The 72,089-nt window shown below is 36.3% G+C and overlaps 3 protein-coding genes across 6 annotated transcripts; 1 reads left to right on the top strand and 2 right to left on the bottom strand.

Annotated features, from left to right (window-relative positions):
* Window positions 1-7,591: 7,591 nt before the first annotated feature.
* LOC140159105 (short-wave-sensitive opsin 1-like) lies at window positions 7,592-14,115 on the bottom strand. The gene is made up of 2 exons (XM_072182456.1): window positions 13,196-14,115; window positions 7,592-9,193 (listed from the first exon to the last, which is right to left on the bottom strand). The coding sequence occupies exons 1-2, from the start codon at window positions 13,917-13,919 to the stop codon at window positions 8,784-8,786; spliced, it is 1,134 nt and encodes a 377-aa protein (XP_072038557.1). The 5' UTR covers window positions 13,920-14,115; the 3' UTR covers window positions 7,592-8,783.
* A 14,002-nt stretch (window positions 14,116-28,117) lies between these two features.
* Window positions 28,118-47,566, top strand: LOC140159103 (BLOC-1-related complex subunit 8 homolog). 4 transcript variants are annotated; one of them, XM_072182452.1, is made up of 9 exons: window positions 28,118-28,207; window positions 31,279-31,538; window positions 33,530-33,589; window positions 34,484-34,596; window positions 35,333-35,397; window positions 35,995-36,102; window positions 38,821-38,886; window positions 43,470-43,711; window positions 46,959-47,566. In XM_072182452.1, the coding sequence occupies exons 2-9, from the start codon at window positions 31,427-31,429 to the stop codon at window positions 47,000-47,002; spliced, it is 810 nt and encodes a 269-aa protein (XP_072038553.1). In that variant the 5' UTR covers window positions 28,118-28,207; window positions 31,279-31,426; the 3' UTR covers window positions 47,003-47,566. The 4 variants fall into 4 exon arrangements, with proteins under 4 accessions (XP_072038553.1, XP_072038555.1, XP_072038556.1 ...); XM_072182454.1 differs by having other exon boundaries at window positions 33,551-33,589; window positions 46,959-47,565; XM_072182453.1 differs by having other exon boundaries at window positions 28,161-28,240.
* Window positions 47,567-61,866: 14,300 nt separating this feature from the next.
* Window positions 61,867-68,281, bottom strand: LOC140159574 (trace amine-associated receptor 9-like). The gene is made up of 4 exons (XM_072183066.1): window positions 67,216-68,281; window positions 64,686-64,693; window positions 63,315-63,336; window positions 61,867-62,533 (listed from the first exon to the last, which is right to left on the bottom strand). The coding sequence occupies exons 1-4, from the start codon at window positions 68,279-68,281 to the stop codon at window positions 62,505-62,507; spliced, it is 1,125 nt and encodes a 374-aa protein (XP_072039167.1). The 3' UTR covers window positions 61,867-62,504.
* Between the last annotated feature and the right edge of the window lie 3,808 nt (window positions 68,282-72,089).

Here is a 72,089-nt window from a genome sequence, read left to right as displayed (position 1 = left end):
CAAAAGGCAATATCTGACTGAGAAAACAATACTGACGCCGATCATCAGACACGGATCAAAAACTGACAAATAATGAAATTACACTTAAGCTACTTAAACTTACAAAAAGAACTGCTCTACTTAATCAATACGTTTGTTTTTAAGACCAGATGTTAATGATTCCAGTTTGTTACAATCGAGTAATGATGAGGGTAATGAATTCCAGTCCAGTATGGTGCGCGGGAAGAAGCTGAACTTATAATATACGTTTGTTTTGGGAGCCATGACACGGAATTCAATAGGAACGCACTAATAAACGACTCTTTTCAGAGCAACCAACCATTTATTAGGGACAATCTACTTTAATACAGACAAGGGACTTTATTACGGTATATTAAATAGACGAGGGGCAGTCTAGATGCACAACTCATAACAGTTTCGTCCTGAAGATGTCAGAGCTCATCCTGACATTTGTCCGAAGGCGAACCCGTTGACCGCACGTATAAGCAAAGAAAATATCGCCACTTAATTGAACGGTATTATCATCTAATGAATTATTGTTGCATTGTGCTTTTAAGAACAACATATCCGTTCGTTTTATTACCTCGAAAGTAACTTTTCAGTTTTAATGGATATGTCCATCAATTATGCATGTCTGTCTAAAGTGAACATGTTTTTATTTAATTTTTAAATTTGAAAATGCCCTTTAATAAAGACGTTCATATTTCCAAGGGATATGTGACGGGTTATTAATATAATAAAGCATGGTGGTGCCAAGAAGTAGGTGTTACAATATTGGCGTAAATTCTAGGTCAAAATTGCTATTATCTTGTAATGAAAGTAATACTTGAGAGTATTAGCTAACCGGTAAAATGATAAAGAAATGACACCGAATAATTATGATCTTCATATCAATATAATGTGGCTTGTTGCCAAAATCCGTGATATCGAGTCAGCCACACTTAACAATGATAAGAACATGCAACTTTCAAGTTCAAATATTTGCATATAACCAAGTTGCTCTAAAATTGAACTTTTCATCAAGGTTGTGAACACCATTGACCAATCACAATACCAGCACCATATAGGGAAGGGATCACTATTTACGCCGGGGAGCGGAGGATTTTCATATATTTTCGCACAAAAATTTCGCATCCCTCCTCATATCGAAGGAAAAATTTCACTCCCCCCTAAACCTAACCCTCCCTTTGAAATCACCATTCCTTGTATATTGCCCCTCTAATATTAAGATCAAAATTCCATGTCCCCCCTCAAGTCAATCAAAACATTTCCCGTCCCCCCTAAAATCCTCAGTTCCCCTGGCGTAAATAATGATCCCTCCCTAAAATGAACGACAGAGATAAAAAGGCTATTTCGTGTCTGAAATTCTGACAACTAGACAGAAAATGCCGTACTGCGCAGGTCGGCAACCAATCACGACGCGCCTTTGCCTTGACATCAGACGCGATTTAGTCTTTTTATCTCCGTCTTTCATTATGTCGTTTACGTCAGATTTGACTAATGATATTATCTTGCTTTTACTTTCTGTACCATTTCAGTTCATCAGCATCTTGTAACCTTTCAATTCGCGTCAGGTGTAATTGACAGTTGACAGGTTAAAATAATCAGATAAAGAAATATTTTGTAATTCAAAATATTGCCAGAAGTTTAAGTTAGGTATGAGAGCAAAAACCGGCCTCACTCCAGTGAGGCCACCCACTCTTGCACCCACTCTTGCATCTAGTCGTTATTTACCAAACTAATTATACAGTAGGCCTTTTTACTCAGAAGTTTTAAAGTATCTCGTGGATTATCTGAAAGAACTTTTATATTCGTCTTCTCTTTGGGGAGCAAACCAACGACCCTAAACCAAAGACCCTAAATACAGGGAATCCAACAGCGGCACTTCCTTTGAAGCGATATGTGTACAATTGGAAGAAATAGCCTTTTGTCATGAGTATTGCCAGCCATTAACCAAAGGAAGTTGTACGGCACAGGTGACATGCGCGTATGAATGGAGGTTAAGCATTATAAATCGCGGAGTTTACAAACTTCATTTAGAAAAAGTAAGATTTGTCAAACTACTTGCCACGGTGAAAAACAAAAATATATTTTAAATTTTACCGTGGCTTTTCCAGTTGCTTTAATAAATTTTCAATTTCATATAAACAATTGTTGGTACTCCATACTGTAAAAGAGGTTAATGGATACGAGTGACCGCGCTATTCAAAACTACCAATCCACCATGGTGCAGGCGACACAGAGATCACTTCAGACACAATCAATATTTGTATAGAAAAATGAGAGGGTTGGACAACCCTGTATTTAGGGTCTTTGGGTAAACAAAAGTGCATATTTAGCAATTTCACGAGTTTTTTTTAAATAAAAAAACTACTTATGGTGTATTGTAAAATTGCTGTAACAATGACACGATAATCACACGTATGAACGTTCTTATTCTTTTATAAAGAAATTTTCTGTTTTATTAAAATAGAAGTATACAAAGTACAAAATTGCTGTAACAATGACACGATAATCACACGTATGAACGTTCTTATTCTTTTATAAAGAAATTTTCTGTTTTATTAAAATAGAAGTATACAAAGTACAAAATTGCTGTAACAATGACACGATAATCACACGTATGAACGTTCTTATTCTTTTATAAAGAAATTTTCTGTTTTATTAAAATAGAAGTATACAAAGTACAAAATCGTTTAAATGCTAACTGTAATAACATTTCTACTCTCTAGTAAAATGTGAATTTTACTTTTAAAGAGTGCTTGAGTGATTGAGGGATTGGACCAAGTGGGAATAATCCCCTTCTACGTAATACCAAGGCGGGCGACGCTCAAAGTGGTTTGTGATGTGGCTAATTTGAATAAACACTCTATAACCTAACGTGCTTTCTCAAAACTACTTTAATATGATTAAGGTCACTTCTTGCCATGCGGGGCCGTTATATTTCCAGCCTTAGCCCTGCCGGACTTGCGGCCTTGATGTTTTTTGTTGATATTGGGGCCCTAGTATCAACAAAAAACATCGAGGCCGCAAGCCCGGCAGGGCTGAGGTCGGAAACTCTCATAGTGAGGACTTGCATGGAGTTCCAATGGAGTTCCAATATATAATGGCCCCGCAGGGTAAGAAAGCAAGGAGAAAACATTAATGTAGTTTTGACAAAGCAAGGAGTAATTAATCTAAATGTAACGTTGACCAACAGAGGGCGTCAATATAGTCATCCTAAATTACTAAAAAAGTTATGCGTATATCACACGTAAAATCCCCAACAGCTCAATTTAAGATATTTAACCATTATTATAGGCTTATATCTTTTAACAAAGGGTCTCTTTCAAAAGTAGGTCTTCCGCATCATATGGTTTTTGTGGGAGGGAACGGTTCACATTTTGGCTTCTGATCAAACATTTCGAATCTGATATTGCTAAATATCCCAATAGAAAGTCTGGTCTGGATATCAACAAACACTATTGTTTCCAATAATAGGCTTCCTATCCTGACCAAGACCAAGGCTGAAAGTAAAACGTTTTCACGCATTTGACAATACTCACCGTCTATTTATTACAAATCGTCAAATTTCTCATTTGTCAAAATGCCATTATAATTGAAGACCGAATTAAAAAGACTAGTTTGCGTATGACGTCCTGTCAACCACGCCAAAAATGCTGTACTGTGCAGGTCAGCAACCAATCACGCCGCGCCTTTGCCCTGACGTTAGACACAAACTAGTCTTTTTAATTCGGTCTTCAATTATGAATATGCTAAATGTGTGCAATATGTACCTTTGTGTCTTTTTCTAACTTGAATTGAAATACTTAAATAATCTTTGTGTGAATTTTGTTACGTCGTTCGATGGTGTCATATAGACCATTCCTATATTTGGCACTTTCATGTCGTTGATACGATGAACATCATGCATTAATATCACACCATTCTGGTCCACGCTTTCGTTATTTTGTAATACGTGATATCGATGTTCACCCCATCAACGGCAGCAAAGTGCCAATTAAAGGAATGATCTATTACAGTACATTATTTTTTTTATTAGTGAACTATTGCATGACACACCCCTATGTTTGAAGCACAAATTTAATGACAAATTAAAAGCTAGGTTTTTTTTACTACAAGCTTAGGGCCTAACAAGCCGAATGAAAACTGAGGTAATAGCGCCCCTCAGTTGGTACTCTCTCCACAGACGTTCATATAAACACCACTTTTTAAAATATAAAAAAACGCCTTTAAATTAGAAACGAGCGTTTGTTTTTCATGAGAATTGCACATTAGGCATATGTTTCTCAAATATAAAGGAATGTTGTGCAATAATTCACTAAGACCGCGTTTTTTAAATTATAAAATTTGTACTTTGAATTATAATATATCCGCTTGAAAGCAATATGTCCCCATAACAGTGAACACCCTTTAATGTAATAAGTATCAAATCAGTGGCAGGTTCAAAGACCGATGTCAGTTGTCACACGTCTTGTTTGCCAAGTTGGATGAGAATTGAAACTTGAGGTTGAAAACCAAAGTCAACGACCACGTTTTACAAATATGTAGCTGTTTGTTGTTGTTGTTATTATTATTATAATTTTTAGCATTATTTTTGTTATTATTATTATTAGTGTTATTATTATTATTATTATTATTATTGATGATGATGATACAAACATCCAAGTCTCATGACCATTGGCCGATAGTTTATCTGCTTCCCGGGAGTATGCATGTACTACGATGCATGTATCATCTTTTGTTGAGATCCTGTTGATATCAAATCCGGGTAGGGTAAAGAGGGTAACCAAAGTGGACGAATCCAATTTCACGCATTCCTACACCTCAAGGGTTGGGTCCCCGTCGGCTCCATCTCACCTAAAATGTGAAATGATGCGGCCTTGGAGGGTATTTTAAACTGCATTCTATCACCCGTGTTACACGTAGACAAAAGAATGATGACAGTTTACAACACAAAAGAATCTAACATCGAGTTTTAAGCGGCTTTAATCCTCCCAATTGGGCAGACAGTCACAACACCAGTTTGGCGCTGCGGGGACCCAGTCATGGCCGACCAAATCCTGACCTTAACTTGTTACCTTTTCAAGGTCATTAACTTTCAATAGACAAGGGAGTCCATTTGACCGTCTCTTCTCTACATCTTCATCTACCAGGATACTCAGTAAAGTTGCCAAAAGGCAATATCTGACTGAGAAAACAATACTGACGCCGGTCATCAGACACGGATCAAAAACTGACAAATAATAAAATTACACATAAAGCTACTTAAACTTACAAAAAGAACTGCACTACTTAATCAATACTTTTGTTTTTAAGACCAGATGTAAATGATTCCAGTTTGTTACAATCGAGTAATGATGAGGGTAATGAATTCCAGTCCAGTATGGTGCGCGGGAAGAAGCTGAACTTATATACGTTTGTTTTGGGAGCCATGACACGGAATTCAATAGGAACGCACTAATAAACGACTCTTTTCAGAGCCACCAACCATTTATTAGGGACAATCTACTTTAATACAGACAAGGGACTTTATTACGGTATATTAAATAGACGAGGGGCAGTCTAGATGCACAACTCCTAACAGTTTCGTCCTGAAGATGTCAGAGCTCATCCTGACATTTGTCCGAAGGCGAACCCGTTGACCGCACGTATAAGCAAAGAAAATATCGCCATTTAATTGAATCTAATAAATTATTGTGGCATTGTGCTTTTAAGAACAACATATCCGTTCGTTTTATTACCTCGAAAGTAACTTTTTAGTTTTAATGGATATGTCCATCAATTATGCATGTCTGTCTAAAGTGAACATGTTTTTATTTAATTTTTAAATTTGAAAATGCCCTTTAATAAAGACGTTCATTTCTCCAAGGGAAATGTAACGGGTTGTTAATATAATGACGCATGGTAGTGCCAAGAAGTAGGTGTTACAATATTGGTATTAATTCTAGGTCAAAAGTGCTATTATCTTGCAATGAAAGTAATACTTGATAGTATTAGCTAACCGGTAAAATGATAAAGACATGACACCGAATAATTATGATCTTCATATCAATATAATGTGGCTTGTTGCCAAAATCCGTGATGTCGAGTCGGCCACACTTAACAATGATAAGAACATGCAACTTTCAAGTTCAAATATTTGCATATAACCAAGTTTGAACTTTTCATCAAGGTTGTGAACACCATTGACCAATCACAATACCAGCACCATATAGGGAAGGGATCACTATTTACGCCGGGGAGCGGAGGATTTTCATATATTTTCGCACAAAAACTTCGCATCCCCCCTCATATCGAAGGAAAAATTTCACTCCCCCCTAACCCTAACCCTCCCTTTGAAATCACCATTCCTTGTATATTGCCCCTCTAATATTAAGATCAAAATTCCATGTCCCCCCTCAAGTCAATCAAAACATTTCGCGTCCCCCCTAAAATCCTCAGTTCCCCTGGCGTAAATAATGATCCCTCCCTAAAATGAACGACAGAGATAAAAAGGCTAGTTCGTGTCTGAAATTCTGACAACTAGACAGAAAATGCCGTACTGCGCAGGTCGGCAACCAATCACGACGCGCCTTTGCCTTGACATCAGACGCGATTTAGTCTTTTTATCTCCGTCTTTCATTATGTCGTTTACGTCAGATTTGACTAATGATGTTATCTTGCTTTTACTTTCTGTACCATTTCAGTTCATCAGCACTATGATCAGCAGTACTCTTGTAACCTTTCAATTCGCGTCAGGTGTAATTGACAGTTGACAGGTTAAAATAATCAGATAAAGAAATATTTTGTAATTCAAAATATTGCCAGAAGTTTAAGTTAGGTATGAGAGCAAAAACCGGCCTCACTCCAGTGAGGCCACCCACTCTTGCACCCACTCTTGCATCTAGTCGTTATTTACCAAACTAATTATACAGTAGGCCTTGTTACTCAGAAGTTTTAAAGTATCTCGTGGATTATCTGAAAGAACTTTTATATTCGTCTTCTCTTTGGGGAGCAAACCAAAGACCCTAAACCAAAGACCCTAAATACGGGGAATCCAACAGCGGCACTTCCTTTGAAGCGATCTGTGTACAATTGGAAGAAATAGCCTTTTGTAATGAGTATTGCCAGCCATTAACCAAAGGAAGTTGTACGGCACAGGTGACATGCGCGTATAAATCGAGGTTAAGCATTATAAATCGCGGAGTTTACAAACTTCATTTGAAAAAAGTAAGATTTGTCAAACTACTTGCCACGGTGAAAAACAAAAATATATTTTAAATTTTACCGTGGCGTTTCCAGTTGCTTTAATAAATTTTCAATTTCATATAAACAATTGTTGGTACTCCATACTGTAAAAGAGGCAAATGGATACGAGTGGCCGCGCTATTCAAAACTGCCAATCCACCATGGTGCAGGCGACACAGAGATCACTTCAGACACAATCCATATTTGTATAGAAAAATGAGAGGGTTGTACAACCCTGTATTTAGGGTCTTTGGGTAAACAAAAGTGCATATTTAGCAATTTCACGAGTTTTTTTTATAAAAAAACTACTTATGGTGTATTGTAAAATTGCTGTAACAATGACACGATAATCACACGTATGAACGTTCTTATTCCTTTATAAAGAAATTTTCTGTTTTATTAAAATAGAAGTATACAAAGTACAAAATCGTTTAAAATGCTAATTGTAATAACATTTCTACTCTCTAGTAAAATGTGAATTTTACTTTTAAAGAGCGCTTGCTTACATTGATCACTGGGGTGAAATGGAAGACTGTATTCCCCTCTCTTTAGAGTGGAATTCACTTTTAAAAGAGTGGGAAATGGGTGAAAATCATTGACACTCTAAAAAGTGAAATTGCATTTTTTCCATTCTTCCATTTCATTCCATTGAAGAGACCAGTGTGTGCATTCTTTTAGAGTAAGTAAAATTCACTCTTGTAAATTGAGAGAGTATTAAAAGTACTTTTGATTAAAATATTGGTTTTTAACTTTCTTTGGTAACTTTCAATTTTAATCATTGACAATTTTAATTGAAATGAGAATACAGAATAGGGTAAAAGACATATAATGCATAATTATGTATCTACAATGTTATTAGATTAAGAATATATATTTACATTTTATACATTAATATACCTCAACATAAGAGCCGGCAAAGTCCCCGGGGCAAAGTCGGCGCGAGCCGATCGCTCAGGCACCAGTATCAACAAAAACATTCTGCAGGCACGAGACCGGAGACTCCCATACGACGACTAAACACTCCAAGTGAGTTCCAATATACGAGCCCCGCAGGGCAAGAAAGCCCAGTGACCTTGACTCCATAGAAATGTGAGGTCATCAAAATTGTCCTCACATTGTACATGTAGCATAGAATAATGTTCTCACTTACATTGGTTTACAAATACATATATATATATATACATACACACCCCACGACAGACACACAGACACCCCGACAGTCAGAGCTCACTATTTTAGTATAATAGATATTCTATACATGCGCTAGGCGTGTCTTATGTTGCATTTTGATGTGAAAATCTTGCCCACCCCTCCATTTGTTTGGGCGACAAACGAGGACCTTGTACAGGACCGGCAAACGGAGTCGTGTTTTTCTGATTTTCGTCTGCGCCTAAATCGGGGACGTTGACCCCGTTTTACACAATATACACGGTTTTTTTAATTTTAATCTATCAACTGGGGACTGATTTTTCTATCAACATTTTAAATATGTTCATAGTTCTTGACCCCATTACTGACCATTTATCTATGAGTTTTCTATGCAAAACGAAGAGTTATGTTTTTGTTTCCGACGCTGGTTCAGACGTCAAATTGCCTGAAACGCTCGGTACGAGTGATTGTTGCTGCGACTGTTGTTTGGACGAGAATCGGGACAATTTGGACAATCTTGAGCTGAAGGAACTCCCAGTCGACGATTCGGTTGCTGCTTGTTTCTCACTAATACAACAGAACATATTGCCATATGCGTCACGGAAACGCTGGTTGGTACCGGCGAACAGAATGCCGCTGAAGGTGCAGTGGGTATGGGCGAGAACGACTGCAAACACAACACTGGGAGCTCCTCCAAGATAATTATCGCCCATCAGCAGGATGATGAGGAGGAAGCCGTAAGCGGCGAAGAAGTAAAAGGCTATGATGGCCACAGATCGGATGAGGGCCATGTCTGCTCTGGGCTTCTTGCTGCCTGCAGATATAGAGATAAATGGAAAAGAACATGACAGTCACTTTATGCGTATTTTCGATTCTATGTTCAAATTATAAGTTATAAATGCAATATTTATATATTTATATATATCGACCCATAGCATATAAATATTGACTCATTTTATTGACATGATTTTATTTGGATATTCAACTACTTCAGAAGTAAATTTATTTCATAACATAAAGATAAAAAGCAATTTCTTGTATTTCAAATAGATGTGTAGCAGATAAAAACTGCTTGTGACTGTCGACCTGAAAATATCTGAAACATAAGGCACCAGCGCCAAATTGGTTCGATCTTTGGATCGACCACCGATGCTACTTCAAATGGACTATCAACTAATTAATCAGAATTACTGGTAATTTTGTATTGGTCAATATCATTACATGCCCAGATTCATATGTAATCAATTTGATAAATAATAAAGATCGACCAAGCATCGATTGTCGATTCAAAGATCGAACTAATTTGGTTCAATTGCCTTACTAGTCTATTTATGTTACTTTTAAGTAAATTATTCGTATTTCCAACATTAAGGGTGGTCACAACCCTGGAATTATGGAAATATTTTGGCCTCATAACTGCTAAATTGTTGGTCTCAAGAATATAAAAGTATATATTTTTAGAATTGAAAAGACTTGATGAATACATCTGTGAGGTCATATTTGGTCCGAGAAAATTTTTAAAAAAAAGAAAGAAAAAAGAAACAAACAAAAACGTGTTTTTTTGTAGATTTTCTCGGACAACGTAAACAAATTTTTTTATTGCTTTTTAAAAACTAGATAAACATAATCTAGGAACGGTGTTTTATATTTTTTTGAATTTTGACCAACTTTGAGAAATTTGTACCAACAAATGGTAAAAAAATGCCCCAATTTACAAAAAAATCATAAAAAAACCCCTGGGTTCGAGTCCCTCTATCAGTAAACTTTTGTCTGTCTGTTCTAATTTCTTTCGCACACACAACTTTCTCTCATTATTAATTGTAAAAGAAAATTAACAAAATAAAGCACTAAAAATGTCTTTAAGCTATTCTGCCTTTAAAAACATCTGATAACCAAGTATAACATAGGGTATATGTAAATACAGGAAGAATATGGATCACTTAAGGGCTGGGGTATGAACGTTTGGACAGTATTTATTGTGGGACATTAGAGCACATCAGACATATCGAATTGCATTCTGAATACGAAGAATGTCATTCTAATATCAAATAATTTTGATTTTTGAAATTCGCAATTTAATACACATTTTATGGCAAATCATTAAAATTGATATTTTGATATTTAACAGTACTTGAAGTAAACTTTATAAATCTGATGATTTATACTTAAAGTGTATGTAGGTGGGATGAAAAGCCGACGATCAATTGAAAATTTTGAAAAAAAATTAGGTCTTTTTGGGAAAAAATCCATATCTTCAATATGAAAGGTCAAAATTTTCAATTGACCGTCGGCTTTTCCTCCTTGCTACATACACTTTAAGAATATGTCATTAGATTTATATAATTTACTTCGAGGACTGTTATATATCAAAATTTTGAAAAATATCAATTTTTTATAATTTGTCATAAAATTTGTATTATATTGTGATTTTCAAAAAATGAAAATTATTTGATATCAGAAAGACATGCTTCGTATTCAGAATGCAATTCGATAGGTCTGAAGTGCTCTCATGTCTCACAAAAAATACTGTCGAAACGCAATAAACGCTCATTTTAGATCCCTTAATGTAGAACGTTAAGAATAGCACGTTTTCCCACACCATACGTTTTGTTAGGGAGGTGTACTTTATATGATCTATATGATTCAATATACGTGGTAATCATAATAGGACCACGATTTTCTTTTCGTTTTAAACAAATATGATCATGAGTTGATAATGAAAAGGACATGCAGCCATGTGGAAAATGGGAATAACAGAACATATTATACTTGCAAATGTTGAGTCATTGATTTATGTTTCACATTAAAGACAATTGCCCTTGTTAACCCTTGCTTATATATTATTATACAACAAAAAATGTACTTTTTATTTTATTTTGCTGTCGTTGGTCTTTTTGTATTGACAGGGAAAACCAAACTAATTAGGCATGATTTCCTTCAAAATATCATTTGAAGCATTAAATGTCTTTGATATGATCAATAAAAGCCACAAGGACACGTTTAAGGGGTGGGGTATGAACGTTTGGACAGTATTTATTGTGGGACATTAGAGCACATCAGACATATCGAATTGCATTCTGAATACGAAGAATGTCCTTCTGATATCAAATAATTTTGATTTTTGAAATTCCCAATGTAATACACATTTTGTGGCAAATGATTAAAAATTGATATTTTTGATATTTAATAGTACTCGAAGTAAACTTTATAAATCTGATGATTTATACTTAAAGTGTATGTAGGTGGGATGAAAAGCCGACGATCAATTGAAAATTTTGACCATTCGTATTGAAGATATGGATTTTTCCCCAAAACACCAAAAAATGGGGTCTTTTGGGAAAAAATCCACATCTTCAATATGTAAGGTCAAAATTTTCAATTGATCGTCGGCTTTTCCTCCCAGCTACATACACTTTAAGAATATATCATTAGATTTATAAAATTTATTTCGAAGACTGTTATATATCAAAAATTTGAAAAATATCAAATTTTAATAATTTGTCATAAAATTTGTATTATATCGTGAATTTCAAAAAATGAAAATTATTTGATATCAGAAAGACATGCTTCGTATTCAGAATGCAATTCGATACGTCTGAGGTGCTCTCATGTCCCACAAAAAATACTGTCGAAACGCCATAAACGCTCATTCTAGATCCCTTAACATTCAACTGTTTTATCAGCTAGTTGGGTTTTGTGTAGAGGGTTATAGATTTGAAGCTAAGCAGAAAATATACAAAGTAAAGGTAAATAAAGCTTGTAGTGAGGTGAACAATTGATTCGATTGAAACTTTTGTTGATGTTCTTTTGTTAGCTGGTTTAGATTTCTCTATTCATCTAATTGATTCCAAATATCAGGTGTTTTAAGTGAATACCAACATTGTGTTTCTTAACATAATACTAGGCAAAATGTGCAATGGAATAAAATAAACCCCTCAAAATATTAAAGAATCAGACTCAAAATTACTTATCAGCATTTAAAAAAAATGGCATTAACAATCAGATGAGTGTCCTTTCATTGAGTAATGTTCAGGCAACAGAACACTTGTACTGCCGATGTACTAGAGTAAAATGATATTGAAAAACACGTCAGATATTGTAAAATTTTAGGATGGCCAATAGAGGCGTACCCACCATAGGCGAAGATCCCGGGGGATGGGGGGGGTTCTGACCAAATTAACCTTATATTTGGCTATTTTAGCCACAAAATTGCAATTTTTTTCGCGCTTCAAATTTATTCCAATTTTGCACCATATTTCAACAGTTTACCTTCAAAATGGCAAAATATTTCGCGCGCATTTGTAACATAAACTCATTATGTCGCAAAAAGGCGCTGGATTCACTATACTTCAAGAAATTTCTTCCAACCCCATCCCCCAATGTCAAAAATAAATCTACGCCACTGGTACCCACCGGGAGCATAGGGAGGGGTAAGTTTCCACTGTCTCGAAATACCGTACTGGGACAAAAAAGGCTCTAAATACCGGGACAATAATAATAATAATACATGTACCTGGACAAATTTGCCGAAAATTTGTAATGACGCACACTTCTTCTAATTTTGGCCCATATTAGCTACAAAATTGCAATTTTCGTTGCTAGTGGCATTGCATTGCATATTGCAATGTCAATTAGCTATGGTTTAAACAAGTTACTAACGAAAGAGGTAAGTTGGAAAAACAAATTAGTGACCCAAAACGTAAGTGCCAAAAAAATGCTTGACCTCTTGGCCTTTGGACCTGGCCAAAATGTTTTCCACTGCTTTGAGGCTTATTATTATTGCACCACCACTCAGAAAAGACCAGTTGAAACTTACCAGATTTATCCTTAACGCTCCCCTTAGCAGACTTGTTGCGTGTGCTATGGCGCTTCATGATTTTGCTTGATGCCCTCACTGTCCAGATAATACGCCCAAATGAGTAAAGAATGACCACAAGCGGGATACCCCAGCCTAAGAACACCATGAAGTAAGTGTAGCTGACTGAAGCCGTGGCTGTCGGAATGCAGAACTTCAGGACGTCGTCATAGTGGTGCGCTCCCCAACCAACCAACGTTGGCAGAAGGATCAGGATCCCAGCTGCCCAAAGGCTGCAGATCATGATGGGCATTGTGACATGGTTGAAGATCTTGTTGTAGGACGCCGTATGGCATACGCGGACATAGCCATTGAAACTTGCAGCTGCGATGCTCCAGACAGATACAATACATACGGATGCACACAGAAAGGATGAGAAGACGCACAAAGTTTTGGTGTTGCCAGGCACATCGGGATTCAGATACTCTCCGTTCGTAGCGATGCCGATGATGATGAAAATATCACCAAGGACACCGACGCAAATGTCCGCTACTGCGGTGTTAACCACAAAAGTTGTAGCATGAGATCGAAGTTTCTTGTATAAAATATAAGCCATAATGATCATAATATTACCGAAAAGTCCGATGAAAAACAGGACTATGGTAAACCATAGGTAGATGGTGTGGTTGACCAATGGGGGATTAACCGTAATGGTTTCTTCGGTAGGGAGAGTATCGTTTGCCATGGTGAAAAATTTAAGTCCTTTCGCTACTGAGGCCAAATGATATTTAAAAACCAAACGCTTCACAGTTGAAAAGCAGCAAATGTCTCTGAACCTAATGCAATGCCCAAGTAATTACGCGCTTCGTCAGAACGAATTACTTCGGTTTAGTAAGTTCTAGTAAACCTTTCACCCTTAAAAGTCCAAATTCTCTATGTCGCACTTCTTTATATATACATTGTAAAGTATGTGTGGATAGTGTACCGCGTGCAAAAGTTGGCACAACCGATGACGATTTAAAACTTTCTACCACGTTTCCGGGTTCAAAAAGTTGCCAAGTATGCCCACAATTCCCCTGTCTGTACCTTAAAACAGTAAAAGTAACGTGATCTGATAAAAGCAGTAAGAGAATGCCGTGAAGTTCCGCTTGCGGAAAACAAAAATAATGTACACATATAGCTATCACATCCTGAAATTGAGGGTATGCTGGTCTTGAGCAATCCCCTAAAACGTGAGCATAAAATATATACGTCTGATTATAAGTACAGGCCCGAGTTCAGGTTGAAATATTCTGCAAATTGTCCATATCAATTCCATGTTAAATGTAGCACGCTGCATGGGGTCGTGAGACCTCTTAAAAATATTAAAGGCATATTGAACCATTGCATTTGCAATCTCCCATACCTCTATCTCTCTGGAAGATTTAAGAAAAGTCTTTCACAGAGGGAGTATGTTTTTTAAATGAAATTGACTATAGGGTTAGTTATTTTGAATCGCATACTCCCTCTGCATTATGACTTTATATAATATATTCCATACTTGGAGTGAGTATTTCAGATGGAAGTTACCAAATTGCCTATTCTATTTGAAGCCCATACTCCCCCTGTGGAAGACTTTAGCTAAATCGTCCACAGGGGGAGTGTGGATTTAAAATGGAATAGCACATTGCATCCCGGCACTTTATAAAGTTTGAACTCTGAAACATTATTCCAATGCATAGGTTGCCGTAAGTTTTCAAGGTTGATTATGAGTGACATAATGTAAGCGTATAGATACATTAAGAAGAATCTTTGATGGGATAACAATAGAAGTGAAACAGTTGAGTACTGTTGGTAGAGAAACTGATACAAAGAAGTATGTCAAAGTTAATTAAAACAAAAGAAAATTAAAGGTGACCTTTAATTACGTTCAAATCATAAACAATATAATATAAAGCATATTAATATTGATACTTTTGTATAATCTACCTATAAGATAATCGGACTTGCACAAGGTCACTTAGACTCCGTTGTCATCGTATAATGCTCGAGACTTCTGTCCAAGTGATTTTTACTCCGGGTTTCGCTATCAATTATTGTAGATCCCAAAATCAGAATTGTTCATTAAGTGAGACTTCATTATAACTAGGATACTTTACATGAATACAAAAGTAAAAAGTAGGAAACTACCGTGAAATATACTTTTTACTTTTTACTTTTGTATTTATCATCAGACTGCCGACGCAGCTTTTTACTATTTATACTTTACATGAAACTTAGTGTACGTTTGTATTAACGATTTGCTTTCATGTTACAATCAAAACTTTGCAATCAACTTTGCCTAAATTCATCATGTAACGATTATTTACCGAACAAATTCCTAACTTAGCTGTGCTTTTGAACTTCAGGGGTGAAACAACCCGGATACATTACAAATACATATGCATGTTAAGAGAGGTCTTTACATCTCAGGAGGTGAAATAACACGGATACATTACGAATACCTTAAATCATGTGAGGTACGAGGTCTTTGCATCTCATGGGATAAGTTACACAAGGAAATAGAAAAGGGGAAGGAGGAAAAACGTTTCCCCCTCTTATCAAGAACTAAATGGACAATTGTTTTCCAGATATATCACAAATTCTAAAGTTCTGAACATTTTCATCAGGGTCGAGGCACTGATATTATCAGCAGTCCTGGAATTAAGATTTTTTTCTTGAGGTGCAAAATTGCGCCTCACTTTCCAAGTTGGGGTGCAATTCATTCTCATGAGGTGCAATTATCATTAATAGCTGCTTGAAGTGGCAGCATATTGGTGAAAAAGCTGTATCACAATTTTGTTCCCCATTTTTAAAGTGGGATGCAATAGGCAAATTTAGAGGTGCAAATATGTGATAGGGCTTAATTCCAGCTCTGATTATCAGACTGTAACGTGCATGTACCAGAATTACAGGTAATCTGTGGTAGATAGTGGATAACACCACCAAAGGTTACATTTTTTTGCAAGACTTAAGAATACGATTCCATGCATTCCTACATCTCAATGGCAGCCATTGAAGTGGGCCAATGTGAAATGATGCAGGCTTTGCGGGAAATGTGTTCCATCACCCGTGTGACAAAAGGATGCTGAAGTTTACAATGCAATACAATATATAAAATTGATTTCGAAGCAGCCCCTTCCCATCCAATTGGGCAGTTACAACACCAGTTTGGTGCGGATGGCCCCCAGTAATGGCGGAATGAATTCTGACCACGACATGATGCAGTCATGTCTACAGTAGAATTCATTTCGACCTTTGCAGGACTTAAACCCCATTAAAAGCTATTAAACCAAGATAACACTCTCGTATATGTGCGGTATCGCAATGAGTTGGTATTTATAGCTTCAGATGGGTAACCGATTATAAAGGAAACGCAAGGAAACAATGCATGGTATGTGGACCTTTGTTCACGAAATGAGACAATGGCCTGCTTTTTGTTAACCAGCATTCTTGAAAATGAGCAACATAATGATTGTTGACTTAACACGGTTTGGAAATAATTTCTTCATATTTTTGGTGTTATCTCTCGTTTACATATCCTTCCTAAAACACCAAAGTACGAATATTTCCAATTAACATCTAAATTAGCTAAAAATTTAGGACATGTTACAAAACTATATTTTCTAGAATTTTTGAAGAGTACTTTTAATATTGGCCGGTTATTTTTCACACAGCGACGTTAACTAGGCAATGTACTATTACCTTTAACATACACTAAAACACCGAAGTACGCATATTTCCAAACATCTAAATTAGCTAAAAAATTAGGACATGTTACAAAACTATATTTTCTAGAATTTTAGAAGAGTACTTTTAATATCGGCCGGTTATTTTTCACACAGCGACGTTAACTAGGAAAATCTCCATACTTTTAACGTACGCTATTTGTAGAGGTCACGCGTCAATGGGAAGAGCACTGTGTATTGTATATAGGAAAACGGACAGTAACTGCAGTATGACTTAGCTCGTCGGATTAGTATATACCATCACACCATGAGATAAAGATTAAATCCGATTAGGCTATAGTATGAAAACAGATTGCGGAAACGTATACGCTAAAACTTCTTAAAGCCACACTTCCAAAATCAGATATGGAAATAAGAGTATAAACTGACACGTGATACCAGTTCTACTATGCATGGCACATTGGATGGCCTTGGAAAAGTTTGCCCATATTTGAAAGACTATTCATACCATCAAGGTGAAATAATAATAAAAATAATAATAAATAAATAAATTTCGGTGTTTTATATAGCGCCTTTTCCGGATCTTAGAGGGATCAAAGCGCTGTAATTTCGCTGCCATGTTGGATCATCACAATCAGATCGCATCAACTAGGCTGGTTGCAGCCGAACTTGGCGCAAACCTATCCGCACTTAGATTGTAACATCCACCAATTATCTATGCAGCTCCCCAAATTCCATTGGGTGAAGGAAGTTTTTGATAGCCAAACAACTAATCACCGATTAATATACAAATATATACTGCCATGAGAGGTTCTGGTTAAAACTATGGGCCCGAGGTGAGATCAATAGTACTATTATAGCAGCCCCGAAGGAAAATAGTACTATTGATCTCAGCGAGAGACCATAGTTTTAACCAGTACCTCGAATGAAGGGAGTATATATTTGTTTTATATCCTTCATTCATAGATTTTTTGTTCATTGATTGGTTAAAAGATTACATGAAAACTCCACTATGTAGGACCTATGCACGGTAGGCCGGTTTAGGCGGTCCAAAGACTCCACTGTAATGTCATGCATGTTCATGTGCTCATGGTTTTTTAAGCTTACTCATTGTCAGTGTATATTTGTTCAAGTTGTATCTTCATTCCACTTTGCCTTCATTCATGTCATTCATAGATTATTTGTTCAAAGATTAGTGAAAAGATGTACATGTAAAAAGATTTATATGTAGGCCTAAACTTGAAGGCCATCTAGGCCGGCTAGGCGGCCGGCGGTCCAAGACTAGTCTCGCACTGTCAGTGTTTGTTTTTAAGCTTACCGTGTCAGTATTGCTCTGAATCTGACTGTGTTGGTCTAAAACACATTCCTGCGCTAGAACTGGTAACAATTCAAATGAAACAGCCGAAATCGTGATCTTCTTCAGCAGTAGCAGCCCACTCCAGCTTGATTTATATTTCGCCATTTTTGTGTTGTCGTTTCTCGGCAGTGACAAAATACTCTCATAGTCAATGTCGATGTTCAATGTTATTGTTATGCTTTATGGACTGCGCCGTGGGTATGCTGCTATCCGTAAATAGTAAATATCCAGAAGTACTATTTACGGCTTGGAGGTACTATTTACGGACGTAAATAGTACTTTTTTGCACTTCCTCACAGAATAGTGTGTTTATTTTTGATCACGTGACATACTTTTAACCAATCAATGAACAAGAATCTATGAATGAAGGATATAAACATAACTATGTTACTATCTGGTCTAGACCTGCAGTCTGCAGTTTTCCTGAGAAATGATGATTTTAACGTGGGCGTTTAAGAAAAACGGTACGAGAAAAAACAGGAACACATTCTCCAAATAAATCACTGCAAATATGTTATCGTTTTTTCTTCTTAAAATCATATCCTTATACAGGTTGCTGACACTGTGCCTGGCATTAAGATTTACATCTCAAAGACCTTGCTCCTGATTGGCGATTGCGAAAAGTTGCGGAACTAATCAAAATAAAAGGTTTACAAACATATTTGGCTTATATAACGTAATATCAGAATATCATGGTTATAATTCAGTGGTGTACCGATCGAAATTTCCAAGGGGTGTGACCTTGAAAAATCGTCCCGATAACTTCTTACTTCAGCATTTTTACCGAGGTATTATTACTTTATATGAAAATTTGTTATTTTGATACCAACAATTTCAAAAATTAGGTTAAATTTGGTATCAAAATAGGGATAAAGCAGAACTTTTTGTAAATTTGGTTCTGGTATTTTGAGTCACAGAGGGGAAAACTTGCACCCCTGGCCCACGGTCAGTACGCCACTGTCAGTTTGTTAATAATTATTATATACCGGGGTGTAGGCTTTACTCTGTAAATACATATGTTTAGGTTTAAACGATTATTTAAACGCTTCAATATATTTACTTTGTAACACTTTTTATATGATGTAAGTGTTTATCACAGTAGGTATAAACGGTAATCACTACGTTAATAAATTTAAACACAAATATACCCATTCGCTAAACTACACCTTGTTTTTTGAACTAAATATCTATAGGTTTAAATAGATATTTAGTTCACTAACATGATAAATAAGGTGTTTATTTCTTAAAGTAAATGTGCTATATCAATATCTAAATAATTTGATGTGTTCATCGTTAAGTGTTAGGACTAGGAGTGTTTATGTGTTCAATCTAGTGTATATGTTTCAATTGGTTTAGTGTTTACCTCATATAGGCTATACCTTATCTGTGCTAATAAACATGCTGCTTTTAAAAGTGTTACAAAGTAAATACTGAAGCGTTTGAATAAATGTTTAAAACCTAAATATTTAGAAGGTCTTTGACATTTGACTTTTATTCCTGGTTTTGATTACCTATTAATCACTTTATTGGCAAATTCACATTTCCTTTGATTTAAAATATAATCACGGGCAAATATCTTTAGTAGGCCAATTATCTATTTGACATCGCATGATCCACATCCTGTAGTGACCCATTTAAACAGCGGTAAGAGTGTGGTTTAAATGTTGGGAAATCCCCGGAACAATTAAGAAGAGCCATATCTGGATGATCAGTTAAAACATCCGGAGTAAAGCAGTCCAAAATTGGAACATTTGATAAATTAGGCTATTGGAAGGACAGAGAAACCATTATTAGTATTTTTGTAATAACCTATAGGCCTATAGTCTAATCATTCTAAATTAATATTAATAAATCAAAAAAATTAATTATTTATCGTGTATTTTGAAAAAGAAACAAACAAAAAATCATTACCAAATCATATTAACAATAAAGGAAGTATTAGATCTAACCCATTAGATATCATATTTAATTTAATGAAGTCATCTACCCTTTCTCCCACCCATTCTACATAGACGGTCAATACCATTAGAGAATGAATTTGGAGAAAACCTTCTGATAATTACAAACACTCGCTGAGCAGCAAGACCTTCCCTCTAAGCTTTTAATCCGATAAGCTGATTATCTATTTATTTTCATGAATTGGGAGACATTCTTTGATGTATTACTGAGTTCCATGATCTGAAATTACTGGAGCGTGAGCCACCCAGGCTGGTGGCTCATCATAGTATTTTATTAACAGAAGGTTTTCTCCAAATTCATTTCCTAATGCAAACACTTCCTATACTGCAATTGGATGTGCCGGGTTCAACCATATCTCTAAATTCCACCAACTGATTGCTCTTTCAAACTCTTATCCATCACATCTTTACAAATTCAATTAGTCCACTAGCAATCAGTTTGCAGAAGTCACATGTTCAGCTCCTAGTCAAATAGGATTATTGGTTAAATGCTTACGTCGAAGCCTAAATTTTCCTCAAAAGTTTGACTTTTACATGTCGACTTTGAATGATGAACTAAAATACCCTGCAAAATAGGCATTAGAGTGTAGGCTATATTTGTGACAGTTAATGCGATCAGTCATCAGATTCCTAAATGTGTCCAAATTCTTACCGGGCATTGTTGTTTTTGCATAGAATTATTGCGCCTGGAATATTGACAAAGATGATTACAATCTAACGGCGTAAGAACAATACATAGTGCTTTAAGGAAACATGCCCGGTAACAACCTCTTTTGTTTTTGAATGACTTTGGTCACTATTCTAAAATATATAAGTTTTTATGTTGTTAAAAAACACCCACCCAAAAACCAACAAAACACCTGACCTTATAGGAGATGGTGATTAGAAATATCATTCCAAATTTGGTCCATGCATCCAATGTGCTGAACCGTCTTTCATGAGAGTCAACATTTTTGGATCACATCTAGATACCGAATTGGACTTATTTTTTTGTATGAAACCAAAACACTTTTTTTTTCTAGTTAAAACTTCGTAGTTGTAACTTGTAATGATTTTGCTCATGATATTTAGGTCTTTTTATCTCTTCAATTTCTGTTTTCGTTTTCGTCTTCGTACGTCATTGTTATTCTGAAATGTTAGCCTCCTAGGTGTGACCAATCTTTTTATTCTAGCCTTTTGTCACTTACTAATAAGTTGAAGCAAGTGAATATTCGTATACGATTTCGTAAGTCTCCCTAATATTAAAGCCATATTATAACGATTTCGATCAAATTTTGATTTTGTCAAGAAGATGTTCTGGTCAGATTTACAAAATAATCAACCAAACTCGTCAGCTTTAATCACAGATATCCTACATCATGGACGACGTTACTAAACATCTCAAAAAAGTAACTGACCCCCCCCCCCCCCCCATAAATATTGACCATTATTCAAAAATGGGTGATTGCAAATCTGTATTGCGTTGGAAGCAGAATTTATTTCTGCACATTTTGACACCTCATTTGTAGCAATTGACTAAATATTGACGTCACAGCGTACATTTAAACCAATGTAGCCCAAGATTTGAAAGTTGCAGTAAATTCTATTGATTTTGCATTCAGTGTAATGGAAGGAAATCTGTGTAATGATATCTGAGGGTTTTTGTATTGTAAAACTTTGTATGTAAGTGCAACTTTCAAATCTGGACCTCACTACATTAAAGGTGGGTAACCTGATTGACAATCTCATCCCCCACTTTACCTCAACAAAGTCCTGATTTTAGTATCAGATTAAAGCTCATATTTTTCTCATAAACATATTGAAATTTGGCGTTCCAAATCGGTATATTTCCGAAGAAATCATCAAAAAACTGCTGAATTAGTCTCAAATATGGTATACCACATTTGAGACTAATTAGGCAGTTTTTTGATAATATCTTCGGAAATACACTGAGTTGGAACTTCTAATTTCAATATGTTTATGAAAAAAATAAGGTCTTTCACTTGAAATCAATATATTACATGATCATGATGATTATCATTAATAAAAACACTGTAGACTACCAATATCACGCTGTATAAATGTCGGTACTTCCATTAGGAATTAGTCACATTTACAAAAAACATTTACATGTTCTTTTTGCATGAGTGCTTGAAAGGGATGACATTTTATGTTATACGTAAGTTTTAAAGAATTTGATTTTCCAAATACGGTATATCAGGTCACCTTCCTTTAAATTGCAATTGACCGGTGTTTTATTGTTTTCTGGGCTATCGTATCAAATGAGGTGTCAAAATGCGCAGAAATAAATTCTGCTTCCAACGCATTTTACAGATTTGCAATACAATAGCCCCTTTTTGAAATATGGGCATTATTTAAGGGGGTTAGTTACTTTTTTTTAGATGTTTATCATCAACATTAAAGGCCGTAAAGGCAATAGACGAGATTATGATCTTATCTATTAGAATTGGTCAAAATTTCTATTTTTATACACTATAAACGTAGGGACAGACAGGTTATTATTTTAAAAGCAAAGTAACAAACCACTTGCATTTCATGGGAATTCCCTTCCAATTTCAACAAAATTCGCGTTACTTTTTAGCCCGTTAGGAACTCTGGGATCCAATCCATTCAAGTGTTAGACATGTAATAATGGGTCTTCGATAGCTTCCTGAGTTTGAACTTGAACTGTTTACCAGACTCTTTATTTTAATTTCCTGATAAACTTAGGCTTACTGACGTTTTTCCTTGCTGTAGTTCTTGCTGCCTGAGTTACGCAATTCTCTCCGTAGCATTGTAACAGTGAAATCACACGACACAGAGATATTTGAGTCTTTGGCGCTAAAATTCCCGGGCTAGAATGGTCCCTCATGATCAAGGACATCATTTCAAACACTCAAATGATTTCCTTCCACCAGCTAATAATAGAGACCAGTTCTAAACAACATTTACCATGTTTGCATTTTAAAATTTGACATAGCTCAATCGGTAAGCCATAGGCTCCGATGCATTGATGTTCAGCGATTTCGAGCCCCTGGCCCTGTGCCCGCCCTGCCCGGTACAGTCCTTGCCCTGCTTGAAATTTCCCTGGATTTCCCCTGGTTTACCCGTATTCATGGTATTATCCTAGCTGTGATGGTTATGTGTAGGCTGATTAGGGTTGTGCGCCTGTAGATTTCACATCACCAAATAATGTCTCTCGGGGGGCTCTCGTCCTGATCTGCGGTGTTTTTATACATTTCGGTAAAAGTTACCACCTATAAATCAATATTGAAAACAAACAAAAATTGTGCAGATTTTGGGAAAAATTTGTGCCAGATAATAAACGTATGCTTGAATTTAAGCATCTGCCAAGATTGGGAAGGATTTTGGGCTGTATTTCTCAACCCGGCTGCTTCTAGGTAAAATCACAAGTGCTTCTATTTTGAAAATTGGGTGAAAAAAGTGTATTGTATTCGTGGTCCAGTAGCTCCACAGATTAGGCCTAAATGGTTTTTTTTAATAAATAATTTTTTTTGCATGCAAAAAGTGGCCCTTTAAACACCCACAAATGGAACGGTTTAACAAAAAAGTGGCCCTTTCTTAATTTGCTTGTATACTTTGGACTTTCTTGTATACGCTACATTTCCCTCACAAGTAGAACTTTTATACGGCCCTGGATAGAGCATGGATACATATGAAGACTTGAGCGCAAGAAGGCCGTAAGTCCACTTGGCCCCTCAACATGTATACACTAAAGTTACGTATAGTTCCGTATAGTTTGGTAATGTTTTATACATGTTCAGGGGCCAAAACAAATCTTACACAACCTTTCATGATGTTTTTCACCCTGGAACATGTATTAAACATGTATGATAAAACCCTAAGAAACTATGCGTAACTTTACATGTTGAGAGGCCAAGTGGACTTACGGTCTTCTTGCGCTCAGGTCTTCATTAGACTTCTCCGTAGTCCACTTGCCCATTTTGCATACTCTGGCTATTACATTTAAGCATAAAACTCTGATTTATATTGATTTGTGTACAACTGATAGATTTTCACATCTGTATCTGATCTTTTCAGTCACCGCACTCCCTCTGTTTGTTAGCTTCCCAAGGGATTTTCGGGGTTCGCTATCAATAAACTGGTAGATTCCAAAATCAGAATTGTTCAGTATTAAAGTAAGCCATTATAATTATGCAAGATAATGTTGCATTCAATTACTTTTATTGTCACTAATCATCTCATATTTTTATCTCTTTATGACCATTTTACTATTGAATACTTTAATTTTAATAAACATCAGTATAATTGTAAGTTCAACGAAATGGGTTCATCATGACTAATAATAACATATTTGTAATAAAATTCGACTATGGCATAGTCTAAGGTCTTCATATGCACACACTACCCTCATCAAAATGATTGGTACCTGATTTCGTTAAGTGAAAAGCCTGCTTCATCTAATTCAACCTTGGATCCGCGTGAAATGTCTAAAATTTGCCCTTTTTATAGATCCTGGAAGATGCTTTGATACAAATTAGGTGGGTAGGTGAATTTAATGTTGAAAGTTAAAGTATCCGTTTTGTCTATAATGACGGGAAACTGATGCGTGGGTAAAAATCAGTGTAATACACAGCCGGAGAAGTAGAGCTATTGTTTTTTCCAATTACAGAGCAATGAAATGGGATTAACAAAAATATTCATCTGCCTGTTTTGATTTTTCAATAATTATTCTTTGCTCCATAGTTTTCGAAATTTGTCGTTAATTGTTAAAACGCAGCCTCAAAATTAAACACTACGGTATTTCATGTAATCGATTTGTAAATGTGTTTTCTGATTTCCTATACATTATTGTCAAATATTTTGCTTGTCATGTGTATCCATTAGCGCAAAAAAGCGTGGAATCGAGTCTGTTGAGGTGAGAGTCATGCATTCAGCAGATTCATTTAGGTTTGTTCATGTGCAGGCAATAATTAACAGGCAACAATTAAGAAAAAAATTACATGTTTCGTAATCCTCTGTACATCTCTAATAGCTTCTAATGGATAACGTAGTTCACAAAATATTAGCAATGATATAAATGTTCATAAGAATCCTTTTATTTTTGACGTCCCTTGCCGTATGTAACATGAAAAGTTTTCAGTACTAATCACATAGGAATAATGATTTATTTGCTTGGATTTAGTTTGGATAACGTAGATCACCCATTGCACACAAATTTAAATTTAATGTTTCGAAGAAATACGAAGGCCCGGTATGAGGGGTGGTGTTGACAACTTTCCTGGAATTTCACAATTTCTCTCCATAAGAATCCTTTTATTTTTGATGCCCATTGCCAACATGTAACATGGAAAGTTATCAGTACTTCTCACATAGGAATAATGATTTATTTGCTTGGATTTAGTTTGGATAACGTAGATCACCCATTAGGAATTGCACACTAATTTATTAATGTTTTGAAGAAATATGAGGGCCCGGTATGAGGGGTGGTGTTGACAACTTTCCTGGCATTTCACAATCCCCATTATGAAGGATCACTTTGTATTTTTAAAATTGAAAATCAGTTATTTAATTTTGTTTTGCATGTTTTGACCTCTTCCCTTCCCTAATCCCCTTCCCTAATTCCCCTCTCCTCCCTCTTCCTCTCCTCTCCTCTCCTCTCCTCACCACTCCTCTCCTCTCCTCACCACTCCTCCTCTCCCCCCTCCTCTATTTTATTCTCCTCTCCTCTCCTCTCCCCTCCTCTACCCCTCTCCTCTCCTCTCCCTCTCCTCTCCTCTCTCTCCTCTCCTCTCCTCTCCTCCTCTCTCCTCTCTCTCTCTCCTCTCCTCTCCTCTCCTCTCCTCTCCTCTCCTCCTCTCCCTCCTCCCTCCTCTCCTCTCCTCTCTCTCTCCTCTCCTCTCCTCTCCTCCCCTCCCTCCCTCCCTCCCTCCCTCCTCTCCTCTCCTCTCCTGCTCTTATTCAATAGCTTTCAATCCATTGCTGCAGTTCATTACAGTTTTCCTTATGTAAGCATTTTAACATAACCTACATATATTTCTGTAATGTTTTAATGCTTAAAATCATTTTAAACAATAAATGAAGAAATACTTTGAAGTGCTGAAAATAATTTTATTAAAGTCATCTACAATTCATTATAAACAGTTAACATGGTTAATACAAAGCATCTGCTCCAGATTCTTAATGGAAGGCATGCACCTTTCAGGGTTTTCCGCCACTTCTTTGCAAAGAATAAAATATAAAGTCCCTTTTCCCATTAAACTATTTATTTTACGTAAATGTTAAAATGAAATATTTGAAGGAAAAAAAAACAGTATTTTTTTCCAAAGCCAACAACAAATTCTTTACAAAAACGGGTCAAGAAATCTTAATATTCAGCTTTAATAGTGGAGCGGTAAAATCTAAATGCTCCGTTTTATTTTTCCACAAGGTCAATGAATTTGTAACAAAAGAGAATTTTGATATAGGCCTAAAATTGAATGCTTTGAACCCAACTTTAAAACTCATAGCAAGACCAATACATTTTGTATTGGGTGAAAAAATAAAACGTGATTTTTTGTGAAAAAACTTTGATCAAAAACGTGATTTTGGTCAAAAATGTGATCTTTGGTCAAAAATGTGTCTTTTGTTGGTCAAAAACAGTTTTTGGTCAAAAACGATTTTTGGTCAAAAATTGTTGAAAAATAAATGGAGAAAAAAGAGAGCCTATTATCCAACACATTTGAGTGCAAGTGTTGATTGTATTGGACTCTAAAGTATAGCCTATAGGAAGGGATATTCTGAAAACATAATAGGCCTAATGAAGAAACGTGGACTATGATACAAACTTTTTGGCATACAACACAAAAAGATGATAACAAGCAAACAAACAAATACTAGGCCTTTACAATTATATAGCAAGCAAACGAACAGACAAACCAACAAACCAAACTTTAAGCAAAACACACTAGCTTCACATTTCCTTACAAAGATCCGGGATCAAGATTTTGTAATGGAATTGAAGTCAAAATGCGTAACATGTGCATGGGTGATTGATGCGGTCGGGCCAAATATGGCATGCGGAAAACTTGATTCAACAGCAATAATTCATATTTTTACCATCTATTCTATTCCTGAAATTAGCTCTAATTCCAGAACAGTATTCATTTTTGGTGTTATAAAAATATCATCCTTTTTGCCAAACAAAATAGAGCGCTCATATAATTTTTAATTTCTAAGCCTAGGGGCCTTCTATAATAATAAAAGACAATAAGTAAATGATACAGTTTAGGCCTATATAGTAAAGTATAATATTTGGTTATTTTTTGTAAAAAAATGTCAAAAACATGCGTTTAAGTTAGGTTGTTGTGTATGCTGCGACAATCAAGCCTATATTGAATGCACTACAAGTTGTTTGCAAAAACATTTTCTATTCTAAAGTATAGGCCTAACCAGTTGTTAAAAAATTTAACATAAAATAGCTAAGATTAAGATTAATATCTTCAAGATTCTGAATGTTTAGACTTGAGTCAAGCCAAGTGTGATTTTTGCAATGCAAAATATGTTTTTTTGGCCCTATTTACTACAATTTGCAATGTTAAATTTTGGAAGTTCCAAATGTAATTGACAGGCTCCATCCCTGGCCCCGGAAGAGGCACATAAAATGTTGCGGGTTGATAAATTATGCTCCCATCCCCTGGAATTTTGGCCTACGGGTACAACAACAAGGGGTCTTTTTTTGGGTCTTTTGGCTGCGAACAAGTAAAAGGGGGTCATTTGGAGTTGCGAATAGTGAAAATTTTCTGTTAAACTTTTTTGCCTGAAAAACACACCAAAGTATGGAATGAGCAACCAATCCGGGTTCACCGGCGTGTCAATACGTTTTTTAAACAAGAAAATCCAAAAATCCCTAAACATAAAATTGGGCAACGGGATTTTCGATAAATCGATTACTCTGGTATCGAAATCGAATATCGACAATAAAGATGGCTGATTGACTGACGAAAAAAACACCGACCGTGTCAAGCATGCAAGATGTTACATATTTGCTGACCATTTTGACGGTTTTATAGTAAGCATATGGGTAGTATAAAATTTCAGAGAGGTAAAGCAAGATGTGAAAAACGTTATTTGTGTTCGTTTGTCCTGAACTAACATTGGAGGACGTGTTGACAGCATTGATGTTGGTATTTGTTTTTAAGCTTACCCAAAAATTACACGATTATGTCAGAAATTAAAGGAGTATTTCGTGATCCCAGCATCCTCTTTTTATGACATTTTTCAGTACATATCCACGAAAAAAGCCTATTCCCAAAATGTCAGTTGATTCCGATTTTGCGTTTGCGAGTTTATATGCATGATTATGTGTATTACACTGCTCCATAGGCATAGACAATGCGTCGTAATTTCGTTCTGGTGCACCAGAACGAAATTCAAATTTCACGATATCTTTGCAAAACGAATTAATCTGCAAGAAATATTTTGTAAATAAACATTATGTATCCAGAGGTTTCCAGTGATATAAAAATCTCAACTTTTTTTTGAGAAAAGTGGGGGATGAGGCTGTGGATCACGAAATGCCCTTTAATATTTTTGTTCTGGGTCTGATTATTCGGACTACCCAAAAATATGTGTGTAACTAGACTGCGGAACTAAGTCCTTCCTTCCTTCCTTCCATATACGTGCTTACCTCAAATGGTTGAGTATCAACGCACAGGCTTTACGTGCACAGTTTTACCTATGCACGATTCTGGAACCTAGGATTGATTGCAGATATCAGAATGGTCCCCCTTCTCTTTTCGAATAGCTTTGACACTTAACGTGCACAGGGTTTGACTCTTCCTGTACACGGGACCAACGGCTTTTATCTTTTGGTCGTTATATGACTATCATTTGAGGACTGAGTTGTTATGATATATCTTCCGAGGAGCAATTTCAGACAATAGCTGGGGATTAGTGGGGCAGAGGTTATCTATTGAATCCTTTCATGACCACTGAAGCATATAGTAGGTATGCTAGGTGAATTCAAATTTGCCATCAAACTGCATCATTTTATACATGTATATCAAATTAAAGCCGTTGAGTAAACAAAGCCAAAACTGAAAACCTTTTTTTCATAGCACTTTCCGTAGCAAAGTTACATCTTGTCAAAGATTGAATTTCATCAAACAATGTCAAAAGATTCAGCTAGCAAAATTCCCCAAAACGGCATTTCGGGGGGTGTTTCTAGATCTTAGTCTCATTATGATAGCAGCTTTTTTAATGGAACTGCTATCAAAATCCTCTAAAATTCCATGTGCGAGTGACTTATCACCATAAAAATCATATATTTGGGTCAAGTGAAGTATAGAAAACATATTTATGTAGGTTTCTTTCTTCGGCCACTTGTTTTAAATTTGTATGTAAAAATGCATTGACATTGTCGGCGAATTTGGCTGACTAGCAAATGTGTTTGCCTGGCATACCTACATATAGTCAAGTCTGCCAAGGACACTCGGCACGAATTGAAAGACCATGTCAACTCTCGACAAAAGAATGCATGCATGTCAAAGGTCATACGACACCAATTTGGTGTTTGTTATGCTCCTCGAAATTAGTACCTTAACGTCTATGTCTGGTGTGTAACATAAAAAATGTTGCTAAACATGTAAAGTAAATTTTAGACAACTGTACATGTAAACCAAGGGCGCTTAAAACGAAAACATTGTCATTAATGCCACCGTCATACTCTCCTGCCGCTTGCCGAGCGGCATGACGTATCGACCAATGACAAGCCTTGCTTGATTGTGTCCGTTTGTCTGCAATGCGCATCCTCCACGCCGCTCAGCGGCAAGCGGCATGCATGGTAGTATGAAACTACCGTTAGGGTGGGCGCTTATTTTTTAGGCCAACAAGATGTAAAAAAGGCTCAAAATATTAATTCATCTATCATCAATAGTCAGCCTTCGAATTAAGGTTCTGAAGGGGCACGGCAACTTTTTTAGGGCAAGTTGATAATTGCCTTGGATTTTCATTTCACTGAACTTAAACGTAAGTTCGCTGAGCCGATCATTTCCAGCGAGTTCACATGGACTCTCGCAATAGGACTTCTACGGGAGTCTCTGCGAGTCGACTCTCGGACTCCGCCGAAATTCCACCCCTGAAAATTCTCTTGCGAGAATCCAAATAGATTCGCCCGCACTGCCATGGATTTCTAGGCCTGGATTTAAAGCCTTAATGTACGATCTTTTTTCAGAATATACCTTTATTTTTTTCAGAACCGATTTTTTGGCATATTTGTATTAATACTTACACATGTTCCAACTTAAATCTATGAGCAAACTGTCAAATTCGCCCTATTTGTAGTAAAACGGGATGATTTTCTGTTGGTCCGACATATTATCATAATTTTTAGATTCGCAAATCGTAGTCTCCTACGGAGATAGTTTGGTTACGCTCCCTCCACACGTTGAGGGAGCGTAACCAAACTGGCTGCGTAGGAGACTAACTCTGAAGCCGCACTCGCCCGGTCTCACCATCCTAATCCAAATAGTGCGAGGTATTTCGAGTGATAGAGGTGAAGTTTAATGATGTTGTTTCTTTGCAAATTCCCAATGTTTTTCGCGAGCAAATGTATTGGGAACTTTCATAATGATTGCATAATGCATATTATCATTTTGGAAGAAAAAAAGAAAAATCTAAAAATTTAAAAAGATCGTACATTAACCCTAACAGGACGGTATACTACAAAATACTACTTGATATATGCACTGTTAGTGCATGCATCCCACGTGGTGTGATGACGCTTAATCGCCCTAAGTGATATATAAACGCGGTTTAGCTGGCCATGAAGCCCAAGACTCGCAAAGTGTCGCCGACCCGTGCCTGGCATGCGAGGGGTCTCGGGTTCGAATCCCACCCAGAGCAAACAACTTCTTTCCTTCTTTTCTCTCTTTATTCCTTCCTTCTTTCCCTTCCCGTCGCCAAAAAGCCCTTAGGCGGTTAGGGTTAGGGCTTTAAGGAGAGCAGTAGGAAGCGATTGCTATTGCACTCACTCTCCTCAATATGCAGTCGCTGCAATATTTGTGTCCAACAGTTCATTGAGTTCAACCTAATAGAATTTACAGTGTATGTTGACACTAATAATAATTCCATTTTTCACAGGTAACTCATAATGATGCTGATGACGATGACATGAGATAACAGGACAGCAGTGGTGCTCAACATAACAAGAAAATCACTTGAAATCATCAAGTACAAACCTCATCATTCCTTTTCCTTCCCATTGAAAAGCAACACAGTGGATGAACCAATGAGTGACAGTGAGTTAGCCTGTATGGCTGTAGCTATGGCTAGTAACAGTGGGCCTGGTTACTCATCTACATTGTTAGGTGGTAGAGTGCCACCACATCCTGCTGTAAGAGGTAAGACATTGTCAGGATAAGTATTGTTTGATAGCTTAATAGTCCAGCACAGGCCCGCACGCGGGATTTCATTTGGGGGGTGCTGATTTTGAAAAAGTGGACTTTTTGTCCCAAAAAGCGTAAAAACCTGTACCCCAAAAAAAATTGGCCCAGCATCATACGCAAAGAGGAGCCACACCCTCCCACATTTGCCATTCAGTCTGGGAAAGTGCCACCAGATAGGAGAAATGCATATAGTCAGTGTCTTATTGGAGTAACACAGGAATGTAAATATTACAGAAATAGGACAATTAAAAAAAAAATCCGGAAATGTTAAAAAATTAAAATTGTTTTACATTCCAGAATTGGATGATGGTATTTCAGCATAAAAAGACCCAAGGAGTCCCCTTAAATGTTCAATGGCGCATGCAATTACCCATTTATATCCCTGGTAACCGGAAGGTTTCTACTGAGAACTGTTATCTTGTTTGACCCAGGTTGACTTTTTGTCAAGCTTTTCTAGAAACCTGCTATACAGCCTGTTATTTGCAATTGGCAGAGCATGCCAAAATCAAGTGCGACTTCAAGGCCTCTATTACATGTAGCACATTTCTATGGAGAACTTGTGCCATATCACACACCTGTTATCCAAATCAGTAGTTTCTGATCAACACGGCATGCCAAAATCAAGACCTCTGTTAGCCTGTTTCTATGAGAACTTTGATGTGTTGGATACATGTTGACCTAGAAACTGCCCATGGTTATTTCTAATCGACACAACACACCAAAACTTTCCCTCAGTAGATTTTTTGCATTTTGGATACCTGGAAATCTTAAACCTGAAACTTATTAGCATTATCTGTTGTGTGCAACCACTCCTTTGTATTGGCAAGGCTGAACTGAAAACTTATATTGATTCAATAATTATTGTAGATGTTGAAGTTATAGGTTATGATATATTGGTTCTTCATTCCTTTAGAAAAAGGGTAATCAAAGCTGGAACTAAGACCAGGTATACTATAAACGTATAGACATTTTATGTGTGCATGCATCGGACCATTTTATCTGATAGTGGGAACTTTTTGTAGCTCATAAAGTCTCAAACATGTATTGATCTGTCAAGACACTTGCAGTTCTTGAACCCTATACTTGTGCACAATAGAATGACCTTTGAATTAAACTCATACTTCACAGCTTGAGGTCAACATAATGAACATTGATAGTTGCATAGATAGGGGTTATGGAACTACAGTATGTCACTAAAATTGAGGCTATTTGGGGCCATGGTGTTGTCGCAAGAATTAACAGTTCATTAACAGTTTCAAAATCTTTGTTATTCCAGCTGTTTTTGCTTCTGGTTTTGGGCATGAAATTTCACTATATTCATGTAGTTTAAACTTTTGTAATGTTTGTTGATATTCATAATTGTTGTTTTAAAAGTTGAAATTGATTAAATTATAGTTCTAGCTGTTTGAATCTACAATTAATGATAGTTTTTATGCAAAAAGGTTTCAAAGTATTTTGATATGGGCTATCCCTGTTGAAATCCATACACCCACTATCTATGGAAGACATTACCTTAATCTCCCACACAGGGAGTGTATATTTCAAACGGAGCCACCCATTCTGATAGTCCCAATTTGAAATTTACACTCCCTGTGTAGGAGATTAACGTTGTGTCTTCCACAGGGGGTATGGATTTCAACTGGAATAGCCAAATATTTTTGAAGGCTTGCTTGCTGAGAAAATCTACCTGTACTTGTCTTGACCTGTTGCATGTCAGAGATATTAGTTAACTAGAAATGTTGTAGCCGTATAAATTAATTCTATCAGACGCAAATTTAGAATTAACAATTATAGAAAAAGATGCATTTCCTCATGGTGACATGGTTGTGGTGAAGTGTTGCACAAGTTCCATATACATGTGTACAGGCAATGCATTCTTTGTTACTTATTCTGTTTATGCATGACATCTTGTCGGGCTTAAATGAGTTTAATAACGTCTGCAATAGCTCATTATGTTCTCGTTACAGACACCATCGACACCGAAGTGGAATACAGAGTCAAAAAAGGTATGATTGATGATAGGGTTATGCCGGTTAGGTGTAACCGGCACTGATGCTGACTGACAGGGACAAAACAATTTTGTAAACAATTTTTTTAAACAAATAATTTTTTGATCATAAAAAGATAAAAAGTTCATACATACTCGCTATATAACGGCGCGCGTGATTGGTTGAGAGCCGGGCATAAACAGCGTTTATGCCCGGTGTCCCGGATGTGAGATCGCCGGGTAGGGAAAATGCAGGGAAATCGTGTATTTTAATAACTTTTTTGTTATTATTTTGATGAAATAAGAATCACAAAATGTTCTGGGATGTATGAATGGGGTTCATTCATATTTTTCATGACTAAGCGGTTGTTTATGCCATCGGCATATGCTGGCCAAGGGCGCTTAAAACAACCGTTTAGTCATGAAAATATATGAATGAACCCCTAAATTATACCTGGAGCCAGCACTCCAATTGGATAGTAAAATTAGCCTGCACTCAACTTGGGCATGCTGCTACCCTGGTTGATGGGCTCAGAGTGTGCTAATATTGTGTGAATGACAATAAGGACATATTCCTGTTCAAGGAAGTTGTGTGAAGATTTGAAAACAAAAGTACGCAATAGGTGAAAACTGTAATACCAAAAAAAAAATTTTAAATGATAAAAATAAGGTTTTGCTATCCAAGCTGTTGATAGTGCACGTCACTTTTGCATCAAAGCATTGAGGTCACTGCCTTAAAGTTAACATGGTAGACAATCAGGAAAAAAAATAGATGCAGTATTTGACTTTAGGCCTTCTTTAAATTTTGATAGGATGATAAGCATTTACAAAAGCTAGATGAGTTGATGACTCTTATAATATTCATTTTTTTAACTTTCAGACTAAATATTTTCAATTAATCTTTTCTTTGCAGTGACAGAGAAATTCTCTGAGTGTCTCCATATAGTAGCTAATGAACCATCATTAGCACTCTTTAGACTCCAAGAACATGTGAGGAAATCATTACCAAAACTTGCTCAGAGCAAGGTAAGTAAGGAATGTCATATATGGGATAGTAAAACTGTTGGAAAACAGACCAACTTATAGGAGTTTGGAAGCATAGTCACTATCAAGAATCACATGCACCTTACAACTGATGTAGTGAGAAACATCCCACCATCGCATCCTTCATCATAATGGGTGTCTATCATGCTAATGTGGGAACATAATGGGTACATTTCACCATTAGCCACACAATTTCAATGATTGCCACACAGAAACATGCAAGCAGTACGCTGTGTCATGTTGGCTCCAATATCCTAGCATGCTGTGCAGATCATAAACTTACTGGGTACCATCACAATCTGCGCTACATGTTTTATGACTACTTATTGTCCAACTTAGTGAAGAGTTGTATTCTGTTAAAAAATGTCAGTATGATAACAGTCAATGTCTTTGCTGACAAAACTAAGTTGGGCTAAACTGGTGGAAATATTTTATTTGTTTTGATTTAATTGGAAACTGAGGAGTTGGCATTAATTGAAATAGCGACCAAAGAAATTAGGTTATAGAAGATTTTGGACTCTGTCCTGTTTGCTTGGCCAAAGATTTTGTAATGATTTTACTGAACTTAGCTTAAATACACAAGAGTCGAGATTGATTCTCCTGATCAATTTTTAATCATGCAAAGGGCCAAAGTGCCATAGTCCTCCCAGGGGTGAGATGAAGTTGAGTCTTTGTCAACCTAGGTATCAAGGGTTAATCTTATCACTTTATTTTGCAGGTTGATTTGACACAGTTAAAACAGGATGTCCAAGGAACCTGCTATGATGTAGATTATGCTACAAAGTAAGTGAAAATAAGACAAGTCTGAAAATAACAAACCAAAAGTTTGATGACATCCTAAAAATGAAAGTCCACTCGTGAGGAAACTGACCCCTCCCTCTCTGAAACGTAAGCGTAAAATGTTGAAAATTCCAGTCCGAAAGGTCAACTTTGACTGATATTTTAACTATTTTTTTTTACAAATGTAATCAGACTTTCTTTACAGGACTTCATTAAACTTTTGGTTTTGAAACCCATACTCCTCCTGTAGATGGCTTCACCTATATCTTCCAGAACTAGAGTGAGTATTTCAAATTGAAGTTGCCCAATAATTTATTCTCTCTGTAAGCCATACTCCCTCTGTGGAAGGCTTTAGCTAAATCACCAACAGGGGGTGAGTGGATTCTAAATGGCATAGCCCAATATTAGCAATATTATATGCTGGTACTTTTCAAGTTGATGATTGTAACTCAATATTAAAATTGCCCAGTGTGACGTGGTTTGATTTGATCATGATTCAAAGTGCTCAGTAAGTACAAGTGAAAATGTAACAAGAGCTAATACTGAAATTAGACTTAGGTTTTAACCTACATGTAACTTAAATATTTGTATCATCTGCAGGACTGTAAGGGATATGCATAGCAGTCAAGAGCCCTTGTCATCAATAGAAGCCCTGATCAAACGTGCAATAGCAAGCAAGAAACGACTCAATGTGCAGGCTGCAGAGAAGTATGCATGTTTTTGTGTTTTTTTCTTTATCAAAAAGTTTGTTCATACCACTCTTATGAAACTAGTTATCACAAAGAGTAAGGTGCATATGAAGGGTATTCAAACAAGAAATTCCACTTTTGACCTTAAATTGTTGAGAAGTTTTGGTTTTGTTTGTGTAAGAATTTTCTGTGATGTTGATTGATTGAAACTTCAAAGTTAAAGTACACAAAAATTCACATAAAAGTGAAATGATGAAAAAAGATTTAGTCATACGAAAAAATTTCTAGTAATGAGTAAAGATGATGAAAAAGGATTTTCAAATATGCACAGTTTTACATTCAATGTGATTTCACAGAGGTATTTCCTTTTCACTGGTAAAATTATAACAACTAGTGTATGCATGAACCCAGCTTGGAATAAAGATGCTTTTGTATTCATTGGCATGTGCAAAGGGGGTGGGATGAGGTGTACGGTCCCACTTTTGTCAGTCAGTGGGGAAAATCCACACAATCTGTGAAAAGTATGGGCTCCCAATTTGTGTACTTATAGATGTGCTCAACTAGTATTTTTACCCTTGTTGGCCAAGGAGTGCAAAATCATTTTGTTGATTAGAATATGAGTGCAGAATTGTTTTGCCAACTAAGGTTAAAGGAACTTTGAAGTTTTTCAAGGATTTCGAGCATAGTAATAGGGTATGGTGTTTAAATATATGATAGATTCATGAATAACAGCACATTTAGTTAATTTATTTTGTTTGTGATGACCAAAGGATGTTTACTAGGGAACCTCAAAGTATGAGTCCCTCGTCTTCCTGGGACCAGTGTAGTAGCTGTATGTGCATGTAGCCACCCATCTGGTTACCATTTTGGACAGGCAGGCTGCTCCTGAGACAGAAAAATTAGTGCCTCTGACAAAGTTAAAATAAATTATAATTATTGCTGTTTGAAAGGTTTGATTGAACATTGTAAATCAAATTCATAAATGGGCCCCAGTTGGCTGCTGAAGCCTGTTTGTTGTTGATAAGACAAAATTTAAATTGAGCAATTTTATTCAACTAAATTGCAAATCTCAAATTCTAGTCTTACACATCTACTCAGACATCAACTTTGTATTTCCCTTTAAACATCCTTACTACCATAGGTATTATATATGTATTGAAATAGCAAATGTATGTGTCACTCATCACAGCCACTTGTTGTATAGACAAAAGTCATATGGGCTGCATGACTGCTAAACAATGGTTGCTTCAACTGGTTCTTATTAACACTTTGTCAGCTGAGGCACATTCAGTTATAGTATCGATTCAGCACTCTGTCATGTTTTTTGTGTCCCTCTTGTGGGCAAAATAGTATGCCTCCTGATTATTCCATCTATGGGTCCAACAAACTTCTACAGTGGGTGCTTGTTTGAGTTTGGACAAAATGATCGGGCAAACACATGCTTGGGTCCTGATGGGACCAGGGTCATGCAAAATGCTTAAGCAAAACCATAAAGCAGGGCTGTTGAAATTCAAGGGGGTGCTGGATATTTGGTGAGGTCTAAATCTCCAAAAGTGCTCTAGTTTTTGAGATACCGTCACTCACATACTGGAAGAATGGTTTGATGTTTTTGGTTATTTACATTAGGTTTGAGGGATATTAACTATTTCTAAAAATAACATTTTACCTCTTTCTTGTTTAAATTATGGAAAAAAATGCTACACCTACCCTTAAAAGATGGTCTAAATACGACCCCTGGGTGTACACTATGGAATCACAAAAGTGGCTATAGAAAAAAACCTGCCCACATGATTAAAGTTAATAGCCCTTAATTAAACCTGATGTATATTGGTGGTCTATAACCAAAAAACATAAAGTCATCCTTCCAGTGAGTGAAGGTATAGTATACCCCTATTTTCAGGGTCCAGACCTTGACTAATTTAAGTGGACTAGCCAGATAGGCATGTGAAAGTTATAAAAAAAAATGTCAAGACCTGGCAACGAGTAGGCATACACTTGTAGACATGTGCCTGAAAACAGCAAATGAGAACCAGTTTATATATTATTTTGGGCTTGTGACTAGTGGCATGGCTTATATGAATAACATGTGGTTATTTAGAATGTGTATATTGACTAGTGTAAGTGAGATTGGACTGAGTACATGTATAAGAAAATAAGGTGTGAGGTGGTGAAAATGAGATAAACAATTTGCTTGAGTGAAAAACCTATTCCGAGGTTTGATTTTGGCCTGTGTTGATCGGAAATTATAGTATGGGCAGTTCTGATAATGGGCTGACCACCTGTGTCTGATATGGGAGATGTTTTAAGTAGAAACATGAGAAGTACTCTATGCAGCAAGATTAAAGAATTTGACACTGCCAATCCTAATAAGATTTGCATTCTTTCTTTCCTATTCCAATGGTGGAGCTAGGAATGTTTCAGAGGGGGTGGGGTGGGGGAGAGGAGAGCAAGGCAACTTTCAAGGGGGGAAAATTTGATGGAAATGGTCAAAAACGGGCTGACATAGAGCGCAGCAGATACAGATTTTCGATCAAACATCCAAAACTTACTTTGTAGGAATGTGGAGCGAAAGAGAGAGAGTGAGAAAAAAAAGTGAATTTGAGAGTAGTGCACATTATGTAGATCACATCAGTAAGCTTTTGTTTTTTTGATGTAGTTTGTATATTTAATTTATCTTGTATGCTTTTTTGCCATTTCTTTGAAACCCCCGGGATACACACTGGATCGACAAAAACAGTCGATCTTCCAAATTCTTGCAGAAAATCTTGCATAATACCCCATCCCCAGTGCAGGCTGTTAAAGAGTGAGTACAATGTGGTTGCTTTTAGTGCACCCAGACATATCAAGCTATTTCATCTTTGTTTTTATGACCGTCTTTTTACCAGTCTGATTTTTTAAGTGAATTTTCCCTCTCATTGCGTGCGACATGTTTTGTTTTGCTCTGCAAGGATTCATTTATCTATATACAAGCATAAATTATTGTCCGCTTGTTGCTATGTGGAAATGCCTTCATGTATCATTGCAATATGTAACACGATCAAGGGGAATGAGTGTAATGTTGAAAATATTAAAGTTATATTAAAGATATAGCCACACTTGCCAAAGATCCCTGTGCATGGAGAAATCTTGTGGTCACCTGCTCCGCAGCCGAAGGATGATGATGATGACTAGAGTGTGGCCTGTCTCAAGTTGAGAGTATTGCCATGTTGGATGTCACAGTAGCAGTTTTTTGAATCGTGCATGCTAACACAATTTCTTGGGGCATATGCACACGTGTAAAGGTGCGGTTTGTCCATACACTGGTGATACAACTGCGTAAACACACTCACAGCACTCTTTACTTGAGACAACACACAGTATGATGCAAATCCCATGAAAATAAAACTACTTGTCATCACCTTATAGGTAATTTGTCAGTTACTGAATACAATAAGAAACAAAATTGTAGCATTTGTTTGCTGATAGCTCAAAATAATATTAGCAACATCAGACTCATTCCCGTTGGTCACATCACCTATATATTATGTCATGGCAAGTAAATGGGATGCTGAAGTGTATTGCCTTCAGCCTTCACAATTACTTGAATCTGTGATCTTCAATATTTTGTTGTAGATGGGTTATTCCAGTTTTAATCCATGCACCCCCTAAGGAAGGCATGACCTTAATCTCCCACACACAGCTGCACAGGGTGTATATTTCAAATGGAGTCACTCATTCAGGTCTCCTCATTCACAGTCCCTGTGTGGAAGATTAAGGTCATGTCTTCTATAGGGATGTATGGTTTTTAGCAGGAATAGCCCAATTGTGTATGCCTGCATGCTTTGATGTTCATATTATTCATCAGTGACAGTATATCTGTGAAGAGTTCAGATGTAGAATCCAATATATATTCAAAGGCTGCCTTGTGTACTTTTTATACTAACATTGTTACATCTTTTATAATGGAGAGATGCAGTTTGTTTAGGGCTAATTAGAGAGGGCCATTATTAATGCTATATGTGCTAGCCATATGCTTCAACATACAAAGTCCTAAGTTTCTTACGAACCACTGAACCAATACAAGCTAAGGTTTGTTTGTACTCATTTTAATGCTTTTTTCATACTGATCCCAAATATGGTCATGAAAATTTACAATTCTTAAAAACAAATTGAAACTTGACGTCTGCAGTGGACACCCGTGCAGAGAGAGTTAATAACAATATTAATTTAGGGATTCAATCATGTATCACCGTTGTTCATCACTGTTTAACAACGATGCGGCCGTGTCGTCTGCGTGGTTTACTTCGCGAGGGCAGATTTAGCTTTCCATGAGCGAAGTAAACCACGCAGACGCGCCGGACGCGAGTTGTTAAACGGTGATGAACAACGGTGAAACATGATTGAATCCCTTTCAACAACGAAAAGAAGCTAAAGATCGTAAATTCACATGATTATTTTTATGAGGAGTGTCAGTTAATCATTGTCACTCAGCCTTGCAAAGACGTCGATTATTTCTCTGTTGATATCCGCAATAAAACCACAGAATAAAACTGCAATGTTTAGCCGCTACCTGAAAAATGAATGAATTCAACTTGTAAAGCTTGCGTACGCACACAGGTTCCAGGCATGACGAATTTTACACGCTCTCGCGTAACGCGTAGTCTCGCTCGGGTTCGCGTATACGCTACAGTAAAAGTGTGGGTTCATCACAGATTAACAACGGTTGACTCCTGTACAAAGGTATAGGAGGAGTTGTTGAAATATATATAACACAAGGCAACATGTGGTGTTAATCCTGTTTCGCATCTGAACTCTTCATATTCTTAGAAGTATAATTGTGACACTTTGATGTTTTTGTAAATTTACTGTATAATGTATAATTGGTAATTTTCACTAGGTTTTTATTTTACAAGGTTCTTGAATACAGGTTAAGTCACAAATTTAATTTTAACAATGCAAATTTTGTCATAATAACATGAATTTTGTGGAAAAAATACCAACAATTGCAAAGATAGCCATTGCCGGAAAATCACAAAAAATTATGTTCGCTAAAATAACCACTTATTACATTAATATGGAAAAACAATTCACTGGCAGACCTGTTTAGTACACATCAGAGAGGGTAGGTCATGGTTTCAAATAAAAACATTAATTGCAGACTCATCTGGACCTCTGAAGCTGAGCTAAGCCAGTTTGTAGCAGACTCAAGCTTTTGTTAAGATATGTGAGGGACTTCAGTAATTTACTGATCACTTGAAAAACAAAATTAAATGAACAAAGTACATATAGTAACTCATGTATTTACTTCTTGTAATTGCACATGTATTTCATATTGCTTTTGAAAGTTACACTACACTCCATATAGGCCTACCCCCTATGGAAGACATGACTTCCTCATAGGGGGTGTATATATCAAATGGAGTGGCTTCAGGTAGACCCATTTGAAATTCACATTCCTTGTGTGAAAGATAAATTGGTAATGTCTTCTATTGGGGGTGTATGGATTCCAAAACTAGAATAGCCTATACAATATATGTAGTTTGCATTTTTTTAAAAATCTTGACATGGACAAACATTTGTTGCAGTAACTATTATTTCAAAAATTCTCATTTCTTTTCAAAATTAATATCAGAACATCTCTCTTGCTATATTTATTTAACATTTTGCAATTTTTCTTCATTCATTGGAATACATTGTTAGTACTTTTTGTGACTTTCAGATGATATAGTCACTACCCATTAAACATCTTCACTGAATTTAACATTACATGTATGATTTAATGTTTCTGGCTTGATATTTGCCATCATTCCATGCAGGTAGTTGTTTGCAATTATATGTGTATTATGTCATTTTCATAAAAAGTTAAAGAAATTGTTCAGATCAGCAATTAAGTTGTGCGGTAATTGTTTCAAGTTCTTCATATTATGAAATTCAATATGAAATGAAGTAAGTTCTTGTTGCTATCAGGTCATTTGTAATGTTGATTATATCACTCAATACATCAATTCTTTACAGTTTATTAGTTGATTACTATTCAGTTATATTTTACTATCAACCAATGATGTTTGATAGTTTTTGCCACTCCAATGATGCTTGTACAGTGCTGTCAACTCTCATGCACAAGATTTCCATCCCGGTATGCCCCGTTCGCCAATATCTCACGCCAAACAATTCTGAAAAGTTGACATCCCTGTGCTTATACCATGTAGTAAGTTATGACCCTTTGCTTCTTCATGTGACTTTAATGTGTCTTACCACTTTAGATTCATTGTTTTAGTTATGGGTATTTTATAGGAAATATGAATTATGACAAGGCAGAACTTGGTTGTTTCTTGGCAAATGGGTATTTAATAAAATGCTTTAAATTTAAATTTATTTATGAGTGATATAAAATGAATATTAAGTGTCTTTCATTTGTGTAATGGTAGAAATATAATCAATTGGTGAAAGATGTATTGTTGTGAAATGGAACAATACATCTTTCAGCAATTAATTATATTTCAACCAATCACACTGCCTACCTACCTGCCTATGTTGAATTGTTTCCTTGAACTGTGATGGCCCTTCATATCTCTATGTCAATTCCTTTACTTGAACTGTGAATGCCCTTCATAGCTCTATGTTGATTTGTTTCGTTGAACTGTGTTGGCCTTCCATAGCTCTATGTTGATTTGTTTATTTGAACTGTTATGGCCTTCCATATCTCTATGTCCATTTGTTTCCTTGAACTGTGATGGCCTTCCATAGCTTTCCTTACATCCCTGTCTCAATGTCAGGGGTCTCATGTCTTAGGATGCTCAGGTATGTTAGAGGAGGCTTCCCTGCTTTTCTTTATGGGTTCAGTCTTGTTTCTATAGCATTGACCATGCAGCGAACTGTGTCCTCCTTTCTATAATTTTGGAAGGTCACCGTTCAGGTGCAGCTCTCTATAACATTTAATGTTTCCAGTGGATGTTACACATTGACCTCGGCAGTCTGATGCAGCAGCCATCCAGCTCTTTTGCCACTTTGGTGGTGACTTCAGCAGTGACTGTCCTTGCCTGACACACATAAAGCAGTTGGTACTGTTGCTGCCAACAAGTGCTGCTTTTGTCTTGCTGGGAGCGGTGACTTCCAGTTCTCGGCCATTCCTTTACATGCTCTCCAGGCTGCTGCTTTACGTATATCTACATCCTTTTCTGAGCTCTGCATCCATGCTCCTAAATCAGTTACCTCTTCAAGCTGTGTTCTGTTGTTTGTATTGATGACAAGACCTTTGTTAAATGTTATGAACTTAACCAGCATTCATTTTTAGTCCGACTTTTCCTACTGTTGTTTCCACTTTACCATCACACAAAAAGACTTTTGTATACCATTCAATTACTTATGATAACCTTTCCCAAAACTTCATCACTTCTCTATTTTTAGGTGGGAAGTATTAGATGTAGGAGCAGATGGGTCAAGACTGAGAAGGAGCCCAATACCATTTGGCACATCCCCACCCCGTGCACCACCGTCAACAATCAGTCCATCCCAATCAAAACCAACAACAAGCACGGTAGAGGGCAGGATGCCAAGATCACCAGCACATAAAAAATCCACCTCTCCGGCGCATAAAGGAACACCACCGATTAAAAGATCACCTGGAACACTAGCACCTGAAAAGAAAGGTAGGTGGAAATCAGAGAAGATATCTTACCCTTCCCAGAATCCTTTGCAACATAATACATCACCTCATTTCATCAAAAGACAATTACATTACTTTGTACAGGTTCCCTTTGTTTAATTTCATGTTGAGAATAGACTGGCTAAGCATGGATCGATAGTCAAGAAATAAACATATTTTGTAAGATCTGGATGTGCTCTGTTCGTTGGGGTACATTTTGTTCCTAACGACCCATGTTGCACTAGATAGCAAATCAGTACAGAAAATTGAAATAGGAGAAATGCATTATGGGAAGTGTAAGATATCTTCTTTGGGTTGAGATTGTGGACAGTTTTGAAAGAATAAATCAAAAATCTTTCCAGATAATTAAGTGCAGGATCACTTATGCCTGAATAAAAGTGAGGGCAGGTAAAGATCGGGTGTTTACACCAAAGAAAAGTTGATCCCAACTTTGCTTTGGATTGCATTCAAGGATTAGCATAAATTTGATTTAATGTGTTGCATTAGGTGTAAGAGGCACAAATCTGAGAGCATTTTTTCCCCAGAATAGTGGGATTTTCAAAATATATTTTGTTCTGATTAGGGGAAAAGTTAATGTTTTATGGTGGTGGGGCAATGCCCCACATGCCTCAAATGGTGTAATTACTAGGAGTGAATCTAAATTTGCCTGGACATTTTCAGGCTTTTTGGTATAACTTTAGGTGTAATTTTCATAAAACTGGTTTAGAGATGAGGTACATTTGCAAAATTTTCTCTAAAATCTGAAAACAGTGCAGCATCTTCATTATGTTTTAGCAATTTGCAAATTAGACAAATTTTCTGTAATTTAAAAGCAAAATAAATAGAAAGTTAGCACATTATTAGGTCTCTTCTTCATAAAATTGTGTATTTTTTGGGGTATGCTTTTGGAATCCCAGCCGCTCATCATTACCCAATACAAAATAAAGCACCCCCATCCCATAGTATGTGGCTGTGCCCTGATACTTGTAAAAGAAGCCACCTTTTGAGCAAATCACACTTATGTGATGTGTTGTAGGACGTGTAATGCAAAATTAGTGAGAAGAAATGTGTCAGTGTGTTCTCTGTTCCTGTGGTTTTTTTATGACTCGCCTTTGAATAACTTTCCAACAAAAGTAAAGGTGACAGGAACATAATTATTGGTAATGTGCTATGTGATTTTGGTCAAATTTTTATTTCATACCTCTTTGCCAAATGCTATGAAATATTATTAGTAACAACTGTCAAGAAAGTTTGCTGGTCATTTTTAAGTAAAACTAATGAGATATAATGAAAGAACACTTAAAATACTATCTGAGCTGCTTAACTATGGCATGTTCTGGGGGGGGGGGGGTTAAGTCACAATATGACTTTAATTCAAACTTGCTCTTTTGTCCTAAAAATGCAATGAATTTGGCAGGTTTGAGACAAATTTACCAAACTCATTTTAAAAGTTCGTACATTATAGCTTTATCAAGTGAAACCAAAAAAGTACTTGTTGTAAAAATATAAAAATATAAAAATGTGGAATTTAATTTATTTGAGTCAGCATCATCGCATGACGTATGAAGAAAGTCCATTGCTGTTATCTTTGTTCCTTTATCTGTCAAACACTCTTGCACAAGTAAATACCAAGTATGCACTTTCAATTACACATGCTGTTCAAAGTCCATACTAAGTAAATATTGACGTCAATTTTGCAGGGAAGAAAGTGACAAGCCAAACACTTATTTTATGGTGTTTATTGCCTGGTACGATTTGGGTGTCCGCTAATGACCTTTTAGTGTAAGATGATGATTTCGTGTTTTCTTGCAAGAATTTCTGCGGACTGATATTAGCCAAATTTTACTTTCCGTGGTTATCAAAAATTGTTTTGTCTTGAATAAGGATGGGTAGAATCCACAATCAGGGAAAATGTTATTACATATTTTCTGTGGAATAATTCTAACTTTTCCAGGCGCAGTTATTGGTTATGTGCTGATTTAACAATGTTGTGGCCCAGACTCATACGCGGGATTTATTTTGGGGGTGTGGAACTTTCAAAAAGTTGATAATGAAAAGTTTGATTGCACAGATTTTTTGAAAAAGTGGAACTAAAACCCCTAAACGTTGCCCTTTTTGAATGCCTTACCACCAGAAAGTGAACCTTTTATCTATTTTTCTTCCACCCTTTTTATTGCAAAAAAAGACAAAAAAATGGCCTTTTGTGGATTTCTTTTTTGTTATGGGGAGGGGGCTGTTATAACCTGTACATATATTGTGATATCATGAATAAGGCTTGACAAGTTATACATGGTTTGTCAACTATAAAGCCAGTAAAGCTGAAAAACACAAATATAATCTTCAATACAGCATAGATAGAGAGGATGGTGATGTAATGAAAATACTGAGGCTTTGATGAATATTGTGAGTGGATATCACGGTTGAAAAAAAACCAAAACGCATATTCTCCAGAGCCCAGGTGGTGTCAATAAGAAGTCAAGAGTGATTGATCTAGAAGCTGAAAACTAATTGTCGAATACTGGAATAATTGGTTGGAGCTTTATTTCTTAACAAACATATTGTAATATTTATGGTCTTGTAGGAAACTCTGTGCAGTTATTTATAAAGAAATAGACAAATACCGTATGCATTTTAGTATACAAAGCCCCCATGATCATTCAGTTTTGAGGATTTTGTAAAATATGTTTTTGCAGCAATAAAACTTCACATATGGGAGAGAACCAATGTTTCTACGACATGTAATGTGATGTGTCATGTAAAAAGGAGACACTTTTTGGGCAGGATCGTAAATGGAGAAATAGCCAAAAATCTGCCCGGGGTGATTTTTTTCACAATTTGGGTTTGTTGCGAATTTGTGATGTTATTAATCTTTAAAATATTGTCTGTAAGTTTCAGACCGGAATATAACTGGCATCTTGTATTTTTTTGAGACATTTTTCAAGGTAATTCCTACTCTCAACATTGTCAATAATATTTGCAAAGGCCAATATCCCAATTTCCGATTTTATAATACCATAACTTACGAATTCAATATCTTCGCTGCGGAATGTCCGATTTCATTGGGGAAAACAGCGTTGTGAAGCCAAATATCTCTATATTAAAGATAAAATTGATAACCTGCCCAAACGTCTCCTTTTAACTTGACACGTCACATATGAGTGGATTATGTGATTTATCAGTACTTTTAAGTTAAAATAATTTATTTTTAAATTAAAATTTGTTTGTTTGTCTCTTCATTTCCATTTTTTCAGATGAAGAGAAAAGTGATCCAGTAACTATACCGAGCAAGAGGTAACAACAAGCCGTGTATTTATCCTTGGGATTCGAACCAAGAGACTTCAGGATCAAGTTTATATACAACTCAATGTTCAAAGAGTATACCAAGCCGTTGAACTATTACGAGAGCTGAAGAATTGCACTGGTTTATAGAGTTCTACAGACCTGCTAGATACTCAGCATCCAATGAGTCTATATATCAAGCAGTGAAACCACTGTTAGAGCGGCAAGGAGTAGCACTGGTGTAAAAAGCTCTACAGTTGTGTAAATTTATCTTGGATTTTAACTATGAAACTTCCAATGGATCGGATCAAATTGCTATTATAAATACAACTCTATGTCCAATGAGTATATATATCAAACATTTTAACTACTGTATTAGAGTACCCCCAAATGACATTACTGTTAAGCTGCAACCCTCAACTTATAGGGCTATTCCAGTTGGAATATATATACCCCAATGCAAAACATGATATTAATCTTCCACACAGGGGGGTGTAGATTTCAAATGGAATCACCCATCAATAACTCCATTTGAAATTCACACTCCCTGTGTGGAAGATTAAGGTCATGTCTTCCATAGGGGGTGTATGGATTTCAACTGAATAACCATTGACAGCTCCCATTAGATGGTAGCTTGATGTAGTTAGCCTAGGATCCATGTGTACTTTGATATGTGGGTCGTGGGAGGTTATGCTTCAGTGTCTTTCAGCTCAGTTCAGACTGCAATGTAAACGCTTTGATGCACCCCGGGGGATGCATCTGTGAAGAACTGGTAAAAATGCATCACCTTCGCTTATGTGTATTATGTACTGTGTATGTCAGTGAAAAATACTGTACGTAGGATATTTACTGTTAATCTCATCATGTACTACCCTAAGCTGTGTGACAAATCTCAAATGAGATGAATACAGGGTGTTGCAGAGGGTTGCTCTGCTTTATATTAAGAGTACTGTGCAACTTAAGAAATACCAAGAAATTAAGAAATACCAAGTATAGCTGAGAAGTCTCAGATTTCAGAAGTATAGGGAGTATTCATGATGTCCTCATCTGGTCACCAACTGGAGGCTAGACTGGAATCATCTTTCAGAATGCTGGCATGGAGTACAATACAATTTACCTGCTACACCTGGGCTGGCTATATGGAATTCCTATTTGTGACGTATTGTTCTCAGTACTGTTCTGGAGCCAGTTAACCTTATGAACTCTGTAAGGACCTTATATTTACTAATTGGAGAATTGGCTGCTTTTTAACTATACCATTTTTCATGCTGATGTGGCAGTGAAGTCAACGAATTTAAGCCGCTGTTTCGCGCTCATAAAAAAACCCTATGCAGTGTCTTTACGCATGTGCATACGCCAGCGTTTTGATCAAACGCTAGCAATTTGAAGTTGCGCCCAGTTAAATGAAATGTGTGTGTGTGCACTTCACTGCCACATCAGTGTGAAAATTGGTATAAACATCAGATTTGTTCAAAGTTTTGGCATAGTTTTGCATGGACCCTAACCTGTGTGATAAACCCTAAATTTGAATGAGTGCAGGTAACTGATGTATTTCATATTATATTACTAGGGTTATTTAAACTTCAATTCACCTTGTAGGATGGTGTTTGATATACTCATTTTAAGTAGTGTTAATTAAGTCAAGGGTGTCAATAATTGTAGGTTGCATTGCATATTTAACCAGGTACCAACCCATCAAACACAAAACGTTTCTGTAACATTTTGAATATGGTGTAAAAATGTTGCTTGAAAACGTTGAAATGTTGGGTTATATAAAGGTTACAAAACTTTTAAAAATATTGTTAAAAGTTGCCACAAAATATTTAACATAATGTTATTGAAGAGTAGTTTGTATATCTCTTTAAAACATTTTCCTAATCTTTTAATAACCTGACATAAAGTATCTTAAATGTTTCAGAACATTTTGAAACATATTTAGGAACATTTAAAAAGACATTTTGTGTTTGCTGGGAACCAGCCTTTGTAATCTCCAGTGAGCATGGCTAAGACTACCACATCAAAATACAGCATTAAATCCACCAAAGTTGTGGATTTATGTAATAAAAGGTCATGAAACTATAAATTGTGGTCATTTCAAGGGATCTAAAGTTGAAGAAGCAGGCGTTAGACAACAAAACTGATGAGTACCAATCATTTTGATACAGCTTGTAAGGGTGACAATTGAAATCCGATTTAATACAAGTGAACCTTTCCCTTAATGCTTTATCAGGCTTTGCCATTTGAGGAGAGCTAGAGCAATTGCTCCAAATCACTCCCCTTAAATAAAGCTAAGGAGAGCTTTTTATTGCTCACCTACCTTTGGTGTAACAATAATAACCGCATATGGTCATGTTTTTTATGTTGGGCACCAATTGCGTTGCATGTGTATTTTTCAAGCGAATCGCATGTTTTTACAGGTTTGGTACTATAACTTCAAAAGTTTACATTAGAACCCAATTAAAGTATATATTCTGAGAGCATATGGTCGAATCCAACCAAAAGTGTACACGGCATGTTCAGGGCCATAACTTAAAAGTATTAATCAATTGGCATTCGTTTTTGTATTGTGTTTATTCGCTTGATCATACGCCGCCATATATAATAAGACCACCTTCTGTGAAAAACTTAGACACAGAGACCCCAAAACATGCTATTTTTACCCATTTTTTCAAAATATTTCTTAAAGTATTTTTAAAAACATCTAAATCAGTTATGAAAAGAAGTCATTGCATTGAATCTAAATTGATTTCCTGAAAGGTGTGTATTCAAAGATTGCCTGTTCAATTTTTCACATATTTGTACATAATTATGAATTTTTTTTTTTTTTTTTTTGTGTGGTATTTTTTTATATTATCTATTAATACAATTTTTCATAGCACTAGATATATCTTTAAAAATGGAAATCACTAATAAATGCTGAATTGATACAAGCTTTGATATGTCCAATACTGAAATGCATTGCATTCGGACATCTTTATTATTGTGTTTAGCTGCCAGAAATTCTAAATGGCACAAAGGTAAGTTTGGTAAAAAATATGCATTACCTCCGAATACATGTTAAAAGCTGTGTCATTTCCACAAAGTGAGAGAATAGTAAACAATAGTTAAGCAATAGGTGCAGGGTAATACACTCTTTATTTCTACCAAGTTTCAATAGCCTGCGTTTAAATATTTCTGAGATGTCAACAATAAAAGCAAGTATTCAGAGGGTAAATTTCGGTAACCGAATGTTACCTACGAATACAAGTTGACATCATGACAGTATTGTGAAACACCGCCATTCATGCCAATGCCCATATTGGTACATAACGAAGGCCTGTATGTTTGCTATCAAATCATATGTCAATGAAAGTTGCGAATTCACATACATGCCCACCATGCAAAAGTGAATACGGCTTAATTGTTGAAAAATATGTACTGAAATAGACGACGGTCTGCACATTTAAAAGAAAAATCAGATTCAAAGAAGATTAGAAGGGATAAATACTTGGATTTGTCAACTGTCATGTGTGCTTCATTTTAAATGTTTACCGACCTTCTGGTTTCTGAGTAATTTGTGTCCAAATTGATTTATTAGAAGGTAACTTTTGACGTTTTTGCTAAGGTTACCTACGAATACCATGGAAAAAACGACTGTTCTCATTGTCTCATGATCTAGACAACACAGTGATGGACCCTGGTATAAAGCTAATTGTAGTTGCCCTCAAACGAAAGGCCACAAGACGTAACTGACTCCAAGATGGACTTCACAAGTCTGCAATAACGGTTTTAAGCGATTTGTGTCCAATTAAGCAAATTAAAGTCACTTTAGTGCCTTTGTTTCTTACTTCAATCCTCTTTCAACCGCTGTGAACCGACATTATTAATACGTGATAGGGTCTAAAGTATCAATAAACGCACATAAAGAAAATAATACATTCAAAGTGCTTTATAAAATGAAGTTTTGATTGCGATATCCACCAAAAGTCTAATTCTTGCCTACAAATACTGAAATGTTACCTACGAATACAGCATAATACATGACATTTGTAATGAAGTGTCCCTACCAATGGAAATTAATTGTCAAAAACTTTAAGCGGTACCCCAGGACACTATTATTACCCATATACGGATTCATTCAACAATTATTTATTATGTAAAATTGCTGATTAACTACTTGTATATCAAAATGAAGTGGTCAAAATCTTGCTAAAAGCATCAAAAATGTTTGATCTAAGGTAATAGCATTTATTCATTTGGACGTACCATCTGAAAGAGATCTAAAACTACCATTTTATTAATTCATTACCATAATAGCAACATTTAAACCTCTAAACTCAATATAGATATTGTTAAATCGCTCATGTTATACCTCACGAATACCGGGTTTCTTCACCTTTTCATTGTATAAAGCGTTAGGTGTATGCGTATAATTCCTAATATTCTTGAAAACATATATCCTACTCGTTCTTATACAATGTGTAAATTGATTCATACTCATTTGATAAATAAAATACAGAAACTGACCTAAACTTCATTTTCAAAAATAAACTAGCCTAAATTGACTAAGATCATATTGATCGCGTTATAAAAATAAAAACAAATATTTTCTGGTTGAGCTAGCATTTTCCTAACACCCTGTGGTCTAAAATACAAGAAAAAGCGTTAATGGGAATATTCCATTTGTTTTAGGTTGATTAGTATTGCGATAGTGAAAGCATCCTAGTGGTATTCAGTAGGTAACATTGGGTTTTGATGTCACATTTACTATCACACGTCCTGGATTTATTTTTCAAGATTAGTAATGGCACTTTTGGTTACTATAAGGCCAATATGTCATCAATCAATGGGCAAAAGGAAAAAATTGTGGAGACATTTTTATTTCGGACTTTTATTTTTGGCCCGTGGACACTTTTGGTTGGATTCGACCATATACTTGGATGATTTCAGAAACGAAACAATGGGAGTCATTATACAGGGTGGCCCATAAAATATACAGAGTGTAACAAGCAAAATAAGGATGAAAATATTAATTCAGTTAGGGGTGTCAGTTGTCACCCCCCGACGTACATCGATAATGTAAAAAATTGTCAAATGCTTAAAAGAGCTAACTTAATTGCCCACCCAGTCATATGGAACTTATGGCGGTCAAGTAATTCAAAATGTAGATACAGGGTTGTCAAAAATATATCTATATTTGTATAAATTTCTTCAAAACACACCTTATTTGGCACTGGAAATGCAAATTTTCATGATTGAGGGATGTAACTAGATGTAAAATAAGCTCAACAATCCAGTTTTGAAAGTTAAAAGAGAATTCGACAAGGTGTTTTTGTAAAAATTGACTTTTTGGACCAAAATTGAGTGTGACGGCGCTCTTTTAGATTTGTCGCAAACCTTCTATGCTTTACTAGTTTTTAGTTTACTAAAGTAAAGAGGATCACAACCAAGGTCTGCTTAAGAAATTTGAGCCTTTTATCATGTTTTGTTTGCCCGTAGCACCCTTTTGAATGTTCCCTACATTAAATCCCTATTCAAATGCATAGAGGTCAAAGAACTTTATTAGTGTAGCAACAAGTAATTAGTAAATTTTAATTGTCTAATTAACAAATACTGAGGCAATGAATGCTAAACATGATATCATTTAGCCGAGATCAAGTACAGAAACAAGTAGAAAATAGAAATCCATCAATAATGTTTATTGAAGATCATGTGGCGGAGGATCACCATTGTACAGCATTGTGATCCTCCACCACATGATCCTCCATCACATGAGCCACCCCTGACTAATTAGACTTAACGAGTTGCAGTAATTAGTACAAATGAAAATCATACATTTTTGTTTCAGAAATTGAAAGGCCAATGTCTAAGGAACAAAATAGTACTAGACAAGCTCATAATAAACATCAAATAAATAAACGACATGTATGTTAACATGTCTTGGATGAGTAAGAATGCAACAGAGCCACCCTTTTTAGGTGCCCAGTATAAAAAACATGACCATATATACAATACAGTAAAAATGCTCTCCTAGTGCTCTCCTGTAGCACTCAGGAGAGCGATTAAAAGCTCCCCTGCAAATTTCAAACGGCAAAGCCTGCTTTATGAGCTTACATTGTACCCTTTATCTACTTCTATAACTCTTTAAACTTCTCATGTTGTAATTGAAAAACAGAAGGTAGAAAAAGAAAGCCAACTAATGTTAAAGACAAGAATTGTACCAATTTGCAGCAATTTGGTATCTGAACATTTTAAGACAAAACATTACCATGTTTGTATCAGAAAATCGATCATGAAATGGACACCATGGCACCACCTTGAAGATACCTTAAAGATATACTATGATGTCTATGTGAGCTGCTGTCAACATACAGTGCTCCTGGAGCACATTATACTTTGTTCAGCAATAACATTATGGGAAGATCAAGACTAATCAAAATGGTGTGTACGCAGTTCAGAACGCATGTTTGACATTTATTGCTTTTCTGTATAAATTGAAATGTCACACATTCGTATTACAAAAGTTATATGCCAGAGTGGTGTAGGAGTTGGTCCCATAATCCATTGCTGAAATCTGTTATGTTATTTATTTTAAGAGTTTGGTACCACAAATGGAAGTTGAGATGGCCCATGAATGGGCTATTCCAGTTGAAATCCATACACCCCTATGGAAGACACGACCTTAATGTTCTACACAGGGAGTGTGAATTTCAAATGGGGTTACCTAAAAGATTGACTACTTGAAATCAACATCCACTGTATGGAAGATCAAGGTCATGTCTTCCATAGGGGGTGTATGGATTTCAACTGGAATAGCCCTATTCGGATGCATTAGCGCATACATTTGTAGCGCTTTATTTCAAGAAATTTAGATTTTAGCTGGTTGTCAATTTGATAGAGTAAATCATAATTTCTTAAATCTTTATTATACTGATTGCATGCTGCACACCAATTAAAAGTCATATTTCTATGTTGTTTCTTTTATGAATGTGCAATATCAGAATCATGCAGGGCTGGTAAATAGTACTGTTTATTTTCAGTAAGTTGAAACGAAATTTATACTTAAGAATATGAAGTTAAAAATGCTAGTGAATACTGCTAGTTCTTATGTACACATGGTTTTTCAAAAATTTAATTATACTGGTGGTTACATACATGTGAAATAATTAAGTAATGAAAATGTTGTGGTTGGTTTTTATGCAAATCAATCACCACTTAATGGCAAGTTTTGTTTTATCGTACCGTAGCCTGTTTTTATCATTCCATATATTATGTATGTTTATCTTATCATATTGATACAGATTATAAAGAATAAATATTTATTATCTGCTCAATATCAGAAAGTTCTTTGAGTGATTTTGCCCTCCTTGTTGGTACACCATTTACTGTCCCAGAGTAGACATTGAAAGCATTCGCTACTGAAATTATGCCCATTACGGAGAAAAAAAGTGTTTCAAGTGTGCGATAGTAAATAGGCGCGTAATAAACGATGGCTTCTCCAGACACATTGGCTCCATGCTACATCAAACAGATTAATGTCACAGGGAAGGAAAAGTTAAATTTAGGCGGTTAATTTTTAGCCATTGTGTCCATCTATTTTCGCCATTGTGCATTAAAACCAAGTAAAATCAGTTTCTTGAGTGGCATGTTTTAATTTATTGTGATAACATGACACAACATCCACTACCAACACTATCACGCCCTTCTCACAATATATTTTAATGTGTAATTTGTAAAATTTAATGACGTCATCTGTGCTTCATTTACGGATGAAAGGCTCGTTTTACGTCCAGCCTGTCTTTCCACTTGAAAGAAATATGATCAAGTTGTTACTTCTAAAAAACCTACGAATATGAATATAACTTGAATGTAAAGGGCATTTCGTGATTTCAGCATCTTTTTGCCTTTTAAGTTTTACTATGCTAGATTTGGTATAAACTACACAATTCACTGTGATAATGTGAAAATATTCGCCGTCATGGTAAATACGTCATACCTTATTTACTGTTTTTCGCACCTGTTAGCAACCTATTGACTTCGTATTGTGATCAGTTTGATTGTGGTTCCTGACACAAATTGTATGTTCCAAAAAGTAACGCAACGTGTCGAACAAACATACCCCCACATACACCGTAAGCCGTTTTAAACGGTAAAAAGAAATGTTGGATAAGATAGGACAAGTATTGTGAAAGTTAGTTCAAGTCTTGGAAAGTGTGTTTATCTACTGTTAGATAATACTCTACTTACTCTACTTATCCTTGGTAACTTATGCTGTTGAGCAACTTAAGGGGGTACTACACCCCTGGCAAATTTTGTGCCTATTTTTGCATTTTTCTCAAAAATGATAGCGTATTGGTGACAAGTAAGATATGTATATTATAGGGGCAAGGACTGCAACTACTGCACTGTAAATTTTATTTCAGCACAGACAACAGTTGTGGAGTTACAGTCAAAAATAAGGGAAAACCAATATTTGATCAATATATCAATAACTACTTGCCTTGAGTTGCTGAATTTACAGTGCAGTAGTTGTAGTCCTTGCCCCTATAATATACATATCTTACTTGTCACCAACGCGCTATAATTTTTGAGAAAAATGCAAAAATAGGCAAAAAATTTGCCAGGGGTGTAGTACCCCTTAAGGAAATAAGAATAGCGAAAATAAGCACTTATACGTAAATTACACGATCGGTGTGTTATTTTTTAACTGGCAAAGGCACTTTGAAAATTTGCTAAAATTCCCTTTTGTGTTGGAAAAATGATTTTGCATTAACATACATGATTTAGCAGCAGGAATAAGACTAAATGAGTAAGTCATGTTTTACTTTCACCCCGAGGTTTTGCTGTTATTGTCTTTTCGTTTGTAAGGGAAGGGGGAGCCCTGGGGGAGGGGCAAGAAATAGTAATACTACCGTACCAACAAAACAAAAAGAGTAATAATTTGATAATGATCTCTATCATGCCTCTAGCACGTGGGGAGAAAGTGAACTATTATATATATCTTAGCTTATCTTAATCTCTGATAATTTGAGTCTGATTATTTTTACTTGTACATTGACCAAGCAGTGCAAAATATTAACTCTGTGCTTAGCACAGAGTTGATAAAATCTACAATTATCAACGCAAGATATTTTTGTAACTTTCCTTGCTATATGTACTGCAACATTCTTCCTAGCACATTAGGCGCAGGATTGGATATATTGCACAAATAGCCTACAATTGAATACCTGAGTGGAAGAAGGGCCCAACTCCAATTTTTTACAAAAATGAGTTAGACCCAGCATTTTATTGCCAGCAGACTGTTCTTCCTTGTGTGTGAAAGATGAGCCAAAATTCACTCTCTAAATAGTCTTCCACGTACACTTAATCATGGTTTTCATGGAAGAAAGGCCCAACTCCATAGAGTTGGGCCCTTCTTCCACAAATATTGGATTAAAGAGGAATTTTGTTCATCCATGAAATCTGCTTTTCACTACAATAAACTTTCTTGCTAACATATTACATGCTTCTACTTGTGCAATTAATGGATAATTACCTAATTTCTGTAGCTATTTATAACACATCTGCTTACGGAAATGGCACTTGCAGTATATTAGTGGAAGAAGGGCCCAACTCCAGCTCGTATTAATGGAAACATCATATATAATTTCGAATGTATGTAATATTTTATGTTCATGTATTAAAGGTCCCCTGAAGATGAAAACATTCTGTCTATAAAACTTTTCCAAATATTAAGTTTTTTCTTAATATCTCAAAAACAGTTTTGAATGAGTTGGGCCCTTCTTCCACTCAGGTATTCAATTGCAAGAAAGTGTGCAATTTCTACAAAAAGCTACGCGTGTATTTTTACAAATTGTATAAATAGCCACAGATAGTTAATTTATGTCGGTCAGTTGCACGAATAGCCTACAGTTGTAAGAGTTTGCAATTTGTACAAATAGCACAAATAGCCACGTGCGTAAGCAATATTTACAAATTGTATAAATAGCCACAGATAGTTGCAATTCAAGCTAATTCATATACAATTTGTGTCGGTCAATTGCACGAATAGCATACAGTTGTAAGAAAGTGTGCAATTAGTGCAGCCTGGATTTTTGCGAGAGGGATTTGGAAGCAAAAAGGGAGAGGGGCAAGGCGAATTGCAGGTCAAAAATGTGAAAAATATGTAAACCAAACGTGACAAAAGATACTCAACTGCAGATCATATTGCTTATAGGACAGATGCTCGGATCATAATTTGGTGCTGGGAAAGGTCTTGCTAGCTTCTACCCGGGGCTTCTACCCAAGCAAAACGTGTGAAAACCTTACCATGTAAGCAGATTTAATAATCCTGTCACGTGGAAGAGCTAAGATTGGAGGAGCCTTTTGAACTCAATCTCCAACTTGAAAACACGATGTGGAAGCTTCAGTATGTGGTCCAGTTTCAGAGACATACCCAATAATATCATAGAAGAGACCGTGGGTATAAAGAGGACCCGTCCCGGGGACCAGCCAAGTGAAGGGACTCCCAAAGGCGGTTTGCGAGGCCTCGTCACGTCAAAGCAATGAAGGAAGGTCAGAATCACCATAAGCTACCATAATGAACAACCCACCAACGTGTAATAAAAACGAGTGTGTAAAACTAAATAAGACCTTAGACGATATTCGTCACAGATAAGACAGTCAAAAATGAAGTAAAAGAAGTGGAAGAGGATACTACAACATCATGAACTCTTTAAAAAAGGGGAACAGCCATCCAGCAGGGGAAAGAGAACACAATAGGGGAAAGAGATCAAATGCTTGCATTAGCTAAGAACAAAGATGGTGTATTAAACCAGAGAAGATGAGAATCTTCTCTGATTAAACACATCTCTGCGAAGGTGATGAACTGTATGCTGATGGGAGGAATATTTCACAGTTTCCACGTTATGTCAGTGAAATATTCTCCAAGCCATATTACAGGCTACCAATATCCCGATTACACCTTTCACAATAGACGAGTTGGAGGAGGCCATCAAGACCTTGAAAAACAACAAAGCTTGTGGTAGGGACAAAGTGTCTCCTGAAACCTTGAAAGCAGGTGGGCTTCCGATGAAGCTGAATATCACATCAGAATTCAAGAAAGGGGACAGACTAGACCCAGCCTAGGCTCGTGCGCAGGATGCCAACTACAGAGCAATTAAATACCTTGGCTTACATTTTGATCAAACCCTATCCTGGAATGTTCATGTTGATAATGTTATTAAATCTGTGGTGAAATATATTGGGTTGTTCTACAGAATAAGAAAGTATCTGTCTCAGGAAAGTCTTACCATTTTACACAATTCCCTTTTATTGCCAAGAATTGATTACTGTGATATTGTATGGGGCAACTGCAGCAAGTATTTATGTGACAGAATAGAGCGCCTCCAAACAAGATCAGCCAGGGCTATTCTAAGGAAACCAATTCGCACAAGTAATGAGTATCTTCGTAAAAAGATGGGGTGGGAAACTTTGGAAAAGCGCAGAAATTACCATCTCAATCTTGCTGTTTTTAAATGTCTTTCCTGGCTGGTCCCAAATGCTCTGTGCAATCATTTTTCACTTGTAGGGAATTCACACACTCTCAATACTCGCTCGAGTGCTCAAGGGAAAATTAGACCCATTAGGCCTTTTCTTGAATATGGCAGGCGCTCATTTCAATATAGGGGGGCTCTTGCTTGGAATCAACTCCACAATTCAATCATTTCTCCGTTACCAACCAGTACTGGTGTTTTTAAATCAAGATTCTATCCAAAATAGTAGGTTTATAAATTTCTCTTGCCACCAAACATTGGTTTAAAATTTAGGCTCTTTGTTGAGTATTTTTAAATAATAGGCATTGCAATGATTGTTACAGGATCAACTTTTGCCAAATTTCTTTTGTTTAAATATTTTGATGTTTGATTATTGTGTTCTATCCTTCATTTTGTAGCCACTAAGTTTTTATCCATTTCCTTTGATTATTTGAATGTAGTTTGTTGTTTTTTGAAATCCTGATTTAAATTATTATGCTGGCATGATGTTTTATCATTTTAGAATTTAAATTCTCATAGTGCAATAAGAAATAATAATAATATGAATTTTGTCAATGTATTTGAAAATGTAGTCTAATTAATGCAATATAGTGTGTGCTATGTATTATTTTTACCTATCTTTTAATATTATTGTTGTACCCAAATAATTTTGGTAATTCATGTAATTTAAGTTAATATAGTAAATTATTCTAAGTGTTTTGTAATTATTTATTTGTATTTTTGTATGTAATAACTGGGCCATATGGAAGAACAGGGGAATACTTAAATTTTCCCCTGAATATGGACCCAGTATAAAGAAGAAATAAACAAACAAACAAACAAACAATTATTACCCTCTTGTCCCTGAGAAAGTGTTCTGAAGGGGTCATGAATACCGGCATTATCCAAGACACCATAGTTTTTCTGTGTAGTACTGTGCCCACATTAGAGGTGGATGTCAAAAAGAACCATCTGGTCGAACCAAGGCATGTCATGTTCGCTCAAATTAGGATATACGGAACCCCGGGAACCCTTATCCTCTATTAATAGCCGAATCTTGGACCTTGGCGCACGTATCAATCATACCAAAGCAAACCGGATTCGAGATGAGATGTCCTATCTAATGGACAATGATATGACTCGATGAGGAGATGAGGTGCACCGTGCGCTGAACGTATAAGACCGATCTTGAAGTAGTAGAGCTCAACGACGGATTATAAATGAGCTTAGATGGTTTTACCATCCGTATGCCAAACCGCCGTCTCCTCTCGAAGCTTATCAGAACGACTTCACTCTCCATAGGCCAAAAGGTCGCCCGCCTACCAGATGGAAACACCAAGGACAACACAACATTAGGGTGCCACTGCAGCAGGATGCTGATCAGGTCCAAGCAAAGCTGAAGTTGAGGTGAGCATGGTGAGGATGCCTCGGAGGAGACCAAAGGGCCACACCGGTACCGGCGTACATGAGCTCCTAGCCCGGCTCCTAGTCAATGAAGTCAAACACTACACGTGAATTGGAGATCACGTTTATGCATTGATCTCCTTAACAAACAATTAGCAGTTTATGCCTTATCTCTAAATTAATATCTAGGTTACTTTGAAAACATCTAAAAACACAGGTGCAACAATTCATTTGGTTTTGAATGGCTATATAACAATAGATGATATAATACTTGATAAAACAATGATTGACCCTGGTTTTGTCTGGGACGAATATATTTGTCCCAGGTTTTATGCCGAACATGACGGAAGGCAATGATGAAAGATATTACTTGAATTTGATTCCAACATAAACATGAAAGCGGGCATGAAATGTGTGAAATCATCAAGATACCGTTCAATGTCGATAATGATATAGTTCTATGTGAAAGAGTATCTTGATGATCCGCATAATCGACACTTTAACTAATGCATCAGTTCAGAGATTTTCCCAAGTAGAAATATATACATCCCTTCAACGACGAAATGATTCCCTTATAAACTCCTCAACAAAGTTTTACAATGACACCTCATTTGAAACAATAACATTTTTCACGGCTGAGTACACGTCTTGGGAATGTAGTGGGATCTCAAACAGAATTTGCCAAATTGAGCATTATTGAGCAAGCTGCAATCCAATATCGTCACAATCTGGGACCTATAATGCAATCCTTCCAGATGACACCGTTCGCCCCATAGAGCCACGGTATTCAACGACTACCTACAGAATATGGGAGTAGAGCCAAAATGGCATGCCATCAGGCTATACACTGGCCACATTTGTTACTCGCATGAAGTAAAATGAATATGACTTTACTTTATAGGCCTACTTATAGTTCATTAGTTGGTTATATTTTGGCTGTAAATTAATTATCATAATAGCCAATTAGGCCCTACCAGATGAAAGTAGCCCAAGGTCAATGTCAGAAAGATGAGCAGCTGAATAAAATGATAGCAATTAGTTTGTTGTTTTTAGAATTTAACTCTATTCACGCGGGTGTCGACTGCAGACGAGATGTTTCAAAAAAGTTTTAAAAATTCAACAATTTCAGAAATGTAAATTTTCATGACCATATTTGGATTCTGCATGAAAAATCCATTAAAATGAGTACAAACCAAAAAAATATTTCAAAACTTCAACTTTTTCCGTTGAAGCGCATGACTAGCACGCAGAGCATTAATATAGCACTGTATGACGGTTTACACTGTTATATCTACGGTCCATTATTATCATTCTTCAGAAACAAGGTTATCAACATGATCAAGATTATTTTTCATAGACAGACATGTAAACAAACAAAATGTTTACGCAAAGTCTATAAAACATCACTTCTTTAACATACCCTGAATTTTGTCTAACAACGCAGTAGTTTGATCACCAATTATCATTATCATGCATCGTCGCGATGTCCAGGATATGCGTTCTTCAAACATGAACAACAGCTTCTAAAACAGTGACTTTTAAAATGAGAACTTTTGCCACAACGTCCACACTCAGTCCTCCCCCCTTTCAGGATGATATGGTTTATAAACTTGTCAACAAAAGTTTGGAAAGTTTTTTCAAGCATCTATATCTCAGATTATTTATGCCATGTTTATATCGTGTTGCATCAATGGATAGCTACGTTATTCCCCGTTACAATAACACCACATATGGAACAATCACCTTTTTCACGGCTGAGTACGTCTTGGGAATGTATATGGGGTCTCAAACAGATTAATTTGGCACATTCTGTTTGAGATCCCGCTACATTCACAAGACGTGTACTTACTGTACTCAGCCGTGAAGAAGGTGATTGTTAGCTATTGTTTTAATTTAAATGTGGTGTCATTGTAAAGGGGAATAAAGTAGCTATCCAATGATATGCAACACGATATGAACATGTCACAAAATAATCTGTGCCTATGATCCAAAGAAACCGGGTGAAAACATTTCTGCTATTCATCGTCTTCAAGCTTGTATACAGGAAATTAGTTGCTGGATGAAATTAAACAAATTAAAGTTAAATATGGACAAAACTGAATTTATTTTATTTGGTTCACCACATAATACCAGAACATACTCTACCGATCATCTGACAGTTGGAAATTCTATTGTAATGCCATCTACATCCGTTCGCAATCTAGGTGTTCACCTGGACTCAACATTATCAATGAATACTCATGTCTCTCATTTGTGTAAAACTCTGATTTTTCAACTAAGGAACATTTCTCGCATTAGGAGATATTTAGATAAAGACTCATGTAATCACATTGTTCGTGCACTTGTTACATCTCGTCTGGACTATGGCAACTCACTTTTAACTGGAACTACAGAAACCAATCTTAACAAGCTTCAACGCATTCAAAATCGGGCCGTCCGTCTTATTTGTGGTTTAAAGCGACGTGATCATATTTCTTCTCATCTTACTGAGCTTCATTGGCTTCCGGTTAAAGAACGCATAAAGTTTAAACTTCTCACCATCATATTTCAGTGTGTGCATGGGTTAGCTCCAACTTATTTGCAGGATTATGTTCATCTTTATTCATCTGTTAACACCAGACATCATTTACTTCGTTCTTCTCTTGATACAACCAAACTTCACATTCCATATACAAATCGCTGCCTAGGGGATCAGGCTTTCCATGTTGCTGGCCCACGGATATGGAATACTCTTCCACAGCATATCCGTGAGGCCCCACCCTTAACCGGTTCAAAGAACTCCTCAAATCACATTTATTTCCTGTTGCATAATATTGTTTTTGTTTATATTCCATTTGCATGTTTTTGTAGCGTAAGTTTATTGTAGCGTAAAATCTCTTGTAATGCGCTTTGGTATTTCATGATAAAGCGCAATATAAATCTTATATGTATATGTATGTATGCTTATGTTTCCAAACTTTTGTTCGATTGTCAGATCAAATTCTATACTACAAAAAAACCCTAAAAACCACAACAACAAACAAAGAAATAAAGAAAAACCAATACACACACAACCAAAATCACCCCAACAAATTACGTAACATCATTAGCATAAAATCAATGATGCAGACACTGTATGAAAATGCGGGGATGATGCGAGGGGATGTTAAGGGACAGTTCCCCATTTGTTACAATTGAGAACTGTTGAGGAAAAAAGGTCGCATTATTACAAATGAGAAAGTTCGTCCATCTAATTTTTTTTGTTTTATCTCGTGGACTTTCTCCTCAGTCACTTTCGACCCACTTTTCCGTCTAATTATAACCCAGCTATCTGATGGATTACAAGTAAACGAGGCCGTGTCAATGTCACCATTAGTTAAATAATCAGGAAAATGGCTTCCTACAATTTTCTGTCCATGAACTAATTAATCATTGTATTGTTTAAAGAATATGTTGTCAATAGCGTCTTTAATACCTGTATATTGAAAGATTGGTACTCACGATTAGCGATTCTAATGTTTTATTTTCAGATTGCGTCACTTAAATTAATTTAATTTAAAGACCCATTCAGTGATCCCAGCGCAAGTGTAAAACAATTAAAATTGTATATAAATTGCTTTGAATGACTTGTCCTTCACTTTTTTTCAAAGTCATTCAAATTGTCATTTGGTATTTTTGAAATGACAAATTTGGCAAAAAACGAAGAAAACAGCAGAACTGACAAAGTTGAAGCCCCATTCAAATACATGTAGTAGCTAATTTAGATACTGTCAGTATCTAAATTACAGATGCGTGTAAAATGTCTGATTTTGTCTTAAATACACAGCTTTCGGCTGAACCACTCGCAGTCTATGTTAGCACATCTATATGACAATGACAAAGGTATCACAATCTGAATTTTGATGATTTTTACGATCGTCCGTATGAGCAAATCACTGAATGGGCCTTTAAGTACCAATATATTATGCAGTTTAACAAACTGATAAAATTATAGCCTACAAAATTCTATTCATTCAATTACGCTTAAAAGTTGTCATGACGAAATTGGGCTACGAGTATTTTCGTTTTCAAGTTAGCAGTTGTTTTCTACGGCAATGGAGTTTTCATTTGAAATTTACACCTCTCTATGAAACATGCTTGATGGAATTATTGCATAGCAATGAATAAACTGAGTAGCTTTCAACATGGAGAGTGCAGGAGAGTGGCTAGAACATATTTTGACATTACCATTAGGAAAAAGATAGTAATAAGACATTAAAAGATTATAAAACCAAGAAATAACACAACTAACATTGACTAAAACACAGTTTTAATATTATACGAAAACATGTGTACCCTGTATTTGTCATAGTCACCAGTACAATATAAATTATATCAAGAATGTGAACATTTCTTAACTTCATCTCATAACTTGTACAATCAGAAATAACATAGCAGAAACTGGCCTTATTTGTACACGCTACATAATTCGGTTAAAACAATTCTATATGGGGCCATGGGCTCCGCATTTAGAAGACCACCAAGTGCAGATAATGGATCATATTAATAGTCAGATAAAAGAATATGCCATTTTTGTGTGCAAATTTTCACATACAACTCACTTGCTCGTTTATTATTGATAATTGTAGATACATACTAAATTAAATATACTTGATCGCATATTTGAATAAAACCTTGCTGTTTTTATCATTTGAGCAATGCCATGAATACAGACTTACGTTAATTAGTTAAAAATACCAACAGTGTTCAAAATATGACTTAACAAAATAGTAAAAAGAAGGTACAATGTTTTCTTGTTTTACTCAAAAGGTTTGTAATTCTCACCAATTTCGCTATTTTAGAATAGAACAAAAACAGGATACATTCTTAAAATCACATACCCAAGTAGAAAAGCTGTTTTTTGATTGATTCATTTTCCTTGAAGGCGAGTTCATCGATATTGTTTAATTTTTCTGAAATGTTTCGTATTTTGTTTTTGTTATTAAAATGAGCAGAAGTTTCAGAAATTCTTTGTCGTATATGAAATAGGTTAATAAATAATTTATATCCCGTGTTGCTCGAGAGATGCATTTCCCTTGAAATCATGTTGACGTGTCCAATGCACTCCCCCTGCGGGGCTCGTGCATTGGACAGCGTCACCATCTCAGCGCGAGAGCATTATTTCGTCTTATTTCCCACTTAATCACTGGCGGGCGAAACAACGTGAACATTAGTATCCGCAGACACATTAATTCGTTCTGCATCACCATGTTTGTTTTACTATACATTATATTAATGACATCATACATTCTGTTAAAAGATGGAGCCCACATAAGACATCCGTCATGCGCGTCAGAGATCCGTTGACAACCAAAATAATATAAAAATTCGCTTTAAAATTAATGATTATTAAACCATTTTTTCCCTGAAATATCGACATAATATCTTTGGGATCCCGTTCCCTGTTGTATTTGCACGGGTGTTCTTACCCGACCATAAAAAAATAACGTCTTGACCCTCACTCCACCCTAACACAAAGGCCGCAAGCCTGGCATGGCTGAGGCTGCCGTCTTCCTTGGTAAAGACTTGCAACTAATTGAGTTCCAAGAGCCCGGCCGCATGGCATGAAAGCAAGGGTAAATATATATAACAATTTGTGATATCCCAAAATATATCAATGACTTAATTGTTTTAAAGTAAAAGCATTCTGGGGCATGGTGGAGAGGAGGCTGAAAATGTAAGGCAAACACATTCTTGCAGCGAGGCAGTATAGCGGGTGGGGTTTCCCACACCAGGAACACATATAGACGAATCCAACGAGCCAAGTCTTTGGAGCCAAGTCATGGTCAGGATTTGGTCGGCCATCTTTGGGTCGCAACACCAAAAAGCCGCTTAAAATTCGATGTTAGATTCTTTTGTGTTGTAAACTGTGAGAGAATGCATTATTTCACATTTTAGGTGAGATTGAGCCAACGGGGACCCAACTTTGGCAGCCATTGAGGTATAAGAATGCGTGTAATTGGATTTGTCTATACCGCCATTTACATTCTGTTATTACACCATACCAATGTGGTTTTACAATAAAAGAAGGCTTTAAAGATTTCCCACATGTGTATTCATATTAAGGACGTAATCATGTTTTGATGGCATAGCGATCTCTTGTATTAATACTTCAACCTCCAGAACAACGGCCTTTGTGACACAACCCTTCCCAGCAAACACAAAAACGTTTTTAAAACGTTTTAAATTAGTTATATTTTGGGTTTTGGTTTAGGAAAAAGCGTTTTAATAACATTAAAATGTCGGGTTATATAAAGGTCATGAAATCGTTTTAAAACGTTTTGTATGAAAACACACTACAACAATATTTTAAAAATGTTTTCGAAATGTCATTGTAAACTATTTTTGTAAACATTTTTGGCCAAATATTTTGTCAACACTTAAATAACATTATGTTAAAATATTTGCACCCAGCAAACACAGAAATGTTTTAAAAATGTTTTTTACAAAACGTTTGAATAACATTTAAATGTCGGGTTATATAAACATTACATTACATTTTAAAAACGTTATTGTAAATATTTTAGGCAAACATTTTTTGCAAAATATTTTTTCAACCCCAAAATAACATTCTGTTTATAATGATTTGTACCAAGTTTTCAAAAATGTTTTTGGAATGTTATTAAAACTTTTTTATACCCTTTATATAACCCGACATTTAAATGTTTTCTGTAAAACATTTGTGTTTGCTGTGCAGTAAATTACCAACAAATGTTATTTAATGTTATGAAAACGTTTTATACCATTAATGTACCCTTTATATAACCCGACATTTAAACATTTTCTGACAACCTTTTATAAGCTTTTGCGAATGATGTCGAAAACGTTTTGTGTTTGCTGGGTTGGAGCACAACTATGTAAACTCCTTAACTGTAGTAAGAGTCCTGAAAGCCTGAAGAAGTCAGAGTCTCACCTGACGAAAGCTCCTCGACAATCATGTGACAATCCTTTCAATCCGGCAGCGCACCCGTGGAAACATTGTTGCTTAATGCTTCCACCAGCCGCGCCACTCTACTTATTTCCTGAACTGTACTTGTGCAAGTTCTTGAAGATGAAATGCATCAACATACAGATCTGCGTTGTAAGCGATTACATAAAACATAATAGATGGTCTATACATGTATATAGCTTGGTCATAATTACAGTGCATGAGTTGTCCCTGAGAAAAATGTTTACAGTAAAGGTTTGTGCTAAAAAGTTATTAATGTAGGTAATGGCATAATTAATTTGCTATTACCTGCGAATGCAAAAACATCATCCAAATCTCCAAAAAGAACGGCATTCTTTTTGATAAAATAAATATACCAGGGCTAACTGCTCGGTGCAGGAATATCAACATTTAAACTGTCACAACAGCCACAACAACATTGTTTATTTCTGCGCAACAAACTCACCGCTGTGTTCCTTAAAGCAGTATTCATACACACGTAAATAATCACATTGAACCAGCTATTAGAGAATGCCAACCAATGTACCAAAAATTTACTCCATTCCGGTATGGTTACTCCTGTTAAGCACCCGAACAGACTGCTTATGCTATATGGTGCCCAAGCAACAGTAAAAGCAAATGTCACTACGAAGAACATCTTTATAGCTTTGTGGTCATTGGTGAATCTGTTTCCAGATGACGTACTTCTCTGACTGCTAGACCTTCGTATACTATCAGGGGTCATCGAAGATGCTGCAATCCGTCTTACATGTTTCTGACTTATCAAGAACAGTTTCAAATACAGGACAATCATGATGATACAAGGTACAACAAATAGCGATAGACAGATACAGATTGCGACTGGTAGGCATTGGGTATCATCCTCCCACATCCAAGCGCATGTCACTGATGCATTGTTGTATTCAACAGGAGGGCTTATATGCCACAATCCAGCAATAATTGAGAAACTACTGAACCATACTATAGTGGTTACTACCAAAGATCTCTTTCTAGTCACGAGTGATGGGTATCGCAAGGGATTACAGACGGCAATGATTCGGTCTATACTGACACACATCAGCGAAGACACTGAAGTCAGGCAGAAGATAGTGACAAATGCAGCAGTCATGATGCATAGAGAATCACCCCAAGGCCACCATCCAAGGAACGCAGGTGCAATAGAAAAAAATGCGATTACTCCAACAAATAGATCCGAAACGGCCATAGAAACCATGAAGACTTTCGCGCCATCGCTCATTGCATTTGTGTGTCGGATGACATAGATGCAGACAAAGTTGGCAAGGATGGTAAAAATTGCGTGAAATGTTATGAAGACTGTTCGTAACCCGATTACCGCAGGACAGGGTTCAGATGTAGTCTGTGTTATTGGCGCTTGTTGAGTTTCGTAAGGCAATGTAGCAACTATTTCAACATATTCAATATTATTCGTCATTTTAGTGTGTGTCTGGCGATCCAAAGGTTCTGAGTCTGCCCTGAGCAGATGCTGATGTAAAAATAGCAAAAATTTAATTTGTGCTTCACAATTGAGATCTGTTTTCAGGACAGCCGCATGTTACGCCTCTCTTATTAATTCAGTTTGACATGTCAGCATTCAATTGCCTCACTGGTGTCATTTGTTGAAGTGATACACACGTCGACGTTGGTCAATAATTTATCAATCTAACAGTAACTGATAATTGATTGATAAACTAATACGGACGAGACCACTTTCTATGCGGGACGCGGGGTTGCTTGGTACTTTGTTTTATTAGCAACTGATAAGGTGATAATAGGGGAAATATTATACAAAAATATATTCTTATTTAGTAATCATTTCAATTCTTTTGTCTTTGAGATAATTATTTAGATCACAAACAATTTGGACCTGATTGAGTCCGCATCTGTTTTTTGTGTGTTAAACTTATATTAAGGATAATATCAATTCAACATACAATTGGTTAAAAGACATATTCTCGTATGAGTCGACGACTCGTATATTTTCCATTCCCTGTGAGTATGATCATAATACATACAGTGGCAAGTTTGCCACTTGCAGCACCTTCACTACGTCAATGCCAACATTTATTACTCTACGACAGGGGCGTAGTAAGCGAATGGACAGGGTGGACGAAGTCCAAGGGCCCCGAGGGTTCAGAGGCCCCGTGAACTATATGGGTTAGGGATAGAGCTGATAAAGGAGATGTTAGAATGGCCCCGCACTGCCCTTTGTCCATGGGCCCGATGCTCTTGCTACGCCCCTGATCTACGGCATTGTCATCTTATGGTTTCTTTCAAAGATTTATAGACGTTGTTCCTCACCCCTAGACTAAGGGTGAGGTAACCCGGATTCAACCTCTACTGGAAACTCGCCCAGCTAGCGCGTCAGTATAGGGCTAAAACCCTTTAAGAATCAACATGGACATTATGGAAGTGAAAGTAAAAAAAGAGGCCGTAGTACCCGAGGCCAATACGGGCACAACCACCAGAGAAAAGATGGTTACAGATTGCCCAGTCATGACTCGGAAGCCAACACTTCATATGACGTTTTGCAGCCAAAGCCGCAAGGACGCTGCAAGATTGATGACAGCCATATTAGTGGACAAAGAAACATCTATGTACATATAATACCAGAACTTTATTAAGGACAGAGGAATATCTGGAATCACTTTTATATGAACTGAGAGATCTCAAGTGGAACATTTTAGGACTAGCAGAGACAAAACGTGCAGGAGAGGGCATTGAAGAACTGAAAAAAGGAGTATGGCTCTATAATCATGGAAAAACTGAGGACAACAGCAATGCGAAAGAAATTGGATTCATGATCCATCCGAAATTCAAAGACTATATCAGAGAAATAAAATGCTACTCAAATAGAGTTGCGGCACAAACGTCCAACTAGCAGAAAACAACCACCTGTGTGTAGTGCAAGTGTATGCACCTACCAGTAAATATAAGGATGAAGCAGTAGAAGAAATGTATTAGGATGTGAATAAGGCGTTGGAAGAGAGCAGAGCGACCTACGCCATAATAATCATGGTAATAAATGGGAGATTTCAACGCCAAGATAGGTAGATGTCAATCTGGAGAGGACTCAATCATGGGAAGGTTTGGAGTTGGCGATAGAAACAGAAGAGGAGAGATGCTACTTGAATATGCTACACAACAAAACCTGGTTATTGCAAACATTTTCTACTAAAAGAAAGAAAACAGATACTGGACATGGTAAAGCCCAAGAGGAAAGACCAGGAATCAGATTGATTTTGTACTAAGTAGTCAGAGAGGCATACTACAGAATTGTGAAGTGATCACGAATGTGGATATTGGCAGCGATTACAGGATGGTTGGAGTCAAGAAACTATTAAACAAGAAACTGGTAACTTAACATAATGCGGCTGAACTCAACGCTCAAGAATCGATTCACAGCACTGTATACGGAAGGTATGGATCTACATTTTACATCCAGCCAGAGGCTGCTGAAGAAATAGCACCACAAGAACGAACAAGGAAACAAAAGACCAAAGAAGACATTGAGATTGAGGAGCTAGATATGAAAAGGAAGATACACAGAGAAATTATAAACAAAACTAGAAAGTAGAATACGAGGAAAATGTGAAGGCAGTACGAAAGAAGAGGCGTCAGAGAAGTAGAAGAAAACGAAGAGAACAAATTGAGTCCATTCTAGAAAGTGACCAAGGGCCAAAGCAGATCTCCAAAATGAACAGTAATCAGCCAGATGAAAGACAAAAATGATATTCCTACATCTAATAGAGAAGAAATACTCAACATCAATATAGCTCTCATTTCAATCAAAGCAATCTTCTTGTCATCAGACCAAACAGACATACCAAAAGAGCTGTTAAAGAAGCACAGACAGCAGTAAAACAAATGAAAGACAACAAAGCACCTGGCACTGATGATATATCCAGTGACTTATAAAATAGGAGGTGCAGAAATCAACAATCAATTAGCGAGACTTTACAACTAAATAATGACAGAAAAGAAGATGGTAGCAGCATGGAAAGAAGCCAAGAGTATTCTTCTACATAAGAAAGGAGATAAAGAGGCTATCAAAAACTACCGACCAATTAGTCCGATATCACATGCATATAAAAATTGTACAAGAATCATTCAGAACAGGATCAAGAGAATCTTAGATGAAAATCAGCCTAGAGAACAGGCAGGCTTCAAGAGAGGGCTTTTCAACAACTGATCATATGCATGCTTTGAACCAATTGATTGAGAAAGCAAATGAGTATCATCTGCAGCTTTGTATAGGCTACATAGATTATGAGAAAGCCTTTGATTCGGTGGATAGTGACTTATTTGCAGCCTTAAGAAAGATTGGAGTTAACGCGGGAGTTAACGAAGGGTATGTTAAGATCATTTACATAAACGCAACAGCTACAATCCACATAGATAAGGATGTCTCCAAGCCTATCCACATGTAGAGGGGACACAATCTCTCCCAAAATAGTCACAGCTGCCAAGGAACACATTTTCAAACAATTAGATTTAGAAGAAAGAGGCATTAATTAACTCTCTTCACGCGGGTGTCGACTGCAGACGACATGTTTAAAAAAAAAATTCAAAATTCAAAAATTTCAGAAATGTAAATTTTCATGACCATATTTGGAATCAGCATGAAAAATGCATTAAAATGAGTACAAACAAGCCTAGTATTGGTTCAGTAGTTCTTAAGATAGCTCTTGATATTGTAGCGGGACGGCCGTTTGTCTAATATATATGGATTATGAAGGTCAGGATAACCGGGTTGACACCAGTCCCCTGGGGGACACTGTAAGTTTTTGAGTGAACCGTGGGTAAGTTGTGGGGGACAGAACCCCACGTTACTGCCTTGTAAGGAAAACACGAAAGCACAATAAAGTTTTATATGTATCACAATAAACACGTTTAATTAACTTTTAAGTCACAACCAGCAACAATCTCAACAACATACAATTACTCCCAACTACCTCCTCACCCTCAATCTGGTTCCCACCCTCAGACAATGAAATTAATGTCTGAATCGGATCCTGATAACTCACGCCCCTAAATCAGAATGTTCCGCCCCTGAATCAGAATGAAAAAGAAGAATAAAGAATACTGCATTATCTGTTTATTTAACAAAATATCCCCACCCCCGGGTTATAAAATTAATGTTTTATTACGTAAGCCCGAATAATAGACCTAAAATTTAAAGTATGTGTGTATATAATGTATTTGTGTAAAACTGGTTACAGAGCTTACAGTACACCCCTAGG

This window comes from Amphiura filiformis, chromosome 8, assembly GCF_039555335.1.
Source record: "Amphiura filiformis chromosome 8, Afil_fr2py, whole genome shotgun sequence".
NCBI lineage: Eukaryota > Metazoa > Echinodermata > Ophiuroidea > Amphilepidida > Amphiuridae > Amphiura > Amphiura filiformis.
Note: the sequence above shows the minus strand (reverse complement) of the source record. Positions and strands in the feature narration are given on the sequence as shown.

What these genes read in the sequence shown, in the direction of transcription:
- LOC140159105 (XM_072182456.1), bottom strand. Translation starts at nt 13,919, where the DNA reads ATGGCAAACGATACTCTCCCTACCGAAGAAACCATTACGGTTAATCCC. An exon ending in GAGCGTTAAGGATAAATCTG is followed by an intron (nt 9,194 to 13,195) that starts GTAAGTTTCAAC and finishes CTATATCTGCAG; the next exon opens with GCAGCAAGAAGCCCAGAGCA.
- LOC140159103 (XM_072182452.1), top strand. Translation starts at nt 31,427, where the DNA reads ATGAGTGACAGTGAGTTAGCCTGTATGGCTGTAGCTATGGCTAGTAAC. An exon ending in GGAATACAGAGTCAAAAAAG is followed by an intron (nt 33,590 to 34,483) that starts GTATGATTGATG and finishes TTTTCTTTGCAG; the next exon opens with TGACAGAGAAATTCTCTGAG. An exon ending in CCAGTGCAGGCTGTTAAAGA is followed by an intron (nt 38,887 to 43,469) that starts GTGAGTACAATG and finishes CTCTATTTTTAG; the next exon opens with GTGGGAAGTATTAGATGTAG.
- LOC140159574 (XM_072183066.1), bottom strand. Translation starts at nt 68,281, where the DNA reads ATGACGAATAATATTGAATATGTTGAAATAGTTGCTACATTGCCTTAC. An exon ending in ATTAAAGACGCTATTGACAA is followed by an intron (nt 62,534 to 63,314) that starts CATATTCTTTAA and finishes TGTGAAGTTTGG; the next exon opens with TTGTATCAAGAGAAGAACGA.